Source organism: Zingiber officinale, chromosome 2B, assembly GCF_018446385.1.
Source record: "Zingiber officinale cultivar Zhangliang chromosome 2B, Zo_v1.1, whole genome shotgun sequence".
Classification (NCBI taxonomy): domain Eukaryota; kingdom Viridiplantae; phylum Streptophyta; class Magnoliopsida; order Zingiberales; family Zingiberaceae; genus Zingiber; species Zingiber officinale.
The window spans coordinates 106,734,315-106,806,403 of NC_055989.1; the positions used below are offsets into that span (position 1 = coordinate 106,734,315).

Genomic DNA, 72,089 nt, shown 5'->3' on the forward strand with positions numbered 1-72,089 from the left:
AAATTTTTTTTCGTGTTGAAATTTTTTTTATACTTAATAACTCAACTCTTAAACCCCAAAGGCAAACCTCTAAATGACATATTCGTAAACTAAAAAAAATAATAATGAGTGAGTTGGAGCACCCGAAAGTGAGTCGGGGTGCTCGAAATTGATCCAAGCAGCCTGATTTCTCAATGAGTCGCGGATGTTGTCGCGCACAGGAAGTCTGGAAAAATACAATGTATATATATACGCACAGGCTTTTTAGCCCGCACCCCGGTGATAGGCACCCATCGTGGGTGCCCCTTCCATCACGGGTGTGTAGGTTAAAAAGCTTTTGTGTGTGTGTGTGTATATATGAAAAAAAAATTAGAGAAGCTGGAAATAAATATCGATAAATTATCCTAAAATCTCTAATAGCAAACTCAACTTCAAAAAAAAATTAGAGAAGCTAGAAATAAATATCAGTAAATTATCCTAAAATCTCTAATAGCAAACTCAACTTCCTCTTCAATCCTTACATTAGACAAACTTTATTCCACTCCCTACATGCAAACTTTTCTTTGCTTCAACTCCCTAATACACATCGATTTACCTAATTGTTCTTATTTTTTTGGTATATAAAGTCCAAAATAAAGTATAATTTCTCCAAAGTGTAACATATTTAAATTAAAATATAGTATATTTTTTTTTATCAAATTGAGCATCTTTTTTTTGCCTGACCAATTGATTGATATACTCAATTCTAATTAAATGATACTGAATTTAGGAGAAATTATATTTTATTTTAGATTTTTTTTACTTGTAAAAAATAACAAAGGATTCTAATCTAAAAATAATGGTATAATTTCTCTTAAATTTAACACTATTTAATTAGAATTAAGTATATCAATTGATTGATTGTGTTCAATTTGATAGAAAATATATTAGATTTTAATTTAAATGTATCAAATTTAGGAAGCTTTTTATTTCATTTTAAACTTTTTTACGTAAAAAATAAAGATAAATAGGTAAAGTAGTGTATATTAAGAAGTCGAAAGAAAAATTTACAATAATGGGTGAGAATAGATTTTGTCTACACATAAATTGAGAATAAATTTTGTCTACACATAAATTGAGAATGAAAGTTAGATTTGCATGCTGAGACTTGAGAGTTTAGGAGCATTCACCCAATAAATATAATTGTGATTGCAATAAAATTCACCATATTTAAATCCTTCTCCAGCAGAGAAGCTCCCTCAAACGATCGGACGGTTACAATTGAAGGATCACGAACCCGTGGGGGCCAGGCTCAGGCATAGGTTCAGCCCGTAGGCTTCCTCGGCCGCCGCATCTTGCTCCGGCGACGGTCCAGCGAAGGTGGCGGCGGAGCCACCGACCGCTCCTCCGCCTCCATAGAACCTTCTGCCACCGCCACCGCTGTCTCCGACGCACGCGTACTCCGCCGGCGAAAAGTACTGCGGCAGGCGGACCACCGGCGAGGCCCTCGCGTAGACCCAGTTTCCGGCCGTCTGCGGCGGCGACAGGAGGTGCGGCGCGAAGGCCGCGGCGACAGGCCGGCGGTGCCCGGGATGGCCGTAGAACCTCCCTGCCTCCGCCGCCTCCCGGAGCTGCGCGCGCCTCAGTCGCTGGCGCTCCTTCTTGTGCGCGTTCTGGTGGCCGCCGAGCGCCTGCGAGTTGGCGAATTCGCGGAAGCAGTACTGGCACTCGTACCTCCTGCTCCCGCCGTCGGCCGCCGCCGACGTAGGGCTACCACTGCTCTCCGCCGGCGTCTCCTCTCCGTTGCCCTCCACGGCGCAGCTCTCCTTATCCGACACGTCGATCCCGAACAGCATAATCCTTGCGCTCGCCTTGATCTCCTCCATAAATCAAACCTCAATTCTTCTTCCGCCGACGACTGCAAAGGGAATTAAAAAAAAAAAACAGAGGAAGAACTGGATTCGAGGCTGCACGAGAGGAGTCGCTGCAGGGGATTTTATAAGAGGATCGAAGCTAATTCCTCTCATGAACAGAGCTTCGAATCGACTGTTAATCAGCAGCACAGCACAGCACACAGCGCAGCATGAGGCAGGGACATGGACGTGCCGATGAAAGGGCACAGGTGGTAGTGGAATTGGGAACACGTGTAATGCAAGAAAACATCGGAGGCGGCTTAGATTGCGTTTGTCGTGTCTGACTTTTGTGTAGATTCTTTGCTGATCTTTCGATTGGAGTTGAATGAAGATCACATAATGCACAGCTGCGTGGAACTAACTCCCTTTCCCTCACGGCCAGCTTGTCTTGTTTAGGGTTCCAATTCATACGACAAGTCTTGGTTATCTGATTTATTATTATTATTTTTTGTTAATTTATGGGTATAGATTTTGCTCAACTAATCTCAGAGATAGAGGGGCTTAATTTCAGAAGTAACTCAACCGCGATTTCATAGTTTCCTATCATGATTTTGCGGTTGGGTGGCTACGAAGAGCTAGTTGTGAAATCACGGTCAAGCATAGCTCGACCAAACAATTGTGATTTCACGGCTAGCTCAACTGTAATTTTGTAATTGCATGGCTTTCATGGCTAGGCGACCAGTTGACCGTTGGACGTTGCATTAGTTGTAAATGTTGGATGTTGCATTAGTTGTAACATTAGGAAGATGAAGGGGTGCCAATCATCTTCATCTTCCTCCATTATATGTCATTAAAGCATCGGTTACAAATCAATACGTTCTTCTTATATATTGAAACATCCAAGAGCAATCGAAAATGAGGGAGAGAGTGATCAGTGTGCGCACAGTAGAGACGACGGTGGACAAAGGAGAACATCCGGATGAAAGGGATTTGGCTCATGAAACTCGAAGGATTTTCTGATTTCATTCGTGATCGCTCTTCCGACATCAAACGGTGACTAAGTTCGTCTTGGAAGATTACTGTGAGTTATTACATGTTTTAATCTTGTGATTCATGCATATTAGAGGCAACACTGGACATGAAGAACAAGTTGTGAATTCACGTGGCAAAAGATGAATACGTTCGCCCCCAACGTCCCCACCAATTCGCCTGAAGACCAGTACGGAAGAGATAAATCATGATAACTGAAAAGACAAGTGGCAGGCGTGATGAGGTTTATACGAATTGTAAAGATTTACACTTCGTCAATCCCGAGAATCGATTCCTAAACTTTATATGATATCAATCCTATCATTTACCATCTTAGCTAACCCTTGGGGGCTCAAGCTGTGAATTCACGCTGGACAACCAAGTTGGTGGTGAAATTGCAGTCAAGTTGGACGTGATATCTATTGGACTTGAACTCTGATTTTTTTTTTTTTTATTTGTTCTCCTAAACATTTTGGGACTACAACCACCTCGTGAGACGGTGAAGGGCTTATCGGGGAGAGATTCCACTCGACATATATTTGCTAATGATTGAAGTGCAAAAAGGCATATGGGTAAATCTTTTCGTATCTTATTGCCTGTTATAAAGTACTTTAGACTTCTATTACAAACTAGCTAGCTTGGCCACAATAATTTCGTACGCAGATAGATTTATTTTTTAAAAAAACATTAGTCCATCTCACAACACAGTGAGGAATTAATCCCATAAACTGAAAGGTAGCTAATAGCTAAATATACTATTACTCATGATTAACGATTCCAACTTAATCAACAAGTTTTCTAAATTTTATATTTAAAGGCTATCCTAGCTATATAGCTACTTTGATTCCTAAGTTATATGTTCAAAAGTCTTTTAAATATTCATCTCTAAGATTTGACCTATGATTCTCTTAATCAATTATTCTTTGAGTGTTTTACTAATTCACCACACCTTTTGGAGTAAAAACAAAAAAAACTCGATTTATGTGTGTCATTCATGCCAAGGGGAAATGTTTATTCTCTGTGTCGTTTCAGTTTCAATTTTATTAGATATCTCAGCCGTGATAACTATCTTAAGAGAAAGTACATCAAGTTTTCTAAGTTACTCCCATAATTTGTACAAAATTTTGATAATACATAATCATCTAGGCGATGTTGTTCCGTCTACTCACTCATCTCTTGGTCATTGGTTAGGTGATACAAATAAGAGTAACCATCCATGTCAATGTTTATTTTTGCCTAACTCAACATCATAATTTTAAATCAATTATTCTAATACGATCATGTGAGAGGGAACAAAAGTATATTTTGTTCACACGAAGGCCTTCTCTGAATGTATTCACCGTTGCTTCATAGTTGGCATCGACAATGAGTTTCGACTATTTCTACCTAATTGTGTGTGTGTGTGTGTTTTATTTCAAAACAAGTGGATCATCTATCTATTTTGTCCTTGGTCCTACATCTTGAAGAATATAAACTGCCTTGGATCACAATATATATTATGGCTTTTCTTGTTGATCGAAGTGGCTTCCACCGACCGGTATGAACATGTCGTAAAGACTTTACGTGTTCTTAATCATGTCTTTTTTCTCGGTGTAGATTGAATGAGATTTAAGATGACAACATTCAAGATTGCTAGAATCTTGAGAAGGCCCACACTAAGTTGTATTAACTCAAAGATGATATCATCCAACTACAGTTAACAAATATTTAGCACATGGTTTTGGGTTAACGATCGAAATTCAAGGGGAGAAAAAAAGTAAAGAGGGAATTCTTTAATATCAAAAGAACATCACCAACTAGTCACTTGAAATATAAATTAATTTATAGTTCTAATTTTTTCTAAACTATTCGAAATCCTGAAGATCTCGCTTTCTTTGAATTGAAGAACTTTCTTTTGCTTTCCTCATTTGCTCTCCTTGTTTCTCGATAAAATATTGTTTGTCCACTTCTCTTCAAGCCACATTGTTGCTCTACTTAATTTTGATTCTCATCTAGGGTTATTGCTTAGAGGGAAAACTTGAAAAATAGAAGCAACTATGAAGCCTATCCATTAGGATTCCAAAATTCAGAATAGAGGAACACACAAAACATAAAATTATATTAGGGTTAACATAAGCAATTTGATAAACAAAAAAAACTCTCTCCATTAGCCAAAGTCAATACTTTCTCCTGACAATAATTCTTAGATCCCTCCCCTCTAATTTCTCAAAAGCTTATAACCATACATACTCTAAACATATTAACATAAGTACCATAAAGATATAATTGATTCTAAAACATAAAGTATCACGATATATATTAATTTTGTTCAAATCCCTTTTTGTTTTATCCCTCCTGGAATATATAGGCCATGTTTTGGGCTTGTTTCTCTTATGATTCAACATATTTTACCCATAATCCAACACTTGATTGGTTGGTCCACATCTAGAACTTGGTTCATGTCATTACCATATACTGTAGCTCTAGCCTTGTCCTCAAGGTTAAAATAAGGAAATTGAGTTCTAAGAGTGAAATCATCCTCCCACGTTGTGTCAATCATGCTCTTACCCTCCATTTGACTAGCCATTGACAAATCACTTCGCCATTATGAATAATGTCTCTACTAGCAATCACATATTTTAGTTCCACATCATCTTCTACCGCTACCTCCAATCCACTGGGTAGATATGCTTGCACATTGTACTCTCCAATAACTATCTTACAGTCATGAATTTTATTAGAACCTCATCTTGTTATTATACTGGGTTTTCCCATTTGAAAAGACTGACCCAATTTCTTTTGAATTGAATTAGGTCTTGTATGTTGGAGAAATCGGTGTGACCCTATGTTTTCCTGTTTGGGCAAAAATTTAAATTAAGTTATTTGTTGTATTTGACATGTGTTGTAAGTATGCAGGATGCAGGATGCAGGATGCAGGTGTAACAAGGAAAGTCCAAGTGAGATATTGGCAAAGGCAAAGACAAAGTCCAAGAGTGAGTTTTGGCGGTTTAAATCCAAGTATGTAGTCTTGACAATATAAGTCAAAGTGTGACTTGACGAGGTTGAACTCCCGAAGATTAGGAGTCTCTTGGCAATGGAAGATCCAACAATAAGGACAAGGGCGAAGAAAGCTCTTGAAGGCAAAGCGTGAAGGATGGGGAAGCATATGAGGGACACAAGACTGATGGAGAAGGTTAGAAGTGTTGGAATGTATACTAAAAGTCTAGCTTTTTGTATAAACATTTAAGAATCACATTGATCAATATATACATTTACATGTTAAGTGTAGTTGTTCAATTAATTTATATTGTAGATAACATAGTGTATGGTGTCACACATAGAAGATCATGTTATCAATTCCTTATAAATTATAAACAGTAGTTCACGACTGAGATGGAAAGGAACAAACCATTGAAATAGTCTTAGTGTAATTAAGTATTAGTTTATCTTGACTGATAAACTACACTAGTATACTATGAGTGTATTGAGCAGGACCATTTGAGGTAGTTTCTTTTTATACTGACTAAATAAAAGAACAATACCTCTGTTATTATGGAAGTGTGTGATCTTAATCTTAATATAATAACAAGCACATATACTTAATATTTATTTCTTTGATTTATCAAAGGTGCGATTTAGTTCGATAAATCAAAAGGCCCGATAAGTTGGGAAATGATATTATTTATAGTGTGTGTTGTTGATTATAGAAGGAAATTGTATCCTAGTAATCTAGGTTGATAATGTCCCCAAGAAGAGCTCATAAGGATTGTCATGTAAACCCTGCAGGTGGACTTAGTCCGACATGACAATAAGGTTGAGTGATACTACTCTTGGACTAAAATATTAATTAAAGTGAGTTGTCAGTAACTCATTTAATTAGTGGGCATTCGACATCTTAAACACAGGGAGATTAACACACTCATGATAAAAAGAAGCCCATATAGTAATATGGGATTGGTGCGGTAGTTCAATAATAACTGTTTAGTGGAATGAGTTATTATTGATGAACTCGAGTTGTGTGTTCGGGATAAACACGGGAAGTTCAAGTTCATCGGGAGACCAAAACCAATTCCTCCTCTCGGTCCTTGTCGTAGTCTTTTAATTATAAAGTGTTATACCCATCTATACCCACCTTCTTACCCATCCTAGGTGGTCGGCCAAGCCAAGCTTGGAGCCCAAGCAAGGGCCGACCACATAAAGGCTTGGATGGATCAAGTGGTGGCCGGCCCTAGCTTGGAGCCTAAGCTTAGGTGGCCGGCCATAATAAATTAAAAGGATTTTATTTTTAAAATCTTTCCTTATGTGGAAGTCATGGTTTTAAAAGAGAGTTTAAAATTTAAATATTTTCTTTTATAGCTTTCTACAAAAGATTAAGAGAAAGGTTTGATATATTAAAGGTTTGATATATTTCCTTACTTGTAGTTAAAAGGAAGATTTTAATTTTTGACAAAACTTTCCTTTTATGAAACCATCCTTATGATTTTAAAAGTGAGTTTTAAAATTAAATCTTTCTTTTTATAGTTGTTGGTGCAATATTCCCTAGGTCAACCTGGTTGACTGAGCTTGAATTGAGTCAAGATCGAGTCTTGATGTTTGGATTTCGATGTTTGACAATACATATAGACAACACATGAAGATTGCAGGTGCAATTGTTCATGTGGGAAGATTGTGCAGGAAAGTCAAGTAGGTCAAGGTTGACTGGATACTTGACTGGAAAATCTTGGTGAGTGAAGTCAGGTGAAAGACCTAGTGAGTGAAGCTAGGCAGAAAGAAATCCTGGTGAGTGAAGCCAGGTGAAAGTCCTAGTGAGTGAAGCTAGGCAGATGAAAATCCTGGTGAGTGAAGCTAGGAGAAAGTCCTAGTGAGTGAAACTAGGCAGAAGAAAATCCTGGTGAGTGAAGCCAGGTGAAAGACCTAGTGAGTGAAGCTAGGCAGAAGGAAATCCTGGTGAGTGAAGCCAGGTAAAAGACCTAGTGAGTGAAGCTAGGCAGTTGGAAGTCCTTGTGAGTGAAGCCAGACAATTGGAAAAGTCCTGGTGAGTGAAGCCAGGCACGAGGAAATCCAGATGGATCAAGGCTGATCGGACATCTGGTGTTGGAAAGTCCAAGTAGGTCAAAGGGATTGACCGGATACTTGGCACGAGTTGGAAAGACCAAGAAGGTCAAAGGGATTGACTGGATACTTGGCATGAGGAGGAAAAGTTCAAGTGGGTCAAAGGGATTGACCAGACACTTGGTGAGCGAGTCCTAACAGGTCAAGGGTGACCGGATACTAGGCATGATGGACCAACATGTCATGGTTGACCGGATGTTGGTTTAGGGGACTTTGGACTTGTTTTTGGGCAAAAACAAGGAGCTGGATCGATCAGTCGATCGATTGGCACATGCCCAATCGATCGACCGATCAATTGGGTGAGTCCTCGCGACAAGCCTTCTCCCAATCGATCAGTGGATCGATTGGGGAGAAGCATCGCGCGAACAGAACAGCTCTGGATCGATCAACCGATCGATCCAGAGCCCCCCAATCGATCGGGCGATCGATTGGGAGCTGCGACTTCGCGCGATAAGCCCTGGATCGATTGGCCAATCGATCCAGGCAATTCCTGAGAGCACAGAGGCGCTCTGGATTGATCGGTGGATCGATCGGTGGATCGATCCAAAGCCTCCCCAATCGATTGGGAGCAATCCAATCGATTGGGAGCGATCCGACCGTTGGCGTCGTATTTAGCCGTTGGCGTGCGCAGAACTCATCAGAGTTTTCTCGGCCTTCTTCTCCACGAGCACAACGATCTTCTAGGTTTTTTTCTCTGGAGCTCACCGCCAGTTCTTGAAGCTTCTCAAAGCAGCGTTTCCAAGGTCAAGAGGCATCCCAAGCAAGAGGAAGAAGCTAGCTAGGGCTTATTGTACACAATCTTGTAAGATTTATTTGTAGTTGCTTCTTCTTCTCTTCTTGTTTGTTGTGTGAGTTTGTAAAGGCTTCTCCGCCTTCGGTAGTTACCGTAAAGGAGTGTTTTCCATAGTGGAGAGTGCTCGTGTGTGTGGATCCTTGGATTAGTCACCTCATCTTGAGGTGGATACCAAGTAAATTCTTTTGTTAACGTTGTATGTATTGTTTCTTGTATTTTCGCTGTATATCTTTGAAGAAACAAGCAACAACAAGCACGAGGAGCGCGCCGAGCTATTCACCCCGCTCTAGCTACACATTCAGTCCCAACAAGTGGTATCAGAGCGAGGTTGCTCTTCACCGGAATCATCACCGGAAAGGGAAAAGAGCTAGAGGGTGAAGAAGTTGGAGCAAAATTCTTCAAGTCAAAGATTTTGTCTAGCTCAACTTAAATGGAATTCCAAGACGGACTTGGATTCGATACAAGGGTGTCTCCATCATTTATTTCAACAAGCTTCGATCTTTGAAAATCAAGGATTGAGAATTTCTTGATGATGGAGATAGAGCAATAATTTGCTCTAATGGAAGGATTTGAAGCTCCAACAAATTCCAAGGGCAAAGTTCTCAAGAGGAGCAAGTGGAGCCAAGAACAAATCCAAAGATGTGAGGCCAATGACAAAGTGACCAAGCTTTTGGTCAATTTATTGCCAAGCAACATCTTGGAGCAAATTGGAGATTTTGAAGATGCCCAAGAGCTATGGAGCAAATTGACAAAGATTCATGAAATTCCCTCCACTGTACCAAACCAAGAAGAATTCAAAGAGGGTGACTCATTGGATCAAGATAAAGGGGAAGAGGACTTCGAGGTTGAGAGATGCTCAACTTCCGAAGAAGAAGTCCAAGAAGCTTCATCTTCAAAGGAATTCAATGAAAAGGGCAAAGAGGGAGCATACTCTTTGTTTCACATACAAGATGCAGATGAAGAAGCCTTCACCTCTAGGATTGAGGTGAAGGGGGAGCAACCTTTGGTGACGCTGGGTCAAGAAGAAGGAGAAGCTTCTACATCTGGGTCAAATGGAGAAGAAGACGATGTATCCTCCAAAAATCAAGAAACATCAAATGGAGGATCATGTGTCATCCCTACACATGAAGGTATAACTAATTCAATTAAAAATAAAAATCACATTGTATGTTTTGAGTGTAGGGAACATGAGCATTACAAGAGCAAGTGCTCCAAGTTGGCTAAGAAGAAGAGCCAAGTTGTACTAAAGGGCAAGGAGAAGCCCAAGGAGATCGTCCCCACAACAAAGAAGAGCAAGGAGCACATTGTGTGCTTCTCTTGCAATCAAAAGGGACATTATAAGAGGCAATGTCCCAAGGGGAAGAAAGTGGTCAAGGCTCATGGAGGAAGCACAACTCAAGGGGGAGCTTCCAAGGTAAAAAGACAAGTATCGTTTCTTGAGCCTACTCCCTTGAATAACGGTAAAAAGCATGCTAGTTCAAATTTTTATCATTTAAATGCTATTTACCATAAGAATAGAAAACACGAGAGCTTTAAAGAAAAGCATGTGGCTCTACATGCTAAAACTACCACACCTAGGTTTAGAAAGGTAGATAAAAATATAGACAAGGAAACTAAGAATTTTAGTTATAGGTCTAGAAATAAAAATGCTCATGAATTCATTGAAAAACCTAAAGCTAAGAACTTAAGGATGGAAAATCAAGTCTTGAGGTCAAGACTTGATAAGTTAGAAAAGACCCTAAAAAGGATGGAAAATATCCTAAAAGAGCAAAATGAGCAAAACCTAGGTTTAGGAGCACAAAAGTCATCCAATGGCCATAGAGGTTTGGGATACAAACCCAAGGCTAAGAAGGATGTAATTTCTTACCATAGGGTTCCATATAGCTATGGAACCGAGTCTAGGTCTAAGAGTCAAGTCAAAAATACTAGGGAGGTTATCCCTAAGAGTATTTTTGCAACAAATGTGACTAAGACTTCTAAGAAGTCTAAGAAAGTCACAAAGAAGGTCACAAGGGAGGTTATTCCTAGGGTTGACCTAGAAAAGGTGATCAAGGCTTTTAAGAAGCCTAACAAGGTCACTAGGAAGGTATCTAGGGAAGTTATCCCTAGTGAATACTGTTGGATAGTGAGAATTCGATAGAGGGGGGGGGGGTAAATATCGATTCGAAAAATAACGAGTGTAAGCACGGCGGAATTAAAAACAATAGATAAATGAACACGGTATTTTTACTTCGTTCGGAGCCTGTGACGACTCCTACTCGAAGGCCCGTACTTCGTGAGTACTTTTGTTGGGCAATTTACTAGCAATTCGAAATAATAATTACAAAGACAGTAAAAGAGATGCTAATAAAAAGTAAAACAAAGCTATACCGACAGAAGGAAAACTACAAGGACAAGAGCGCGTTGTCGGAGCTTCGTTGGAGCGCAGAGCAAGCAATCTAAGAGTTCTGAATTGATGTTGAAGCTCCACCCCTGGGGCTTCTTTTATATGCTGCTCCGGGCGCCCTGGTGCGACGTGGCAAGTCTAATCAGCAAACTCCACGTGGCGACGACTCGACATGGATAATATTTGCTTCTGGGCTCCCGGATCCCTTCCGAGCGCCTGGACCTCCGGGCGCCCGGATCCCTTCCGGGCGCCCGGACCTCCTATTTCCAGAAACTCCTTCTCCTGCAAAATAGAGTTAGTTCGAGGTAAATATATATATCCTGTAAAACAGATTGTTAGCACAATTAAAGTTCAACAAAGTAATATGATTTAATAGAGAAGAGTATGACTTAGATTCCGTCTTTCCGAGACCAGAATCTAGTCACGATCTCGACTTAGATATCCGAAATGGATCTAAACCGGATCGACGCCTAATGTTCCATTCCCGGGAACGCGTCCTCGCAGTCACTCCCCTCCAGTGACTTACCTTACTTACCTGCCAGACGTCCGGTCAGCCCGTCGACCCGTCTGGACTTCGTGCTAGCTATCCGGTCAGCCCGTTGACCTAGCTGGACTTCGTGCCTAAGCGTCCGGTCATCCCGTCGACCAGCTTGGACTTCGTGCCAGCTATCTGGTCAGCCCGTCGACCTAGCTGGGCTTCGTGCCAGACATACGGTCAGCCCGTCGACCTGTCTGGACTTCTCCTGCACACTCGATCAAAGTGTTAGACAACAACAAACTAACTTAACCTGATTTATCATTCATCAAAACCTGAGTTAGACCATTAGTGCTACCCGCACCAACAAATACCTAGAGCATCTAAGGAGCACCAATAAGTTTTGGGTTCATAGGAGCATTTTCTCTACTCCATAAATGAGTTAGAGAGTGTCAACTCCGATTAGAAGGGTACTTAACCCAACATTGATAAAGTTGACACTCGGAGAGCATTTTCAAGGTTATTATTAACCTTTGAAAATGATAAGGAGTATATGTTTACTCTTGGGAAGAGTAAAATGTGTCACATTTTTGAGAAATTGAATGATATTCTAAGTGACACAAATAGGGAAAATTAAGAAAACTACCAAGTTAGGATTTTGGTATGTTCTTAGGAAATTAAAGACAATTTATGCCTTAACTTAAAGTGGTTACTCTTTGAGAGAGTAATTTGTGCCAAATTTTGAGGAATATGCTTAATTTAAATTGGCACAATGTAGGAAAAGGCAAAGAAAATGTCAAAATTGGGTTTTGACGTTTTCTTGATGAAATTGGGCAATCTAGGATTTAGCTAAGGTTTTAGAATACTTAGATAGTTATTCTAGATATTTTACTTATGCTAATTTGTCATGCTTTGTTTGCCCATCATAAGTCATGACATCATGTTTATTTTTGCATTCATGCCTTGTTATGAAAAATACAAAAAATACCATGTCATGTTATACATGCATCATATAATTATAGGAAATTTTCTTTTGAAAATTATTTATCTTTGATGTATGCCATAACACATCATGCATTATTTTAATTCCTTACAAATCTAAGGACAAATGACATTCATTAACAAGTAACATCCTTAGTGGACGTTCATAACCTCAAAATGTCTAGATAAATATGCATGATCCCTAGAATAGGGCAAAACCAAAGTTTACATCTCACTAAGAACTATAAGGTGACTTGTATGTGGTTTCGTACACATTAAATATAAGTGAGATGTTAGGATGATGAACAAAACTCAAGATGTTGATTTAGTGCATTATTTTGAGTTTTAGGTTCATCAAAACACATAGTTATGTGTTTTCCAATCATTGGAAAAGCTAATGTACAAGTCATGTGCATTGAGCCCAAAGAACATGGTTGGATATTGGTTTTGAAAATCATTTTAAAATGCTTTTAGAAAACCTTGATGAAGACTATCTTTTGATAGTAATTATCATTGAAAAGTTAGACACAAACTAGAAGAAAACACTAAAGTTTTTACAAGTTTGTGTCAATCTTGAAAAAATAGAAAGTATTTTCAGAGAAAATTATTTTTCTCGGATAGTATATCCCCTAAGTAGTGTCTACATGAATTTTCACGATTTTTAGAATTTTGTAGAATTTTTGGAGAGTTTCTGAAATTCACTGAAATGAACTTTCAGTTTTTCAGAGCTCCAATCGATCACCCGATCGATTGGAGTGCCTCAATCGATCGGGCGATCGATTGAGAGGAACTTTCCTGTGAGCAGAGGCTCACTGGATCGATCAGCCGATCGATCCAAGCAGTCTGAATCGATCAGTGGATCGATTCAGCAGGGTTCAATTGATTGAAACCCAACTCCAATCGATTGGGAATGCTGATTTTGACTGAGAAAGTTGATTTCAGCATTTTGACCATGTTTTAGTCTATGTAACCATTTCTTACCCCTCAAAACATATTTTTATACATCTAGGGGGAGTTTTCATGATGAAAACTAGGATGGATTGGTTAAGGAAGACTAAGTAGAGGTTTAGGTTGAGGTTTGGTTTCATTATTGAATTTATGAATCTCAAAACTTCGAAATTTGGGTTTCCTAAAGGTTTAGGAATTTCAAGTCATTGTTGGTGCAATGACAGAAGTCACGACCATGCCTTTAGGAGGAGTTACTCTTTAAGGACATGAAAATTATTTTTCATACACCTTGGAAGGTGGTTAACCTTCTTTCGTGAGAATGCTCAAGGTTGGGCATTTGACTACAATGGAGAGTGAATATCTTTATTGTTTCAGTGGTATATGCTCAAGGATGAGCGTTCAGAATAATGAAGGGTATGAGACCTTTATTATTGTGTTGTGAGCAACGAGTGAAGTTGTAAACAACGAAGGGTAACTCTTCAGGAGGAGAGTTTGTTTTTGATGTGTGCCCAAAGATAGGGAATGTTTGTGATGTGTGCCAATAGGGGGAGAATGTAGGGTTTAAGTTAGATCTTCATTCCCTAAATAGGGGGAGAATGTGCATCGACCTATGGGAAAAGGGAAGGATGAAGGGAATCCTCATTCATATATTGGCATGAAGGAAGTTTAGGCTATGGGATTAGCCTAACTTAAATAAGGTATTGTTAAACATCAAAAAGAGGGAGATTGTTGGTGCAATATTCCCTATGTCAACCTGGTTGACTGAGCTTGAATTGAGTCGAGCTTGAATTGAGTCAAGCTCGAGTCTTGATGTTTGGATTTCGATGTTTGACAATACATATAGACAACACATGAAGATTGCAGGTGCAATTGTTCATGTGGGAAGATTGTGCAGGAAAGTCAAGTAGGTCAAGGTTGACTGGATACTTGACTGGAAAATCCTGGTGAGTGAAGCCAGGTGAAAGTCCTAGTGAGTGAAGCTAGGCAGATGAAAATCCTGGTGAGTGAAGCCAGGAGAAAGTCCTAGTGAGTGAAGCTAGGCAGAAGAAAATCCTGGTGAGTGAAGCCAGGTGAAAGACCTAGTGAGTGAAGCTAGGCAGAAGGAAATCCTAGTGAGTGAAGCCAGGTAAAAGACCTAGTGAGTGAAGCTAGGCAGTTGGAAGTCCTGGTGAGTGAAGCCAGGCAATTGGAAAAAGTCCTGGTGAGTGAAGCCAGGCACGAGGAAATCTAGATGGATCAAGGCTGATCGGACATCTGGTGTTGGAAAGTCCAAGTAGGTCAAAGGGATTGACCGGATACTTGGCACGAGTTGGAAAGATCAGGAAGGTCAAAGGGATTGACTGGATACTTGGCATGAGGAGGAAAAGTTCAAGTGGGTCAAAGGGATTGACTGGACACTTGGTGAGCGAGTCCTAGCAGGTCAAGGGTGACCGGATGCTAGGCATGATGGACCAACAGGTCATGGTTGACCAGATGTTGGTTTAGGGGACTTTGGACTTATTTTTGGGCAAAAACAAGGAGCCGGATCGATCAGTTGATCGATTGGCACATGCCCAATCGATCGATTGGGTGAGTCCTCGTGACAAGCCTTCTCCCAATCGATCAGTGGATCGATTGGGGAGAAACATCGAGCGAACAGAACAGCTCTGGATCGATCAATCGATCGATCAGAGCCCCCAATCGATCGGGCGCTCGATTGGAAGCTACGACTTCGTGCGATAAGCCCTGGATCGATCGGCCGATCGATCCAGGCAATTCCCGAGAGCACAGAGGCGCTCTGGATCGATCGGTGGATCGATCCAAATCCTCCTCAATCGATTAGGAGCGATCCGACCATTGGCGTCGTATTTAGCCGTTGGCGTGCGCAGAACTCATCAGAGTTTTCTCGGCCTTCTTCTCCACGAGCACAACGATCTTCTAGGTTTTTTTCTCCGGAGCTCACCACCAGTTCTTGAAGCTTCTTGGAGCAGCGTTTCCAAGGTCAAGAGGCATCCCAAGCAAGAGGAAGAAGCTAGCTAGGGCTTATTGTATACAATCTTGTAAGATTTATTTGTAGTTGCTTCTTCTTCTCTTCTTGTTTGTTGTGTGAGTTTGTAAAGACTTCTCCGTCTTCGGTAGTTACCGTAAAGGAGTATTTTCTGTTGGTGCAACCTTAGGTCAAGGTTGACCTGGTTGACCTGACTCGAGTTGACCTGACTTGAGTTGTATTTTGATGTTTGACTTAGGAAGATTGTCGGTGCAACCTTAGGTCAAGGTTGACCTAGTTGAGTTGCATGTTGATGTTTGACACTCGTGGAAGAGTTGTATTCTTGATATGGGATAAGAATAGATGTTTGGGAGATTATTGGGGCAACCGTAAGTCAAGGTTGACCTGGTTGACCTAATTCAGGAAAAAGTCCAAGTACGGAGACTTGGCACGGGGAAAAGTCCAAGCAGGAGCTTGGCACGCGGAAAGTCCAAGTATGGAGGCTTGGCACGGGGAAAGTCCAAACAGGGAGTTTGGCACGGGGAAAAGTCCTGGTGAGTGAAGCCAGGCAGTCGGGAAATCCTGGTGAGTGAATCCAGGTGAAAATCCTAGTGAGTGAAGCTAGGTGAAGGTGAAAGTCCTGGTGAGTGAAGCCAGGCATTCGGGAAAATCCTGGTGAGTGAAGCCAGGTGAAAATCCTAGTGAGTGAAGCTAGGTGAATGAGAAAGTCCTAACTGGGATGTTAGGCAGTGTGAAATCCTGGTGAGTGAAGCCAGGTGGAAAGTCCTGGTGAGTGAAGCCGGGCAAGTGAAAACCCAGATGGAGCAGGGTGAAAGTCCTGGTGAGTGAAGCCGGGCAAGGGAAAATCCAGATGGATCAAGGGTGATCGGACATCTGGTGATGGGAAGTCCAAGTAGGTCATAGGAGTGACCGGATACTTGGTACGGAGAGAAAAGTCTAAGTGGGTCAAAGGGATTGACCGGACACTTAGCGGGGAGTCCTAGCAGGTCAAGGGAGTGACCGGATGCTAGGCGCAATGTACCAACAGGTCAAGATTGACCGGATGTTGGTTTGGACTTGGTTTGGGCGAAAACCATGAGCTGGATCGATCTGGTGATCGATCCAGTGATACCGAGAATATTCTCGATCGGCCGGTGATCGATCGTAACACATCGCTGGCATATCAGTGTTAACCGATCGGTCCGTGACCGATCGTGAGTCGATCGTGGAACAGAGCGAGGCGCAGAGGGGCTGATCGGTCCGGGACCGATCAGGACAGCCTGATCGGTCCCGGACCGATCAGAGGTTCTGATCGGTCCATGGACCGATCAGGGACGGAACAGAAGCAAAGGAGGAGGGAATGGATCGGTCTGTGGACCGATCCACATGGAGCCTGATCGGTCCACAGACCGATCCAGGCACTAGCCGTTGCGACGCAACGGCTAGATTTCTTCTGTGTTTCTTCGTTTTCTTCGCAGGTTATAAAAGGAGGGCTGCTGCTGCGAGCCTCCTTCTTCTTCTTCTACTTCTTCCTCTTCTCTTCTGCTACAGAGCTGCTGTTATGCTCTTGAGCTTTGCTGAGCTCTCATCGCTGCTGAAGCTCTGCGTGAGTTTCCTGCTGGTGTTCTAGCTGCTGGATCTGAGAAGCTGCTGCTTCATCAAGGTTCCAGTCGACAACAAGAGGCAAGCAAGTGTTTTACAATTTCTGTTGTTCTTGTTTGTTGTCTCTATTGTTATACTCCTTTGTTTGCTGTTGCAAAAGACTGTGGCGAGGTTTCTCCACCCATAAGGAGTATTTATTAGCCGGGTTTCCGGGGATTCATCCACCGACGGATTGACAGGGCTCGTCCACCTTACGGACACGCCGAGGAGTAGGAGCCCTAATCTCCGAACCTCGTTACATCCTTGTGTTAAGGTTTGGTTTTCTTCTCTTTCGTTTCTTTGTTGTATTTTCCGCTGCGCTAACCCTAGTTTGTAGAAAGAAACGTGAGCGATTTGGGGCGGCTATTCACACCCCCCTCTCTAGCCGAGTACGAAGGATCCTAACAAGTGGTATCAGAGTGAGGTCGCTCTTCATCGGATCAACACCCGTGGGAGCAAAGCTAGAGAATGGATCTCTATGGAGAAGACATCACCATTCCACCCTTCTACGAATGCGGTGACTTCGCGTATTGGAAGGTAAGGATGAAGTACTTTCTTATGACTAACATAATGAATTGGTTTTGTGTACAAGAAGGTTTTATTCCTCCGGTGGATAAGGAAGGAAAACCACTTGAGAAGAAGGAGTGGACAAGAGAACAAATTCACAAATCCGAAATCAATGAAGAGGTAACGAGAATAATTGAATTTTCATTGCCTTCTAACATCTTGTGTAAGATAGGTTACAACAATGCCAAGGAATTATGGGATAACTTGGCCAAGTTCCATGAGGGAAGCTCAAATTCAAGCCATGAAGAGGAGCTAAGTGAGCCAAGTAGCTCACATCATGGAGGAGAGGAATTATAAGTTGAGGGTAACTCAACATCTAAGGACGAAGAGGAGGAGAGTTCTTCTTCAAGTTCGGAGCAAGAAGAAGAAGCTTCTACCTCCGAAAGGGATGAAGAAGAGAGCTCGCATCCACCCTCAACCCTAGGTAACTCAAGCAATTTAAGTTCAATTAAATTACACATTATGTGCTTTGAGTGTAGGGAACATGGACATTACAAGAGTAAGTGTCCAAAGAGGGTAAGAAAGACTCCACCGGCGCCAAAGGTCAAGGAAGCCGGAGTCCCGAAACGCAAGGGCAAGGAGCACATCGTGTGCTTCCAATGCAAGCAAAGGGGACACTATAGGAGCCATTGTCCGAGGGGGAGGCAACCTCACAAGGGCAAGAGACCGGGCACATCGATAGGGGGAGCTAAGGCAAACCCTAAGGTAACCTCTAAGGTTCATTATTGCAATTCTAATAAAACTCATGCTAGTAGTTTTGTTGCAATTGTTAATAATGATAAGCATGTTAACTTTAGGAACCAATACATGTGCTTAGGAGCTAAACATGTTAGCCTAGGTAAGGATAACACTAGAAATACCAACCCTAGGATTAACGCTTCTAAAGTTAAGGAAAACCTAGGTAGAAATCCCAAGAAGACTAGACACATGCCTAGGAATATCTCAAGAGAAAATGACAAATTAAAACTTGAGGTATTAGAGAGGGAAAATCAAGTCTTGAGGTCAAGACTTGATAATTTAGAAAAGGCTCTTAAAAACATGGAGAAGTCATCTCTAGGGTTTAAGAGTCAAAAACCCAAGTCCAAGGACAAGAAAGGTTTGGGTCACAAACCTAAGTCCCAAATGGTCAAGCCCACTTACCACAATGTTCCATTCGATTATGGAACAAAACCTAGGGCTAGGAAGACCATTACCAAGGTTACAAGGGGAGTCACCCCTATAGTTGACTTTGACGAGACCCAAATGACCAAGGCTTCAAAGCCTAAGAGGGTCATTAGGAGGGTTGCTAGGGAAGTTATCCCTAGTGAATATTTAGTGAACCCAATGAGCTCAAATAGGTATTGGGTTCCTAGGAGCATCTTCTCTACCCCATAAATGGGTTAGAGAGTGTCAACTCCAATAAGAAGGGTAGTTAACCCAACTTTGAGGAAATTGACACTCAAGGAGCATTTTCAAGGTTTTGAGAACTTTTGAAAATGAAATGGAATTATCATTTACTCCTTTGAAGAGTTAAATGTCCCTAAAGATTGGAAATTTCATTTTTAATCTTATTTGGCACAATTTAAGAAAACCTAGAGAAATACCATAATTGGGATTTTGGTTTTCTCTTAGGGATATATGGGCAATCTAGGGTTAGATTTTAAGTTAGCAAAGGCTAAGGATACTTAGATAGGGAATTTAGGTATTTTATTTGTGCTAACTTGCCATGATTGGTTGCCATATGCCATGCCATGACATCATATTTATTGTATTATCATTTGAAATGTCATGATAATGCTTAGGTTATCTATATGTCATGTTTATTTAAGTTTTCAAACTTTATGCCATGACATCATGACATTGGCACATGTTTTTACTTAGGATATCATTTTATGCCATGTCATCATCTCTTGCATTATAATCAATGAAATTGATTTAAGGACAAACATATAATTTGATATTGAGATCAAATTGGTGTTTAGAAAATGCATGAGAACTTAGCCTAAGTTGACCTTAACCCATATCTCACATCAAATTGACTTGAATGTGGTTTAATACACCTTAGATGTGTGTGAGATATTAGGATCATGAGTTAGGATCAAGGTGCATTGTCCTTGTACCTAGATGACCCTAATTCAAGAAATTAAGGATCATAGGGAAAGCTTGTGTACAAGTCATGTACATCTAGCCCTAAGATTATGGTCCCAAATTCAAATGGTTTTAAAAGCATTTTAAAATTGATTTGAAAAACCTTGATGAAGCTTTCCTAGTGATAGCATTCATCATTGAACATTGTGATACAAAGTTGAGTTAAACTTGAACTATTTCAAAGTTTTTGAACTTTGTATCAAGATTGAAAAATGGAAGTTATTTTCATAGAAAACTATTTTTCCATGATAGTATATGTTATGAGGAATGTATCCTCAAAATTTCACAATTTTTCGAATTTTCTGGAATTTTCTAGGAGTTTCTGAATTTCTGGAAGGAAATTTAGAAATCAGAATCAGGTTGGGGACCGATCAGGAGGTTCCCTGATCGGTCCAGGTCCGTGTGGAAGCATGGATCGGTCTGCAGACCGATCCAGTGAGTTCCAGTAGCACGAGTGCGATCTGGTGAAGGGCTGATCGGTCTGGGGACCGATCAGGGCGTGCCGAATTTCTGATTCTTCAGCTGTTGTCTGAAATTTCAGTTATGGAAATGGTGTTTTTGGATTTCTAAAGGTTTGGAACTCACAAAGACATTGTTGGTGCAATGGTCAAGGGGGAGTTGACCTTTAGGGGGAGTTTTACCTAATTGTCAAGGGGAGTTGACTTTTAGGGGGAGTTTTTACTCCTTAAGACTTTTGAGGATTAGTGATATGGGATTATCACTAAGTTGATTGTTGAGTTTAGTATCAAGGGGGAAATTAAGAGTTTCAATGAAAGGTATGGGACTTTCATTAGGAAGAAACTCTTGACCTTGATACCATCTTTTTTTCTTTTTGATGTGTGTCAAAAAGGGGAGAGTGTTCATTGGAGAATTATTGGAGAACCCAAGTTAGGTTATCGGGTTAACCTAAGCTAGGGGAAGAATGTCAAGGAATGTTCAAGGAAGAACATTGGAATTCTTTTTGATGTGTGTCAAAAAGGGGGAGAATTATTGGAGAACCCAAGTTAGGTTATCGGGTTAACCTAAGGGGAGAATGTCCAGAGAATGTTCAAGGAAAGAACATTGGACATTGGAAGACGATTGGAAAACCTAAGTTAGGTTATCGGGTTAACCTAACTTGATTATGGGTTTTGTCAAACATCAAAAAGGGGGAGATTGTTGGTGCAACCTTAGGTCAAGGTTGACCTGGTTGACCTGACTCGAGTTGACCTGACTCGAGTTGTATTTTGATGTTTGACTTAGGAAGATTGTCGGTGCAACCTTAGGTCAAGGTTGACCTAGTTGAGTTGCATGTTGATGTTTGACACTCGTGGAAGAGTTGTATTCTTGATATGGGACAAGAATAGATGTTTGGGAGATTATTGGGGCAACCGTAGGTCAAGGTTGACCTGGTTGACCTAATTCAGGAAAAAGTCCAAGTACGGAGACTTGGCACGGGGAAAAGTCCAAGCAGGAGCTTGGCGCGCGGAAAGTCCAAGTATGGAGGCTTGGCACGGGGAAAAGTCCTGGTGAGTGAAGCCAGGCAGTCGGGAAATCCTGGTGAGTGAATCCAGGTGAAAATCCTAGTGAGTGAAACTAGGTGAAGGTGAAAGTCCTGGTGAGTGAAGCCAGGCATTCGGGAAAATCCTGGTGAGTGAAGCCAGGTGAAAATCCTAGTGAGTGAAGCTAGGTGAATGAGAAAGTCCTAACTGGGATGTTAGGCAGTTGGAAAGTCCTGGTGAGTGAAGTCAGGTGGAAATCCTGGTGAGTGAAGCCGGTGAAAACCCAGTGGATGAAGCTGGTGAAAGTCCCAGTGAGTGAAGCCGGGCAAGGGAAAATCCAGATGGATCAAGGGTGATCGGACATCCGGTGATGGGAAGTCCAAGTAGGTCATAGGAGTGACCGGATACTTGGCACGGAGAGAAAAGTCTAAGTGGGTCAAAGGGATTGACCGGACACTTAGCGGGGAGTCCTAGCAGTCAAGGGAGTGACCGGATGCTAGGCGCAATGTACCAACAGTCAAGATTGACCGGATGTTGGTTTGGACTTGGTTTGGGCGAAACCATGAGTCGGATCGATCCGTGATCGATCCAAAGATCGAGAATATTCTGATCGGTCTGGTGACCGATCGAGTAACAGTGATATCATGTGTTAACTGATCGGTCCGGTGACCGATCGGGCGATCGAGCCGAACAGAGCGAGGCGCGAGAGGGGCTGATCGGCAGGGAACCTCCCGATCGGTCCCCGGACCGATCAGAGGTTGATCGGTCCATGGACGGAACAGAAGCAAAGGAGGAGGGAATGGATCGGTCTGTGGACCGATCCACATGGAGCCTGATCGGTCCACAGACCGATCCAGGCACTAGCCGTTGCGACGCAACGGCTAGATTTCTTCTGTGTTTCTTCGTTTTCTTCGCAGGTTATAAAAGGAGGGCTGCTGCTGCGAGCCTCCTTCTTCTTCTTCTACTTCTTCCTCTTCTCTTCTGCTACAGAGCTGCTGTTGTGCTCTTGAGCTTTGCTGAGCTCTCATCGCTGCTGAAGCTCTGCGTGAGTTTCCTGCTGGTGTTCTAGCTGCTGGATCTGAGAAGCTGCTGCTTCATCAAGGTTCCAGTCGACAACAAGAGGCAAGCAAGTGTTTTACAATTTCTGTTGTTCTTGTTTGTTGTCTCTATTGTTGTACTCCTTTGTTTGCTGTTGCAAAAGACTGTGGCGAGGTTTCTCCACCCATAAGGAGTATTTATTAGCCGAGTTTCCGGGGATTCATCCACCGACGGATTGACAGGGCTCGTCCACCTTACGGACACGCCGAGGAGTAGGAGCCCTAATCTCCGAACCTCGTTACATCCTTGTGTTAAGGTTTGGTTTTCTTCTCTTTCGTTTCTTTGTTGTATTTTCCGCTGCGCTAACCCTAGTTTGTAGAAAGAAACGTGAGCGATTTGGGGTCGGCTATTCACACCCCCCTCTCTAGCCGTACGAAGGATCCTAACATTTTCCATAGTGGAGAGTGCTCGTGTGTGTGGATCCTTGGATTAGTCACCTCATCTTGAGATGGATACCAAGTAAATTCTTTTGTTAGCGTTGTATGTATTGTTTCTTGTATTTCCGCTGCATATCTTTGAAGAAACAAGCAACGACAATCACGAGGAGCGCGCCGAGCTATTCACCCCTTCCTCTAGCTACACATTCGGTCCCAACAATAGTTTCTACAAAAGATTAAGAAAAGATTTGATATCTTTCCTTATTTGTAGATTGAAAGGAAGATTTTAATTTTAGAAAAAAATTTACTTTTTGTAAATCATCCACATGTTTTAATAGAGAGATTTTAATTTATAAAAGTTTCCTTTTATGACCAACCATGAAGGGAATTTTTAAAAGAGAAATTTTTATTTAAAAATTTTCGAAAACAAATTAGGAAGTTTTAATTTTGTGTTTAAAACTTTCCTTCCTTGGAGGATTAGATATGGCCGACCACATTGATAGAGAAAAGGAAATTGTTTTAATCAATTAAAATTTTCTTTCTTTGGCAAAGAGAATAAGGAAGTTTTTATTAAAACTTTCCTTATTTGCCAAGACTAAGGAATATAAAAGAGAGGGTAGAGGTATCTCACCTCACAACCTATCATCTATTATTCCTCTCTTCCTTGTGGTGGCTGGTGTCGGTCATTTTGCATGTCACAAGGCACCCCAAATTGATAAAGATAGGAACTCAATTAACCTAAGAAAACTCGTGTAGTAAGGAGTCTCAAGCCGTATTTTTCCAAGGTTAACTAGTGAGTGTGTCATTGCTATAGAATTGATTTAAATTGAATTCCTACATCGACAAGTTCCGTATGACATTTCCACTTGATTCACATAATAAATTGGCTTCATCTAATAAAATCACTGATAGAATCAGAGAAGGATTATTTTCTTCTAAATAGGATCCAATTCTTCTCATCAGATTAGTTTCTATTAAATTCGGATTCTAACATTCACAATTCAGCAACAATAGATCTAATCACCAATAAAACTTGTAGAAGCCAAAATAACATTCCATTCACATTTATAATCAACAACAATAGTTAAACTCAAATGCTTAAACCAAAGAATGTTGAATAGGAGTAACCATCAAAACTTAAGTCAAGCATTAAAAACCTTAAACAACATATTCCAGTGATAACAGATCCAGTGCAGACATCAAAGCCAAACTAACTAAATACTCTCAACTTAACTAACTAATGCTAATCAGAATTTCTACATTAAATCATAAACGAATTTGCATATGAATTAAGAAGTTTAACAAAATACAGATTGCAAATACTGTACAATATCATAATTATAAGTTAGAAATCAGAACCGGGGATTGCAAAAGAAAATTCAATCAAAAACTGAAATAGGAAATGGAAAATGCAATATACTCTATTAGATCTTAAGCTCTGAGCAAGGTAATGAACAATTCTAAGACAAGAATTAAGAAATCAAAACCCTAAACATTCCTCAAACAAATCCTGAACTCAACTTCCTCTCAACCTGCTGTGAAACAGTGATGCCATCGAAAACCTCCCCTCAAGCATCAAACTACAATTGACCAAGCTTCCAACTATCACCAGAGGATGCTCATAGCCCTTGGAAACCTCCCCTCAAACTCACAACCATCTGGTAATCCCAATAGCCGAAGAACAGAGCATGGATTTCGAAATTACCCAAACTAATGTGATTGATCATATCTCACCAATTTAGCTGCGGAATGAGAGTCGGAAGAAGATCAGAGACTCAAAGAAACCTCCCTCTAAGCTCTGTTGGATGCGAAGATCGCTGTCCAAGAAACCTCCCTCAAACAGGATCGCGACAGTGATTAAAACCCAAGTCGCAGCTGAGAAACCTCCCTCTGTCGCTCTCTGATCACCGGAAGATAGACACCAGCAGCTGGAGATCGTCGTCGTTGAAGAAGAAGAAGAAGCCGGATCTGGAAATCGGAATGGGAACTCGGCCGACGTTGTGAAGAAGACGAAGACACTGTAGCGAAAATCGCAAAGCCGAGCCCGAGCACTGTAACTTCTCACGCTGGTTTTAAATCTCCTCAGATTTGATCCAACGGCTGAGATGCTTCGGAGCTTGATCAACGGTGGAAAATAGCCTAAAATCCGATCCAACAGTTCTGATCTTCATCTATGGTCCAGATGTACTCCTCATTAGGTCGGATGAACCAGATGCTTGACAGATGGCTCAGATCTACTTAATCTTCAATGGACGGTCCAAAACACTCCAAGGCTTGATCACTTCGTTTAATCCTAGATTTGAGCCCAAATGTGGCCTGATCTGATCGGGTCCATGACTCTTTTGATGCCTACAAAATCATAATCAAATATTAGCATCAAATACCATGAAAATAAGCTAATTTACAATTAAGTCCAAAATCAAATGCAATTACAAAATGTAATGTAAATGTGAATTTAAGTTATGAATAGACCAATAAAAATATGCATTATGATTCAAAATAATATAGTAAAATCATGGTTATCAGTGGCCGACCCTCATCTTCTTCCTCTCCTCCTTTTCTTCGTCATTGGTGGTCGGCGACATCAACCCTCAAGGAGCTTGTTGGTTGTCGGATTTTGCTTGGAGAAGAAGTAGAGAAAGGAGGTTTTGTTTCTAGCATCCCTTGGAGCTTGGTGGTGGTGGCCGAACCTTATCCTCTCTTGGAGTTCTTGTGGTGGCCGAAACTTGCTTGGAGAAGAAGGAAGCTTGGGTGGATTCTCGTCTCGATAGATCATCACCCACATGACGTCTGAGATAAGAAGAGGAATACGACAAAAGATCATGAGGTCTATAAGCTATAAAATGTATAACTAGTTATTAGTTTTCACATCATAACTAATACATCCTTTTATTTAGATCTTGAAATACCAAACACAAGAGGCTAATGAATCTAGGTAATCGAATTTATGTTTTCGATTTTGTGTTTCTTTTGTTTTTCGAACTTGTGATTCGATAGTTCTTTTTGGTTAAACCTAGGGTTACTATAAGGAAATTAAATGTTGAATTTTGTTAAGAGGCTTTATCGAGGCAGTGGTGGATGTTCTCATACCCAAGAAGGCCAAGTACCTCGCCATGTTTGACTTGGGAGCCGATTTTTGAAATAAATATTTAATTGAATTTGTAACATAGGTGGATTTGGATCTATAATGTTAAGTATCATTTGCGATCTAAGTCTAAACCTCTAAGAACATATAAGTTAAATTTGGAATCAATAATGTTAAGTTCCGTTTGTAATTCCGAATTTAATTTCTAAATAACACAATAGGTTGTTAGGAAAGGTTTAGGACTTATACAAAATTTTTGTACAAGGGAACCAGTACCATATTCCGTATAGCAACCAACAAGAAGCAAGGTCAAGGTTGTGCGGGCGAGGACGAGTGCATGAGTGATTGTACTAGGGGTTAAAACCCTAACATTAGGATTTACCATTCGATTGGTGTATGTCCCAGTCAATTGGGGTATGCCGCAATCGATTGGTGGTTGAGAAACAGAAAGTTCAGTAGTCGCCAGTCAACTAGTGACTTTACTAGTCGACTGGTAGCGGGAAAATAGCTTGGATGTTTTCTTCCAAGTTCTATATAATGAAACGTGGGATGGCTGGCTTGGGTGACAAAATTAGAAGTAGTTAACCCTTAATTAGAATCTCCAAGATCTCATGATCCAAGTCCACGTAATCGAGTTTGTGACAAGGTTTCTCCATCAAGGAGTCATTCACTAGTCGGATTTTGCCGGGGATTGATCCACCGAAGGATCGTTGGGGTCATCCACCTTACAGACAAGCCTTGAAGTAGGAGTCCTAATCTCCAAACCACGCTAAATCAACATGTTAGAGGTTTGATTGTTTTGTTTATAACCTCTAGGTTTTAGTTTTCCTTTATTTATTTTGGTATTCTACTGCGCTAACAAATGTAGAAAGCGATCAAAGTGGGTGATCGACTATTCAACCCCTCTAGCCGAGCATCAAGGTCCCAATAATTGGTATTAGTGCGGGGTTGCTCTTCATTGGACTAATCACCGAGAGGAGTAAGTGCTAGAGGAAAAACATGGAGTCGGCAGAAGGACCATTAGGATGAGATATCTGAATCCCACCTCCATTCGATCGAGAAGACTTCTAGTATTGGAGGAAGCATTTAGAGACCTGGTTCCAAATAGATTAGGACCATTGGACCGCATTGGAAGTTCCTTTCGAATCTCCAACAGACAAGAAGGGGAAGCGCCTCCAGCTATGGTATTGGACACAGGAACAAAGGCTACAATCAGAGGCAGATAAGAAGGTAATTAGAATTGTATTGAATTTATTACCTTCTCATATTGTGTCACATGTAGGTGAGTACAAATGTGCTCATGAGTTATGGAGCAAAGTGATTGCTCTTCATGAAGATCCTGTTAGGATCGTTCGTACTCGGCTAGAGAGGGGGGTGTGAATAGCCGCCCCAAATTCTCGCGTTCTTCCTACAGTTAGGGTTAGTCGCAGCGGAAATACAAGGAAGAAACTAAGGAGAAGAAAAACAAACTGATGTAACGAGGTTCGGAGATGAACTCCTACTCCTCGGCGTGTCCGTAAGGTGGACGAAGCTTACCAATCCGTCGGTGGATGAGTCCCCGGAGAACCGGCTAAATATGAGCTCCTTATGGGTGGAGAAACCTCGCCACAACTACTTCTTGCAACAGCAAGATAAGGAGTACAAATACAAGAGAAGCAAGAAGTAAATACACAGCAAATGTAAACAACCCTTGCCTTCTCGTCGACTGTTGAAGAAGCAACAGCTTCTCAGACGCCAACCACAGCAGCAGCTCAGTCGGAGTCCCGGCCGAAGGAAGAAGCTCACGCGAAGCTTGCGAAGAAGAGCTCAACAAAGCTCAAGCACTAGAACAGCAGCTCTGTAGCAGAAGAGAAGAGGAAGAAGCTATAGCACAGAAGATGCCCTCGTCTCCTTTATACCTGCGAAGAAGAAACAGCGAAGAAACTAGCCTGTTGGGTCTCGCTAGAGTTCGATCGGTCGTGGACCGATCGGGAGGATGCCTGATCGGTCTCATGGGGTACAACACCTAATTCGGTGCTCACTCGACACATTCCTAGAACAGAGTGGAGGAAAATTGAGCTCGATCGGCCATGAACCAATTCGGTTTCACTCGAACTGAGCTCTATTTTGACTTATCGATAGCACACCGATCGGTCACCGCATCGATCAGATAACTAGTGACTTGGTTTTGCCCAAACCAAGTCCCAAGCCTTCCAAACCAACATTCGGTCAACCTCGACTGTTGGTACTTCATTCCTAGCATCCGTCACCCTTGACCTGCTAGAAATTGCATGTCCGGTCAATCCTTTGACCTACTTGGACTTTCCTCAACACCGGATGTCCGATCATCCCCGATCCATCTGGATTTTCCCTTGCTCGGCTTCACTCACCCGGACTTTCACCGGCTTTACTCACCAGATTTCCACACCGCCTAACATCCCAGTTAGGACTTTCTCACCGCCTGGCTCACCAGGACTTTCCAACCGCCTAACATCCAGTTAGGACTTTCCCACCGCCTCGCTTCACTCACCGGACTTTCCACACCGCCTAACATCCCAGTTAGAACTTTCCCACCGCTGGCTTCACTCACCAGACTTTCCACACCGCCTAACATCCCAGTTAGGACTTTCCTCGTGCCAAGTTCCTGCTTGGACTTCTCCGTGCCAAGTCTCCATACTTGGACTTTTCCGCCAAGTCTCCATACTTGGACTTTTCCGTGCCAAGTCTCCACACTTGGACTCTTCGCGTGCCAAGCTCCCTGCTTGGACTTTTCCGTGCCAAGTCTCCTTGGACTTTTCCCTGCCAAGTCTCCATACTTGGACTCTTTCCCGAATCAGGTCAACCAGGTCAACCTTGACCTACGGTTGCACCAATAATCTCCCAAACATCTATTCTTGTCCCATATCAAGAATACAACTCTTCCACGAGTGTCAAACATCAAAATACAACTCAACTAGGTCAACCTTGACCTAAGGTTGCACCAACAATCTTCCTAAGTCAAACATCAAAATACAACTCGAGTCAGGTCAACTCGAGTTAGGTCAACCAGGTCAACCTTGACCTAAGGTTGCACCAACAATCTCCCCCTTTTTGATGTTTGACAGAATCCAAAATCAAATTAGGTTAACCCGATAACCTAACTTAGGTTTTCCAAAGTTATTCCTTGAACATTCTTCCAAAACCTACACTCTCTCCCCTGAGACATCTCTCCCCCTTTTTGACACACATCAAAAAGAGGGAATCAAGGTCAAGAGTTTCTTCCTAATGAAAGTCTCATACCTTTCATTGAAACCCTTAATTTCCCCCTTGATACTAAACCCAACAATCAACTTAGTGGCAATCTCATATCACTAATCCTCAAAAAGTATTAAGGAGTAAAAACTCCCCCTAAAAGTCAATTCTCCCTAAAAGTCAATTCCCCCTTGACAATTAGTTAAGACTCCCCCTAAAGGTCAACTCCCCCTTGACCATTGCACCAACAATGTCTTGGAGAGTTTCAAACCTTTAGAAAACCCGAAACTCAACTCCCACAGCTGAAATTTCAGACCACAGTCGAAATTCAGCAAATTCAGCACGCCTGATCGGTCACCGGACCGATTAGGACCCCTCTGGATCGGTCCAGTGACCGATCCAGCCTTGGACAGACTCGAGTTCTGATTTCCTTCTCCCGAAATTCAGAAACTCACAACAAATTTCAGAAAATTCCAAAAATTGTGAAATTTTGATGATACATCCCTCATAACATATACTATCATGGAAAAATAGTTTTCTATGAAAATAACTTCCATTTTTCAATCTTGATACAAAGTTCAAAAACTTTGAAATAGTTCAAGTTTAACTCAACTTTGTATCACAATGTTCAATGATGAATGCAATCACTAAGATGGCTTCATCAAGGTTTTTCAAATCAATTTCAAAATGATTTTAAACCTTTTAATTTAGGACCATAATCTTAGGGCTAAATGTACATGACTTGTACACAATCTTTCCCTATGATCCTCCATTTCTTGAATTAGGCTCATCTAGGTACAAGAACTATGCACCTTGATCCTAATTCATGATCCTAATATCTCACACACATCTAAAGTGTATCAAACACATCCATGGCAATTTTGATGTGAGATATGGGTTTAGGTATCTTAGACTAAGGTTTCATGCATTTTCTAAACACAAATTTGATCTCAATATCAAAATGTGTTTTTCATCCTTAAATCAATTCAATTGATTATTAATGCAAGAGATGATGACATGATATAAAATGGTATCATAAATGAAAACATGTGCCAATGTCATGATGTCATGGCATAAAGTTTGAAACTTAAATAAACATGACATAAAAACTAGCCTGAGCATTATCATGACATTTCAAATGATAATAAAACTAAACATGATGTCATGACATGTGAGGACAAACAATCATGGCAAGATTTAGCATAAATAAATATACCTAGATTACCTATCTAAGTATCCTTAACCACTTGGCTAACTTCAAATTTAATCCTAGATTGCCCCAAAATGCCAAAATCTTAATTTTGACACTTCTTGAACTCTAGATTAATTCATGCCACTTAAAGATCAAATTTATCCTCAAAACTTGGCATGTTTCATTTTTTTTTCTTCGAGAGTTCTCTAGATTTTCCCAAATTGTGCCAATTGAGATTAAAAATGAAATTTCCAATCTTTAGGCACATTTAACTCTTCAAAGGAGTAAATGATAATTCCATTTCATTTTCAAAAGTTCTCAAAACCTTGAAAATGCTCCTTGAGTGTCAATTTCCTCAAAGTTGGGTTAACTACCCTTCTAATCGGAGTTGACACTCTCTAACCCATCTATGGGGTAGAGAAGATGCTCCTAGGAACCCAATACCTATTAGAGCTCATTGGGTTCACTAAATATTCACTAGGGATAACTTCCCTAGCAACCCTCCTAATGACCCTCTTAGGCTTTAAAGCCTTGGTCATTTGGGTCTCATCAAGGTCAACTATAGGGGTGACTCCCCTTGTGACCTTGGTAATGGTCTTCCTAGCCCTAGGTTTTGTTCCATAATCGAATGAAACATTATGATAAGTGGGCTTGACCAATTGGGACTTAGGTTTGTGACCCAAACCTTTCTTGTCCTTGGACTTGGGTTTTTGCCCCCTAGACCCTAGAGTCAAATCCTTAAGAGTCTTTTCTAGAGAGTCAAGTCTTGACCTCAAGACTTGATTTTCTTTCTCTAATACCTCAAGTTTTGATTTATCATTTTTCTTTGAGGTATTCCTAGGCATGTGTCTAGATGATTTGGGATTTCTATCTAGATTTTCCTTAGCCTTAGATGAGTTAATTCTAGGGTTAACATTTCTAGAATTGTTCTTATCTAGGCTAACATGCTTGGCTCCTAAGCACATGTATCGATTTCTAGTGTTAACATGCTTATCATTATTGACAATGGCAATAAGACTACTAGCATGCATCCTACTAGAATTGCAAGAATGAGCTTTAAATGTTACCTTAGGGTTTGCCTTAGCTCCCCCTTTACACGTGTTTGGCCTCTTGTCCTTGTGAGGTTGCCTCCCCCTTGGACATTGACTCCTATAGTGTCCCCGTTGCTTGCATTGGAAGCACACCACGTGCTTCTTTCTCTTGCATGTCGGGACTCCGGCTTCCTTGACCTTTGGTGCCGGTGGAGTCTTTCTAACCCTCTTTGGACACTTACTCTTGTAGTGCCCAAACTTCCTACACTCAAAACACATTATGTGTAATTTGCTTGAAATCACAGTGTTTGAGTTACCTAGGGTTGTGGATGTAGATGAGCTTTCTTCTTCATCCCTTCCGGAGGTAGATGCCTCTTCTTGCTCCGATCTTGAACAAGAGCTCTCCTCCTCTTTTTCCTTGGATGTTGAGTAACCCTCAACTCCCAATTCGCTTCCTCCATGATGTGAGCTACTTGGTTCACTAGGCTCCTCTTCATGGAATTTTGCCAAATTGTTCCACAATTCCTTGGCGTTGTTGTACCTATCTATCTTGCACAAAACATTATTAGGTAAATCAAATTCAATAATTTTTGTTACCTCGTCATTGATTTCGGATTGTCGGATTTGCTCTTTCGTCCACTCCTTCTTCTTGATAGGTTTTCCTTCCTCATCCATCGGAGGGGAAAACCCTTCTTGTACACAAAACCAATTTAACATATTAGTCCTAAGAAAATACATCATCCTTACCTTCCAATATGTGAAGTTGTCGTGAGACTCGTAGAAGGGTTGAATCGTGACATCTTCTCCATAGAGATCCATCTCTAGCCCGTGCTCCCCCGGGTGTTGATCCGTCGAAGAGCGGTCTTGCTCGATATCGTTCGTACTCGGCTAGAGAGGGGGGGTGTGAATAGCCGCCCTAAATTCTCGCGTTCTTCCTACAGTTAGGGTTAGTCGCAGCGGAAATATAAGGAAGAAACTAAGGAGAAGAAAAACAAACCGATGTAACGAGGTTCGGAGATGAACTCCTACTCCTCGGCGTGTCCGTAAGGTGGACGAAGCCTACCAATCCGTCGGTGGATGAGTCCCCGGAGAACCGGCTAAATATGAGCTCCTTATGGGTGGAGAAACCTCGCCACAACTACTTCTTGCAACAGCAAGATAAGGAGTACAAATACAAGAGAAGCAAGAAGTAAATACACAACAAATGTAAACAACCCTTGCCTTCTTGTCGACTGTTGAAGAAGCAACAGCTTCTCAGACGCCAACCACAGCAGCAGCTCAGTCGGAGTCCCAGCCGAAGGAAGAAGCTCACGCGAAGCTTGCGAAGAAGAGCTCAACAAAGCTCAAGCACCAGAACAGCAGCTCTGTAGCAGAAGAGAAGAGGAAGAAGCTATAGCACAGAAGATGCCCTCGTCTCCTTTATACCTGCGAAGAAGAAACAGCGAAGAAACTAGCCGTTGCGTTGCAACGGCTAGAACCCTGATCGGTCTGTGGACCGATCAGGCCCTGCGCTGATCGGTACGTACTCTGATCGGTCTGTGGACCGATCAGGCTACAGCTGGATCGGTCGCCACGACCGATCAGGGAAGCTCCTGATCGGTCCACAGACCGATCAGGCGTCTTTCTCGCGGCTACTGATCACCTTATGATCGGTCTGCAGACCGATCAGATACCGATCAGTAGCACACTGATCGGTCACCAGACCGATCAGATAACTAGTGACTTGATTTTTGCCCAAACCAAGTCCCAAGCCTTCCAAACCAACATTCGGTCAACCTCGACCTGTTGGTACTTCATTCCTAGCATCTGGTCACTCCCTTGACCTGCTAGAATTCCCCGCCAAGTGTCCGGTCAATCCCTTTGACCTACTTGGACTTTCCTCAACACCAGATGTCCGATCATCCCTGATCCATCTGGATTTTCCCTTGCCTGGCTTCACTCACCCGGACTTTCACCTGGCTTTACTCACCAGGATTTCCACACTGCCTAACATCCCAGTTAGGACTTTCTCACTGCCTGGCTTCACTCACTAGGACTTTCCAACTGCCTAACATCCCAGTTAGGACTTTCCCACTGCCTGGCTTCACTCACCAGGACTTTCCACACTGCCTAACATCCCAGTTAGGACTTTCCCACTGCTTGGCTTCACTCACCAGGACTTTCCACACTGCCTAACATCCCAGTTAGGACTTTCCCTCGTGCCAAGCTCCCTGCTTGGACTTCTCCGTGCCAAGTCTCCATACTTGGACTTTTCCAGTGCCAAGTCTCCATACTTGGACTTTTCCCGTGCCAAGTCTCCACACTTGGACTCTTCGCGTGCCAAGCTCCCTGCTTGGACTTTTCCAGTGCCAAGTTCCCTGCTTGGACTTTTCCGTTGCCAAGTCTCCATACTTGGACTCTTTCCCGAATCAGGTCAACCAGGTCAACCTTGACCTACGGTTGCACCAATAATCTCCCAAACATCTATTCTTGTCCCATATCAAGAATACAACTCTTCCACGAGTGTCAAATATCAAAATACAACTCAACTAGGTCAACCTTGACCTAAGGTTGCACCAACAATCTTCCTAGTCAAACATCAAAATACAACTCGAGTCAGGTCAACTCGAGTTAGGTCAACCAGGTCAACCTTGACTAAGGTTGCACCAACAGATCCTACACAAGCACACGAAGTGAACGAGCCCAAGGACCTCGTTGGAAGTTTCTTTCAAAGCTCTAACAGACAAGAAGGGAAAGTGTCTCTGGCTATGGTATTGGATTGAGGAGCAAAGGTTACGATCGGAGGTGGACAAGAAGGTAATTAGAATTCTATTGAATGTATTATATTCTAATATTACGTCATGTGTAGGTGAGTACAAGTGTGCTCATGAGTTATGGAGCAAAGTGATTTCTCTTCATGAAGATCCTGCACAAGCACAAGAACTGAAGAAGCCCAAGGAGAGGGGCTCATTGGCCCAAGAGAAGGAGAAGGATCAATCAAATGTTGATATGTGCTCAACATCCAATGAGGAGGAAGAAATGGAATCAGCCACATCTTCGGAGGAGGAAAAAGTGGAATCATCCATGTCTTCGAAGGAGAAAGAAGAATCCAAGATGGTGAAGAAGAAGTATTGGAAGTTCAACCCTCAACCTTATCTATCGGGAAGAGCAGGAAGGACCACATCAAATGCTTTGAGTGTGGGAAAATGGGACACTACAAGAATAGATGTCCTTCGCTCAAGAAAGTAAAGGAGGTAAACCCTAAATCTACTAAAGTTCATTTAGAATCTAATGTGGATTCTAGGAAAGATGATGCCAAGAAGAAGAAGTGACACATCATTTGCTTCACGTGTGGTGAAAGGGGACATTACCACTCTAAATACCCAAGGAAGGGAGCGCTCATGAAGATTGAGCAATTGAAGCAATGGAAGAGAATGAAACCATATGGATGCTCCTGTCAAGGGGGAGCTCCAATGGTAGGTAGGAAGGTAATCCATAACTTGATCTTTAATTCTAATGTTAATTCAAATTTTAACAACATACATGCTAGAGATAACAATGTGGATTATTTATCCATGCATAATTATGAATTTAGATATAATAATAGTAATAAGGTTAACATGGTTGATAACCTAAGACATCGAAGTTAAATATTAGACCTAAAAATAGAAACTCATAATAATAGGAATAGGGTTAACATAATACCTCTCATTTCTTCCATATTTCCTTCTTACATTGTCCTTCTCTCTACCAAAACATTAACCTTATCTGATATCTTTGGTATTCCTTCTAAGCATACAACTCTTCTTAGGTTTGACAGGTCAGACCAATGTTGGCATCCCAAAATTCAGAATAGAGAAACACAAACCACAGAATTGCATTAGGATTAACACAAACAATCTGGTAAAGAAACTCAATCCATAAGCCAAAGACAATGCTTTTGTCAAAGCTAATGCTTTATTCTAACAATAATTCTTAAATCTCTCTCCTCTAACTTCCCTTAAACTTATAATAACATATATTCTAAAAAATGCTAACACAACTACTATAAAGATACAACTGACTATAAAACATAAATGACCATTATATATTAAGTCTGTTCAAGTCCTTTTTTATTTTATCCCTTCTAGAATATATAAATCATATTTTAGGCCTGTTTCCCTCCTGAGTCAACATGTTTCACTCCTAATCCAGTACATAGTTCACATATGGAACTTGGTTCCCATCACTATGAAATTCTACATCACTATGTGATCCTAAAAAGTTTGCTATGTACACTTCCGCCAATCCAACTCATTTATCGAAAGCTTAGCAAACAAAACAACATTAGGCCGATCAATGCCTCTAAAAAACACTTAGCTTTGGCAAAATTGGTTAATAAAAAGTTCGATGGGTCACTCGCTTGTGTTTGTGTTTGATGTTGTAGACCTACTGATCCACTTGTTCATGATCGAGTCAGGTGACATGGGTGCTGGATCGTTCGATGACTACTTAGCTTGTTCATGACCGTGCCGAGTGACATTAGTGCCCCATCGTTCGATGATTGTGTTAGGTGCTCACTCGTGTAACCTACTTAGCTTGTTCATGACCGTGCCGAGTGACATTGGTGCTTCATCGTGCTGACTTGTGTTCGTTCATGACCGTGTTAGATGACATTGGTGCTCGACTGTGTGCGGTGCTCACTTGCGTTCGATATTGTAGTCCCGCTGATCCACTTGTTCATGACCGTGTCCGGCGATGTCGGTGCTCCTTTATTCGACGAAACATCATCATCATCTCCACTCTTGGCAACTTTGCGCCGCCCCTCAATCTCTATGGCTCTCAGCTCGTCGAGCACCTCCTTTATGGACGGCCTCATGTTTCCATCGGCTTGCAAACACCTGAACGCCACCTCGGCCACCATGGCGATCATCTTCCTCGTCGCCTGATCGGATCGGTACCCCAAGCCGGCGTCCACCAGCTGCTCGAGGTCACCGTTCTGGATTCTGGCCACCGCCATGCTCGACAAGTTGATCTCGCTCCGGTCCCTCGCCATGTCGACGGCGGGCTTCGACGATATGAGCTCGACCAGCATGACGCCGAAGCTGTAGACGTCGCTCTTGCTGGTGAGCTGGTAGCACCGGTGGTACTCGGGGTCCAAGTACCCCGGCGTTCCCTGCGGAGCCGTCGAGACGTGCGTCGCGTCCTCGGGGAAGAGCCTCGACAGCCCGAAATCGGCGACCTTGACGCGGAAGCTGCCGTCGAGCAGGACGTTGCAGGTCTTGACGTCGCGGTGGATGATCGGAGGGTTGACGGCGTGGAGGTACGCGAGGGCGTCCGCCGTCTCGATCGCGATGCCCAGGCGCACAGGCCACGTGAGGACTCCCTCGCCGGCGCGGCGGCCGTGCAGGTGATCCGCCACCGTCCCGTTCGGCACGAACTCGTACGCCAGCAGGAGCCCCCGGCTGCGGGGCGACGTGCAGCCGTAAAGGCTGACGAGGTTCTGGTGCCGGAGCCGCGACAGGATCTCGATCTCGTTCACGAACTGCTCCAGCCGCCGGCAGTTGTTCTCGTAGAGCCGCTTGACGGCGATGGTGCGTCCATCTCGAAGCTTCCCTGCAGACACCAAGCCATTTGAGCGAGCGAGCGTGCGTGCGACCAGTCAAATCGTTCGTTCTCAAACTTCACTACCTTTGTAGACAGTGCCGAAGCCTCCATCGCCGAGCTCATTCGAGGGATCGAATCGGTTCGTCGCCTGCAGCAGCTCGTCGTAGGAGAAGAGATGGGTCTGTAGACGAGCAGCGTTGAGCTCAGAATCCTTCAGATTCGGCTTAAAAGAGGCATTTCGATCGAGAAATTTGGAGGATGGGGAATGCATTCTGTTCCTCTTCCGCTTCAAGCACAGAAAACAAGCGCAGAGTAGCACCAAAACGCCGGCTGCCGCCACAGAACCTGCTCGCCGTGGAGATGTAAGAATACACAGAATTGCAGAAATTCTGTTCCAGCATCACTGGAAGAGATCTTACCGATTACAATCTTCACCCTCCTGTGACCAGATCTTCCTGCAGTAGCAATTAGGAATTTTCTGAGAAAGCTATTCGTAAATAGTGTCGACGAAAGTCAGAATTATCCCCTGAAGAAGATCGCGTTGACTTTTCTGATTTGTGGTATTCCGGTGAATCTAAAGAAGATCGTACCTTTAGAGCACCTCGGAAATCCTGATCCATAGGAGCAGAAACAGGTGTTGTTGTTGGTCGGAGAGCTGCCGTCGAACCCGCACAGGCCGCCTGAGTTAATGCAATCGCTGCACCACCCCCTCCCCGCCGTCCAACTCACCGAGAACCCATCGGCCACCGCGTTACTGAAGTTCAGCTCCCCCATCGCCAGCCTGTCCGCCGCCCCCTGGTGCATCGGCACCACCACGGTCGAGTTGCACGGGATCCCCGCCGACACGCCCTCTCTGAGCGTGTAGTATCCCCGGCGTCCGGCGGCGGCGCCACTCGAGCAATTGATCGGATCGAGCCCCGCCGGGACGGCATCGCAGTCGGAGAACACCGTGGCGTTACGATCGCGATCGCTGCAGCCGTACAGGTGCGAGGCGATGCTGGCGTTCTCGGTCGGCACAGGGCAGTCCATCGACAAGAGATCTCGGTCAACCACGTCGATCAGGTGGTTCACATAGTCCACGTTCTTCACCTGGTAGCTCTTGCCGTTGATGTTGATCATGATGCAAGACTTCTCCTTGTCGCACCAGAGGAAGTACCCCGGGTAGCCGCAGTAGTTGGGATGCCCATCGACGTGAAACGGATAGCTGACGTTGAACTTCTTATGGCCGCAGGGATACAAGAAAGGAGCACAATCCGCATACCTGTAGTAGGAAGAAGACGCCATGGACGACAACAGACTGAAGATCAATACAAGGATCACTGCAGCAGGAGACTCCATCGACTTCAATTTTTCCGGCGAAACACAAAGCTGCAAAAGCAGACGAGACGAGACGAGACGAGACGAGACGAGACGAGCTTCCCCTGTTTAGACTGGGATTTTATTGCAGCAAGCACTTTGGGGGTCCTTTTCCTCCCAACTTTGACCATTCAGCGACAATGGCGATCGGTTCAGAAATTCAAAAGAAGAAGAAGAAGTGGTTGGCGATCTCTAGAAAGATCAAAGTAGATCGGCACCATTGTTTCAATTGCAGGACGCGTAGATCGGCAAAAGGGAGGATTTTGGAGTGCAAAGTGCCCACGCGTACAACACATGGTAAAGCTCTCCAATATCCTAAAGTATGGAAGTAAAGAAAATAATGAAGAAGAAGATGAAGTTTTACCTAAACTTTAAGCGCGATAAAGATAAAGTTTCTCTTAAGCTTTTCGCAGACTTGATAAGGACTTCTTGACATTGCTAATTAAAGCAACTTCAGGCTTAAATTTGAGGCATCCCTTGCTTTGTCTTTGCAATTTAACTATCTCTTAGACTTGAAAGTCATTAGATTCCATCTTCTTCGATAGGCAATCAATCCTCTAGGAAACCTAAAGGAACTTTGTCTAGCTTTTGTTGGATTTATTTGTGGGAGATAATAAAAATTACATAATTTAAAATTATTAAATGCAAAAGATTGAATTGGATCCGTCGAGTTGCTAGTTGCTGCCTTGGAAAGGCTAGGCTGAGCTGAGCCGAGCTGTTGAGTGTCCAAGTCGGCCGAGTGCCCAAGCTGGTCTAGTGTGCCGAATTATTGAGTGTTCAAGTTGGCCGAGTGGCGAGCAGTTGAGTGCCTAGTAGCCGAGTGGACTGAGTAAGTCAAGTGCCAAGTAGGCCGAGTGCCGAGTTGCTCGAGTAGGCCGAGTGACTGCGCTCCCGATTGGTTTGATTGCCGAGTGGGTTGACTACAAAGCTACTCAAGTGTCGAGCAGCCCGAGTAGATTGAGTATCCGACTAAGCTGCTAACCCAAATGTCGAGTTGGAGTGGGAATCTAGGCTTAATTAGTTCTATCAAGGCATGTGTTAAATACAATATTCTTGAAATAGATCCGTCCTCTCCGATGGTAATTTGAGGCTAGGTTAAACGATTATTTTCCAAAATATAATAGAACAATCATATTACAACCAAGTACTAGTTGTTAGTGGTAAACTAGCATGTATTTGAATTCTATAACAAGGAAGTGGATGTGAGTCGTCGAGCGAATTTCTCGGCAAAGAGGGGAGACGGTGGGAGATGAAGTTGGAGGGAATTTATGCATATTTGTGAGTTCTATCCAAGGTAAGAACTCATTAATGGCCGAATAAATGTCATTAACTATCTTCGCCCAGTTGTAGCTAGCATCGCTATCACTCGGGCCGTTACAAATAAGCTATTAATACCCGACCATTTCAGGTTATTTATTAATGCATCGATTACACATTTTGAGTCGTAGGAAAAATGGGGGCGGATCTTCTGGTCCGCAAAGACAGGACCATTCACTGGTCCGATCTTTACATTGATGGGGGATAATGACCCCCCACTTGCTAACAGGTGGGGTCATTATCTCCCACCAATCCCCTTGTCTCAGTCCAGGAGCGGACCAGGACAAGGGGACCATAGGATCCCATCCCAGGAAAAATATGATCTAATGGCAACACATTTGATTCATTCACTTGAGTAATTTTTAGCCCGACCATTTAATTTCAAAGCGCACAAGGCTAGCACACGAGTCATCGGAATTAAGTGTCCTAATTTGCACTTCCGTGTACGAGTCACCTGAATTAAATGTAATTCAGATCCTGATATACACTTTTACAGCACACATCCCGTTCTTGTTCATAATACTATACAATTGTGATTCTATTTCATATTCATACTATTATACAATCATTGAAGCGGTCACCTGAATTAAATGTAATTCAGATCCTGATATACATTTTTACAGCACACGTCCCGTTAATATTCATAATACTACACAATTGTGATTCTATTTCATATTCATAATATTATACAATCATTGAAGCGAAAAAGATAAAATCATCATCTTAATAATCCTTTTAGGACGGTCCCATATTCTATGTAAGGGGGTAAATCACAAGGGACATTTACTTTAACATAACAACCCATTTTACAATCATATAGAATTGACCCCAAATTTATTAGAGCAATCATCCATATAGATACCAACTGTGTCAATCGGTGAGGATAATATTACACAATTATGATTCTATGTAGATCAATTTTCTTCGTGCCACAGAATTTTTAATGTGGAAATAAGCTCCCACACGCATTTCAAGTCCACTTTCTCATTCAATTTTCATTCACATTTCCAAGGGTTTTTAACAAAATGAGAGATGAAAGCTTCCGGAGTATTTATTGCTACACGAAACAATCATTTTCAGAAAGAGACTTTGCAACAAGAAAATTGTTCGACAGTGATGCTTATATTGAAATTTGTGGAGATTGAGATCCATTATTTCAAAATCTCCAACTCAAGCTTGTTACTTTTGGTTTGGCCCAAAAATCTTCTCCTGTATGTATCAGACAATTCCAAAGAATTGGCATCCGGAATTTTCAAACTAGTAGAATAAATGAACTGTTCTATTCAAACAAAACTCTCTGCATCTGTCTTCAGTGAATAGATAACAAAATTTGACTCAAGGCTAAGTCCCGTGAGAGATGTGAAACATGAAAAGAGAGAAAATGCTGGAAATATTATACAGATAATTTTTTTTTTTTTTCTTATGCTGAATCTGGAGGTGGCTTTCTGATTTTTGGATTTGGTTGCTGAAACTGTTGTTGTTCATTTGCAATCTTTGTATCTAGATCTTGCAGACTATTTGAAGCATTCAAGGATCATCACTGTCTGAATTTGGATGCATGTGGTTGAGTGCTCCTTGGACGCCTGTGGCCTCATAGCCTCTGTATCTTAATAAAATAATGGTCTTGCCCAAAGTTAACACAAGAGTGCCGATCTAATCCCGGCGCAGCTCCTCCGATGTTTAAACGGGACCAGTGGAATAGAAAAAAATGATCTTGTGGAATTAGCATACTTTGTCTATGAATTATCGTCTTTCTTTTATAGTTTCTAGAGGTGTCTGAGACAGAATATAACGGACAGATTTGGAGATAACGTGGTGGTTAAAATTAAGATGATATGATAGTTAAAGTTAAGATGATATGACGTTCCTCACCCGATTTTATTATTTGTTCAACGCGAAGTCTCTCAGTGCCAACGACCGGATTACAAGTCATTCAAAAGAGGGTCGATTGGCCTTTAAGCCGGTAGAACATATGAAGTTTAGTATTGCACTCTTGAACTGAGAAGCTAGCATATCCGGTCATTTAATAACTGATGCAGTTTAAGGGATGTTTGACCCACCTCATAATCGACCGACTATAGGTCTGGTCAGCATAAGAGCCGATCTCCCTAATTCTTACAAATCCCTCTATACACACCCGACCGACCCTATTACTGGCCAAGTCTACGGGTTTCCACGAGACCATACGCTTGTGTATCCATTCGATAATAGGGTTGGACGAGTTCACATGGCTCCATACCATTTCCTATATGCACAAGTGTACGATAACTCTCTTTATAAACCCGGTGAGAATTCCAAATCTTAGATTCACTTTACCTATAAATTATTATATGTACGATCGACTTAAAGTATCGATCGAATCTCTCAGAACATAGTTCCATTTCTCTGGGCAGTCCATTACACGCCCAATCAGATTCAAGACCGATCGAGTCTAAGGCACTTAGCTTCATATTACTTTCCGAATGAATTTCCAGTACGCTCAATGTATTATATTACTTTCCAAATGAATTACTAACACCATGCAGTACATAACCAAGCAGCTTAATGTGAGGACAAGCATAAAGATGGTTGGCCTTATAGTACGGCCGAGATATATTCAACAGACAACATGAGCAGAGAATCCTAACATTCTGTCAGAATAACAACCATATGTCAGAGAATATTTTTCTGAAACTTTCTCTGAAGATTATTATGTCTCTCATCAGTCGACCGCTTATGATAGAATATTCCTATAACTGTCTCAACAATGGCATAAGCTATAAACGATAAAAAAGGTACACATATAGGTAATTTTTGACCAAATTCGTGGGCGTCGAGATAATCCCTCTGTTTAACCTCAAAGCGCTCGTCCTCCTAGACCTTGTAAGCTGCCAGTTCAGCTTTTACAGAGTCTAACTCAGCCTGTATCGATTCTAGTCAGGTTTCTTGTGTGTCCAATTCCCTCTGTTGTTCTAATATCAATAAGCCCTTGGTTTCTCATTCAAATGATTCAGAAGCATGAGAAAGTCTCAGCTCCTCTAATAAAGCAATTTTTTGAGCCAGGTCGGAAATGACCTTGGCCTTCATAGCGCTTTCTGCTCGGAACTTATTTCACTAGTCAACAACAAGATTTCTATTTTTTTTCCTATCCATTTATTGAGAATCCACTAGTTGTTGATATTCCTTCAAATCTTCTCCATATTCAAGAGAGAAGCCCGACTTGATCCTTGACCTCTTTTTGTAAGTTAGTCGTCTCAATGTTCGGAGTGAACACAGAAGCTTCTAACTCCTTCACCTATTCTCTTAGGATTTTGTTATCCCGCTCCAAGTCCACAATTAATTGGCTTAAGTTCAACCTAGAAACGTAAAGCTGGAGAGAACAATAATGAGGTCTTAATTCATAAGGTAGGCCAAGTTAGGAGCTTACCGCGTAGCATTCTGAGTGTGTTCATTTGTGCGCGCCAACGTCAAGGACCATTTCAACTGTCTTTGTACTTTTACCCAGGATTCGACTAATGGGCCTCCTATCTTTAATACCCCATAAGAGGATGGGGCAGTGCTCCCAGCCCTTATTGAGATGGTAATACACATGATTATTTGAAATAACAATGGGGCCAGTAGGAGAGCTAGGCGCTGAAGGAGGAGCGCCAGAAACCCTTGGTGACACCGAACAAATGGAGGGAGAAGATTATGGTATTATCTCGATCAACTCAAGATCTCGTGTGACTCTAGAAGGCGCAGGTGTAGGACCGATTGGCCTCATAACAGGCTTTCTCCTAGGACTCCCCAATGTGATAGAAGAGACGCTTAAAACTTGTGGCGACACCGAATGAGTGGATAAAGGATCTTATATTGTCTCGATCGGCTTAGAAGCCTGCGCGCCCATGGAAGGCATGGGTGTAGTGTTAGAATTTGAGGGATGTCATAAGGCAAGCGTCTTACGATTTTTTCTATTTATTTGATAATTATAAATTCACTATTTGAGTGCATATTATATGTTTGATTGTCTTAAACTTATTTATTGAATGCCCATAATATAATTCATACCATGAGAGAATTTTTGATTGGATCGCAACTAGTGATTATCTCTACATGTGTAATTATGAATATATTGAAATTTTCCTAGTCGTCGAATTGATACATTCGGACATCATCAATTCTATAAGATTAGCATGGGTTATACTCCTTGGTTCGGTCAAGCAGTTATTTTCTCACTGGCTAAAGACATTATGATCTTGAGAGTTAAACGTGTATGCAAGTTATAGTAATTAGTTCATTAGAGTGACTCGTTGTAAGATTTTATATGGTTGTCTACACATATATAGATATGTCTGTGAAGTTTTTACTATGGCATGAGTACAAGTTTCCTTCGACTTGGTCATGGAGACTTATACTTTGATATCTTAAGCAAGCATCTCATTGAGGTGTGGACCTAGGATGATTGGGTATAAGTTGAAGTGCCCGAAGGTGTTTAGATAGCCCACAGAGGATTCACCGCTCCTTACAAGGAGACGTACATCCTATGACCACTCATTAGGATTATTACTCAAAGTCTTTGGTCAATGCATCATATGTTAAGAGTGCGAGACTCTTGTACACATGTATGAGTAATTTGAATCCGTAGAATGAAGAAGTATTACTTGGGCTAGGTGTGACATAGTCAGTCTAGTGGGGACAAGACACATAGACCATGCCCTGAATCAAATAGGTATAAGACGAGTGAAAGGAATGAGGCATGACTCACTATAGCTGCTGAACGGTTTATAATTAATTCTAAGATTAACTATAATTTTCCGACTAATTGGGGATCATGATGTACTACTAGGTGTCACTCATGATCGTTCTATAATTAAGTAGTTAATTATAGATGCCCAAGATAAACTGGGAGGCTATTGGGTCACACACACTAACGAGTCTCTAAAAGACGTAAAATAAGTTAAAGAATAGGATTTTTAGATCAAGAGATAAATGTTTGGTTGGACCATATATAAGATAAATATGAAAATATTTGTCGCAATAGAAGCGCAGATGAGACATATCTCTTATGAAAGAGTTTGACCACATTTGGTTTAATCATGAATTAATCATGAACCAACTTGGTTTAGTTGTGAATCAAACCAAGGGGTTAATGGACTAATTTTTGGTTAAGGGATAATGGGTTGGATTTGAGTTTTCTAATCCAACTCATTAAGAAAGATTATATATAGATATAATTGGGAGAGAATTAGATATAATTTTCATTAGTTGGCTTGATAGGGTTTTGGAAACCTTAACCCAACTTTTCTCTCCTCTCTCTTCTCTCTTCCCGCCGCCAACAACAAGAAGAACCCCCTCTTGTTGTCGTGACTACCACAAGGGAGAAAACTCTCCCTTGTGTGCTTCTCTTCCTCTTCCTCTTCCTCTTGATCCTTCTTCTTCTCTCGTGGCTAGTAACTCCGAAGGAGAGGCTTGTACTCAAGGAGTTGTCTTGAGGAGCTCGGCGTAGATACGAATAGAGGCGAGGTTTAACAACGTCGCTACGATTGATGCCCTTCTCGTTACAAGTCATCAGTAAAGTACACCTAGCATAAATTTACTTTCCGTAAAAAATTTAATTATGCGATCATGTTTGACATGTTGTATCTTTATATGCGTGTGGTGTAATAATTTAGGGATTATTATTGTTTTATTTTCCGCTGTTCATATTTACGAAATGTGTTTTAGCACACACCGCATTGGGCATATCCTAACAATGGTATCAGAGCCTGATCATGCTTTGACATGATCGTAAAATTATTTTACGGTTCATAATTTGTGTTGTAATTAATTTTGTAATTTTTCTAGAATTATTAAGATTTTTTCTATTTTTGGAAAGTTTCCTAAATTGTTAGAAATTCCATTTTTGGAAAGTTTCTGATATAATTTCAGAAAATTAAATTTAGAAATATTCTGTTAATTTAGAAATTATCATTTCTGGAATTTTCTAAAATTTTAATAAATATTATATTTTTTAAAAATTTACTAATTTGTTAGGTAATATTGGAAAGATTATGAAATTTCTTTAAAAAAATCCAGATTTGACATATTCTAAATTAAATTATAGAATTAATCTTTTCTATAATTTTCAGATTTATTAAAATATTTTATTTTTAAAAGTTTCCTAAATTATTAGGAAATAAAAAATTTAAAAAGATTTTAAAAATCATAAAAAATCTAGATTTGAGATATTCTAAATTAAATTATAGATTAATATTTTATGAAAATTTTAGATTTATTAAAATATTGTATTTTTAGAAAGTTTTCTAAATTGTTAAGAGATTTGAAAAATCACAAAAATCCAAATTTGAATTATTCTATAATAAATTTAAAAATATTAATTATTTATTTTCTAAATGGTTAGAAAATTAATTTAAAAATTTATTTTTAAAATAATTAAATATTCTTGATTAATTGAAATATTCTAAATAAGATATGTTAATTAAATTTAGAAATTGACTTCCTAATTTGATTAGATAAATCTTGATTTATTAAAATTAGATTTATAACATATTTTTATTTCTAAAATAGAATTATAACATATATAAATTTATGCCATGAGCGTACCATATTGTATGCCATGTAGATGCATTAATTATGATATAATTAAATTTTATCATGCGTATAATGTGATTAGATCTTACCATATGTATGATGTATCATGCTATGTCATGCGTGTGATGTATCATGTCATCATTTATGCCATGAGTGTAATGTCATGTAGATAGAATTTTATATGATGTAGATGAGACCTAAATCCCTTACTCAATATTAAAACCTACACCTTCCGTTAATATGGTAAGAACCAGAGTTTAATTTTTTTTTTGAGTTGTTGGTCAAAGTTAAGCTCAACTTGAAATTAAACATGTTCAAACCATAGAGATGCAATCTCATGATTAACGGGTTTGTTGTAAACTTGAAGCGTTGATTTATTGTGTTAAAGCCATGATCAATGTGGATAGAGGTGAAGTTGGGTGATGTGCATTTGATGTATACTTGTTAATGTGTTAACAATCCGATATTTATGTGAAGATCAATTAGTTACTAGCATAATGTGATAATTTCATATAAGTGATATGCAATCGGTAAATATGTTATCTACCGCTATAGCTAAGAATAGCTTGTTGGCCAAAGTCAAGGTTATTCTTATCTATGGTGGATATCAACCCACTTAGAGAAAACCTACCATCTCTCGAATTCAAAATAAGGGTATTTGAATTTGATAAATAAGCGGGCTTTTATGTAAATTATTTACATAAATAAAATCATGTCTTTTATACATTCTAATTTTTGTATTTCTAGGTTAATCATTTAATTATGACTTCTGTTAATCTGCGTTCGATTTTGGACTCAAACAAACTGACTGGGCCGAACTTCTTGAACTGGTTTCAAAATTTGAGAATTATTCTCAAAGCTGAGAAGCTAGCTTATGCCCTTGATCAACCTCTTCCCACCAGTCTTGATGCCGATACAACTACGGACTAATTGTTGGCCCTTCAGAAACATAAGGATGATTCTATACTTGTTAGTTACATTATGCTAGCCGTTATGATTCCTGAATTATAGAAACAATATGAGCATTTGGATGCTTATGATATTGTCTATCATCTTTATGAGTTATTTGATGAGCAAGCTAGATCCGAAAGGTTCGAGTGTTAGAGTGTATACTGAAAGCCTAAGCTTTTGTAAACATTTATTCTGAATAAAGAATCACATTTGGTCAAATCATCTATATTTGTTGTAGTTGTTCAATTAATTTATATTGTAGATAACATAGTATGCGGTGTCACATACAGAAGATGATGTTATCAATACCTTATAAATTATAAACAGTAGCTCATGACTAAAATGGAAAGGAACAAACCATTGAAAGGTCATAGTGTAATTAGGAATTAGTTTATCTTGACTATATAATTACACTAGTACACTTAGAGTGTATTGAGTAGGACCATTTGAGGTCGTTTCTTTTATACTGACTTTATAAAGGAACAAATACCTCAGTTATTATGGAAGTGTGTGCTCTTAATCCTAATATAATAACAAGCACATATATTTGATATTTATTTCTTTAATTTATCAATGGGTGAGATTTAGTTCGATGAATCAATAAGCTCGATAAGTTGGGAAATGATATCACTTATAGTGTGTGTTGTTGATTATAGAAGGAAACTGTGTCTTAGTAATCTAGGTTGATAATGTCCCCAAGATGAGCTCATAAAGATTGGCATGTTAAACCCTGCAGGTGGACTTAGTCCGACATGACGATAAGGTTGAGTGGTACTATTCTTGGATTAAGATATTAATTAAATGAGTTGTCAGTAACTCACTTAATTAGTGGGCATTCGACATCTTAAACACAGGGAGACTAACACACTCATAATAAGAAGGAGCCCAAAAATATAATTTGGGATTGGTGCGGTAGTTCAATAATAGTTCTCTAGTGGAATGAATTATTATTGATAAAATTAAGTTGTGTGTTCGGGGTGAACACGGGATGCTTAATTTTATCGGGAGACCAAAACCAATTCCTCCTCTCGGTCCCTATCGTAGCCTCTTATTTATAGAGTATTATACCCACCTATACCCACCTTTTATACCCACCTAAAGGGGGCCGGCCAAGCTAGCTTGGGAACCAAGCTAGGGCCGGCCAAGCCTTGGTTCATGGGTGGCCGGCCCTAGCTTGAACCCAAACTTAGATTGCCGGCCCCCATTAAATTAAAAAGAATTTTAATTTTAATTTTTTATTATGTGGAAGATATAATTTATTACAGAGAATTAAAATTAAAATATCTCTCTTTAAAAGATCTACAAAAGATTAAAAGAAAGAGATTAGATCTCTTTCCTTATTTGTAGATTGGAAAGATATTTTATTTTTTCTCTTTGAAAAATTATTCACATGTTGAAAATTAAAATTATAGAAAATTCTTTTTATCAACCATGAAGGGATTTTAAAAGGAAATTTTATGTTTTAAAATTTCCAAAGACAAATAAGGAAGTTTTAATTGTTGATTGAAACTTGTCTAATTTGCTTCTCTTTGATGTGGTCGTCCAAGACATGTTGTTTTAAGAAATTTTGTTTAATTTTTCTTAATTAATTCATGTCAAGGAAAATTAAGAAAATTTTATTGTAATTAAATTTCCTAAATTACCAAGGCCAAGGAATATAAAAGAAGGGGAGGGGGTGCCTTCATAAGGTACAACTTCTATTATTTCTCTTCCTCTTTTCCTTGGTGTTGTGGCCGGCCAACCTCTTTTCTTCTCTTCCTCTTTGTGGTGGCCGAATCATCCCTATTGCTTGGAGATCTTGTGGAGGTTGGATACTACTTGGAGAAGAAGAAGAAGAAGGAGAGAAAGCTTGCATCCCTTGGAGCTTGGTTGGTGATTTGTTCTTCATCCTTGGTAAAGCTTCCTTGTTGTGGCCGAACCTAGCTAGGAGGAGAATAAGGTGGTTGGTGGTTTCTCATCTCGGAAGATCGTTGCCCACACAACGTCCGAGGTTAGAAGAGGAATACGGTAGAAGATCAAGGGGTCTTTCTAGAAGGTATAACTAGTAATTTTTTCTTTCCGCATCATACTAGTTATTTATGGAAATAATACCAAATACAAGAGGCTTACGATTCTAGAATTTCGAATATGTTTTCCGATGTTGTGTTCTTTTGTTTTTCTTTTTCCTTGTGATTTGATTGTTCCTTTCGGTTAACCTAAAGTTATTTTAGGAAATTAAATATTAGCTTTCCATAAAAGGTTTTGTCTAGTCGGTGGTGGCTGCTCCCATATCCAAGAAGGCCATGTGTCTCGCCATGTCAGTACTGGGAACCAATTATGGAAATTAATATTTAATGAAATTAATATTTAATGAAATTAATAACTTAAGGTGACTTGGGTCGAACGTGTTAAGTTCCGCAGGAGATCCAAGTCAAAACCTAAAAGAACAAATAAATTAAGTTTTGGATCAAACGTGTTAAGTTCCGCAGGCGATCCAAAATTTAATTTAAAAGAACACATGGTAGCTAGGAAAAGGTTCAGACCTTTGTACAAAATTTTTGTACAGTGGAACCTCTAGGTTTTTCGAGTAGCAACCAACATCGAGGTCTCCAAGCTTCTCTTTTGCTCAAAGATGCAGGAGGATTCATCTGCAGTACAATATGTATTAAAGATGAACGACTACATAGAGCGTTTAGCATCACTCGATTTTACGATGGATCATGAGTTAAGTATTGACTTAATTCTATATAGTTTATCGAAAAGTCATTCACAATTTGTGATGAACTATCGAATGAACAATTTATATTCGACCATCTTCGAGATGATAAATATGCTCAAGACTGTGAGACCTTCTGTTAAGGGTGAACAGAAAATTATGATGTTAGTAGACTCCTCCAAGAAAGGTTCTAATAGGAAGCTAAAACATCAGGCTAAAGGGAAGAGCAAAAAGGACAAGACAGTAGAACCGACACAAAAGAGCCCATGCCATCATTATGGTAAGATGGGACACTAGGGAAGAAACTGCAAGATCTATCTTAAGTCCATGAAGAAGAATAATTAGGCATCCGATGCCCCATCCTCTTCAGGTATTTTTGTTATTGATTGTCAGGTTATTTCCTCAGACACTTAGATATTGGATATTGGGTGTGGCTCACATATATGCAACGACACACAGGGGCTAAGAAATAGCAGAAGACTCCTCAAGGGAGAAACAAGTCTACGAGTTGGGAATGGAGCAAAAGTTGTTGCAGTTGCCATCGGAACATACTTGTTAAAGCTTCCTAGTGGACTTGTCTTAGAACTAGATAATTGTTATTTTGTTCCAGCATTAATAAAGAACATTATTTCTATTTCTTGCTTAAATAGAAAAGGTTTCCATTTAACTTTTAGTAACAATTGTTGTTACATAACCTTAAATGACGTTCTTTATGGCACTAGAACTTTATGCAATGGCATCTACGCGTTAGATATATCTAGTGATGTACTCAATATCGAAAAGAGCAATAAAGGCGCTCGAATAGATAATCAATTAACCTCTTACTTGTGGCATTGTCGCCTTGGCCATATAAGCAAGAAACGCATGTCCGAATTGTAAAAGATTGCAGTTCTCAAATCATTTGAATTAGATACATGTGATTCATGTTTAAAAGGCAAGATGATAAAGTTACCTTTTTCTCGAAAGGGTGAACGAGTTGATGAGTTACTTGGGATCGTACATACCGATGTATGTGGACCAATGACAACTCATGCATTAAGAGGTTACTTTGAAAAGTTTTATTGATGATCACTCTTATTATGGGTATATGCATCTAATAAAACACAAGCCTGAAGCCTTTGAAAAGTTTAGAGAATTCAGAAGTGAAGTAGAGAAACAACTTGGTAAAAATATTAAGATACTTCTAGGGGTGAGCAGTCAACCCGCCAAATCGACTAACCTGCTCATACCGACCCAAATCGAACCGATAAGAAAATTCGTTGGATATAGGGTCGGATGTAAGGTCTTGATATTGTATTATCTGATCTAGTAGGGTCGGATAGTTTTTTATCCCAATAACCAAACCAACCCGATCCGTGATCATCCTTACTTGTAACAACTAATGTCGATAAGCTGCTACACATTGTAGTAGCTACTGCCGATAAGCTGCTACACGTTGTAGCAACTACTGTCGATTAGCTGCTACAACGTGTAATAAGTAATGTCTATTATCATTTTAAAATATTTTATTTTTTTGTTGTATTTATATTTATATTTTATATTTCATTAGATATAGGGTTAGATATCCAAATAACTGACAACCCGTCAGATATTTGATACATAAAAATTGCTGAATATAAAGACGGATGTAGGTCCTGATATTGCATTATTTGATCTAGTAGGGTCGGATAGTTTTTTATCCCAATAACCGAACCAACTCGATCCGTGATCACTCGTAGATACTTCGATCCGATCGAGGTGGTGAATATTTAAGCCAAGAGTTTCTAGATTATCTAAGGGATAATGATATATTGTCTCAATGGACTCCGCCTTATATGTTACAACATAATGGTGTATCAAAAAGATGTAATCGAATCTTGTTAGACATGGTTAGATCAATGATGGATCATGCATATCTTCCTAAGACCTTTTGGGGTTATGCACTCATGACAGTTGTTTACTTGTTAAACAGAGTCCTGACGAAGGCAATCTTAACTACTCCATATGAGGTATGGATTAGTAAGAAACCCCTAATATCTTATTTGAAAATATGAGAATGTCCTACTTATATGAAGAGGACTATATCAGACATATTGGGCATTAAGTCTGATAAGTGTTTATTTATTGGATACCCTAACGAAACTAAGGGTTACCAATTCTATCATCCCTTGGAATAAAAAGTGTTTGTTTCAAGGCATGCTACCTTCCTAAAAAAAGAATTTCTCTTACAGGAAACAAGTGGGAGTATGGTTGAACTTGATGAAGTTCAAGAGACTCTAATAAACACTAATAAGATGCCTAGTCAAGAACCACAACCGATTATAACATAAGTTCCTCATAGATCAAGTAGGACACGCAATATTCCTGAGAGATATGGATCTCTTGTAAGAGAATCGAATGATGTGCTACTCATTGAAGATGAGGAACCTACTGATTATGAAGATACTCTGAATAGTTTAGAAAAGGACAAGTGACTTACAGCCATGAAGTCGGAAATATATTCCATGTATGAAAACCGAGTTTGGAACTTGGTGGATCCACCTGAAGGCATTACGTCTACAGGGTGCAAATGGGTTTTCAAGAATAAAGTCGACATGGATGGTAATATTATTACCTATAAGGCAAGGCTGGCGGCGAAAGTCTATCGTCAAAAGGCAAGGCATTGACTATGATGAAACTTTTTCACTTGTGGTCATGCTTAAATCAATTTGGATACTCCTAACCTTATCAGTTCATCATGATTATGATATATGACAGATGGATGTGAAAACATCTTTTCTTAATGAAAATCTGCTCGATGATGTGTCTATATGACACAATATGAAGGTTTCACATCTGTCAACAAGAATAAAGTATGCAAACTTCAACGATCCATTTATGGACTAAAGCAAGCATCAAGGAGTTGGAATATCCGTTTTGATGAGGTGATCAAAGAGTGTGATTTCTCACAAAATCCAGATGAACCTTGTATGTATCAAAAGGTTAGTGGGAGTGTAGTCATATTCCTAATATTATATGTTAATGACATATTACTTATAGGAAACGATGTGTCAGTTCTACAGTCAGTTAAAGTTTGGTTGTCTAATACGTTCTCCATGAAAGACATGGGAGAAGCAACTTACATCCTCGGGATAAAAATCTATAGAGATAGATCGAAAATGTTGCTTAGTCTTTCACAATCAACATATATAGATAGAGTGCTAAAACAGTTTAGTCTTTCCAAGAAAGGTTTCATATCTATGAGGCATGGAATTCAATGTTTAAAGTCTATGTGTCCACGCACAGAAGTCGAGAGGATTTACATAGATAAGATACCTTATGCATCTGCAATAGAATCTATTATGTATGCTATGTTATGTACAAGACCCGATGTATCATATGCTCTGAGTGTTATGAGCAGATACAAGTCTAATCCAGGAATGGATCATTGGGTGGCTGTCAAGATGATCCTTAAGTACTTAAGAAGAACTAAAGATATGTTCTTAGTTTATGGAGATGGTGATATGACCATACGCGGATATACAAATGCTAGTTTCCAGACGAACAAAGATGACTACAAGTCCTAATCTAGATTTATATTTATATTAAATGGAGGCGCAGGTAGTTGGAAAAGTTCCAAGCAAGACACTGTTGTAGATTCCACCTGTGAGGCGGAATACATTGCAGCTTCGGAAGCAGTAAAGGAAGCGGTTTGGATCAAGAAGTTCGTTATTGAACTTGGAGTGGTTCTATCCATTGTTGAAGCATTACCCGTTTACTGCGACAACACTGGAGCCATTGCGTAAGCAAAGGAACCGAGGTCTCAGCAGCGATCAAAACATGTGCTTCACCGTTATCATCTGATCAGGGAGATCGTTAGTAGAAAAGAAATACAACTCGAGAAAATTCCCACTGAAAGGAATTTAGCGGATCCTTTGACAAAGGCTCTACCATAAAGCAAGTTTGATAGTAACATCTGTGCCTATGGTTTAGAACATTGTGGCGATTGGCTTTAGGTCAAGTGGGAGTGTTAGAATTTGAGGGATGTCATAAGACAATCGTCTTATGATTTTTTTTCTATTTATTTGATAAGTACAAATTCACTATTTGAGTGCATATTATATGTTTGATTGTCTTAAACTCATTTACTGAATGTTCGTAATATAATTCATAGAATGAGAGAATTTGTAATTGGATCGCAACTAGTGATTATCTCTACATGTGTAATTATGAATATATTAAAATTTTCCTAGTCGTCAAATTGATACATTCGGACATCATCAATTCTATAAGACTAGCACGAGTTATACTCCTTGGTTCGGTTAAGTAGTTGTTTTCTCATTGGCTGGAGACATTATGATCTCGAGAGTTAAACGTGGATGCAAGTTATAGTAATTAGTTCATTAGAGTGACTCGTTGTAAGATTTCATATGGTTCTCTATATATATAGATATGTCTATGAAGTTCTTATTGTAGCACGAGTACAAGTTTCCTTCGACTTGAGGCAAACAAGTCATCTTGGTCATGAAGACTTATATTTTGACATCTTAAACAAGTATCTCATTGAGGTGTGGACCCAGGATGATTGGGTATAAGTTGAAGTGCCCGAAAGTGTTTGGATAGCGCGCAGAGGATTCACCGCTCCTTGCGAGGAGACGTATACCCTATGGCTACTCGTTAGGATTATTACTCAAAGTCTTAAACCAAAACATCATATGTTAAGAGTGCAAGACTCTTGTATACATGTATGAGTAATTTGAATCCGTAGAACGAAGAAGTATTACTTGGGCTAGGTGTGACATAGTCAGCCTAGTGGGGACAAGACACATAGACCATGTCCTGAATCAAATGGGTATAAGACGAGTAAAAGGAATGAGGCATGACTCACTATAGATGCTGAACGGTTTTTAATTAATTCTAAGATCAACTATGATTTTCCGACTAATTGGGGATTATGATGTACTACTATGTGTCACTCATGATCGTTCTATAATTAAGTAGTTAATTATGGATGACCAAGATAAACTAGGAGCTTATTGGGTCACACGTACTAACGAGTCTCTAAAAGACGTAAAATAAGTTAAAGAATAGGATTTTTAGATCAAGAAATAAATGTTTGGTTGGACCATTTATAAGACAAATATGAAAATATTTGTCGTAATGGAAGCGCGGATATGTCATATCTCTTATAGAAGAATTTAACCATATTTGATTTAATCATGAATTAATCATGAACCAACTTGGTTTAGTTGTGAACCAAATTAAGAGGTTAATGGACTAATTTTTAGTTAAGGGATAATGGGTTGGATTTGAGCTTTCTAATCCAACTTATTAATGAGGGATATATATGTTGGTGCAATTGACCTCTAGAGTTTCGATGTTTGACAATACACCTAAGTCTGGTCAATTTGACCACGGGTTAATCCAAACAGGACTTGATGTTTGGAAGCGAGTAATGTAGTCAGGACTAGATGACTAGCAAGGAGAAGTCCTAACTGGAGGTTAGGCAAAGTGGAAGTCCTGGTGAATGAAGCTAGACCCTAGTCAGTGAAGCTAGGTAATGGATGGAAGTCCTGGTGAGTGAAGTCAGACCCTAGTGAGTGAAGCTATGTAGTAGAAGTCCTGGTGAGTGAAGTCGGGCCCTAGTGAGTGAAGCTAAGTGGTGGAAGTCCTAGTGAGTGAAGCTTGGCCATAGTGAGTGAAGTTAGGTGGAGGAAGTCCTGGTGAGTGAAGCCAGACCCAAGTGAGTGAAGCTAGGTGGTGGAAGTCCTGGTGAGTGAAGCTGGGCCATAGTGAGTGAAGCTAGGTGGAGAAAGTCCTGGTTAGTGAAGCCAGGCAATGGAAGTCCTAGTGCGCGGTTGATCGGACCAGCGAATCTTGAATTTTGTTAACACTGTTTTACCTTACCATTTTATCTATTTTGCTAACTTAGTGTTGCAGGGAAGTTCAGCTAGGTCGACAAGCCGACCTGATAGCTAGCACGAAGTCCAGACTGGTCAACGGGCTGACTGGATGTCTGGAAAAAGATAAGTAAAGGTAAGTCACTGGAGGAAAGTGATTGTGAGGACATGAACTAATTACACCTTTTATTATTTGTCTATATTTGTGCTAACACTTGTCTTGCAGGGTATTTAGACTAACACATGTTTGCAGGGCAAGAAAGCAAGAAAGAAAGCAAATCTACCTTCGGGTGAACAGTACCTGAAGGCGCCTTCCATGGCTTTGGAAGGCGTCTTCCACGGATAAAATTTGACCGGTTCACAGATAAGGCACAGCGAAGTTGGGATAGATTTTATCCCATTGGAGGTGCCTTCAAGGCCTTTGGAAGACGCCCTCCAAGCCCTTTATAAGGTAGTTTCGAGGAGGCTTTGCAGCAACAACTAGATACGAGCTATTGCGTGATCATTCAAGCTTCTGACTGCTCCCGATTGCTGCTACGATTCTACTACGAAGCTGCTGAGCACGGCAACTGATCCAAGGAGTTCCGGTTGCGCCCCACAAATAAACATCAACACAAGAAGAGCTCTCATTTCGATCTACAAGAGTGTTGGTAACTTTTTGTCCTTAATTACTATAAAAGGGCAAGTGCAGTGTGTTACACTTGACCTAATCTTTTGTACTCGATTATCTCTTCCGGGGGTACCGGAAGAGGTTTTTAGTGGATTGTCCATCGATAAGTCCGCGGGACCTGGGCCTTGGAGTAGGAGTCGTCGAAGCCTCCGAACCAAGTAAAAATCGCTTGTGTTTTCTTGTGTTTTAAATAAGTTTTTAAAAACCACGTGATTCACCCTCCTCTCACGTGCGTCACGATCCAACAAAATATTGATATGGTTGAGAGAAAATTATACACATAAGATCATTAATTGACTTGTAAGATTTTTGAAAAACCTTAATCCAATTTCTCTTCTCCTCTCCCTCTCCCCAATCTCATTGCCGTCGCCAACAAGGGGAAGCCCTTCCCCTTGTTGTCATTACCACCACAAGGAAGAATTCTCTTCCTTGTGTACTTCTCTTCCTCTTCCTCTTGATCTCTCTTCTTCGTTCGTGACTAGTAACTTCCGAAGGAGAGGTTTGTACTCAAGGAGTTGTCTTAAGGAGCTCGACATGAATATGAATAGAGGCGAGATTCGACAATGTCACTACGGTTGATGAATAAAATCTCGATCGTATTAATTGAAGTCCGCTAATCTAGGGATTGCTTAGGTAAACCCAGAGATTCCGATTGGGGCCTTTTGCGTTTAAATGTGAGGGGAGTTTCTGAGTCGGAGGTCTCAAAGGAGGAGGTTTCTAGTGGAGGAAGGCAACCGGCAGAAGACAAGGTTTTCTCAGCCTTGCGCTCCTTTAGTAGGGCTTTACCCAGTTGGTTCAGAATATCCTCCCTTATCCGAGTATTCTTGAAAAGGAATACTGGGATAATAGCCTCCGCTGCAAAAATGAGTAAATATTATAAGAAAGGTCTTCATAAATAGCCAAGGAAGAGAGAAAAATTCCTTACCAAAAGTGGAGCTTAGCCCAAGGTCAATAGAACTTAGCCCAAAGATGTATAACAATCCCTCTAGAAACAGTCCGCTTAGATTAAACTTCAGACCTTTCAACTTCTTTGAGGCATTGTGTAAGGCCAAATCGTGCTAATATTGCTCGAAGCCGGAATAGGAAGGAGATGTTGTTACCACGTCATTGGCCAAGATGAAGTAAGCGAAAGTCGAATGAAGAAGTACTTATTTCTCCACTCATTGAAGAAGTACTTATTTCTCCACTCGCCCTGAGGGGGAATCTTATCAAATAAGGTTATCTTAGAATGAGTGCGAAAATGAAATATATCATCTGTCACTAGTTGAGGGTAAAAATAGTGATAGAATATACAAGGAGATAGAGATACGCCAAACGGATAGAAATTAACAATGGTACTGTTTAGAATACTAATGGAGTTTGAAATAAGTTAATGAAGAAGAACACAAAAATATTGACTGGCATCCTGTTGCTCGTTCTAATATGCGCAAAGTCGAAGGGAAACTTCTCCTAGGGATAAAAGGTCTCCTCACCGTCTCTTCAGTGTCCATTGTGACGTTAATATTCTCCTTATGCAACGGTCCTAGTCTTACTTTTTCATTTAGCAACGGCCCCTCCTCCAAAAGATCTCCTTCATCCGTAATGGTTCACGTTCACCAGTGATTGTATTTATTGTCCATTGCTTCTTTCGCCCTTCTGTCCTGAGCACTAATCTCCACCGTCGATCATATTAGGCTTGAGTCCAATTCCCAAGTACTAACTTTAACTTTGAAGCCGAGCACCTATTTGATTCCGGATCTGTTTCCCAAGTGCTACTAGATTCTAGGGTCGAGCACTACACAACTCCAAACCTCAAAACTGCTTCTCGAGCACTAGATTCCAAGGCCGGGCATTATACAACTCTGAATTCCCAAGCATCTCCTATTCCCGAACCTGTTTACCAGACATGTTTTTCCTAAACTCAATTTATCTTGAGGCCCATGTACTGAGCCTGATTTCCTTCCTTTTGGCTCCGACCCAGCCAACTCACCTCTTGTAATAAATGATTGAAGTTGTTGATTCTTTGACGATCTGTTCTTGGATTCATAACGACACCCCAATTATTATTATCTTCTTTTATGGATACTTGTAAGCGGAGAGCTAGATCATCATTCAGTATAGATAATAATATAATATAACTAATAAATTAAAAATATATAAAATTTAATAATTATAAAGCACCGTAAAATAATTATTTTATAATTATTCTTTTTGAGTTTGAAATCTTTGTATAATAATTTTATTATTGACTATTAGAAGAATATCTATTTCTAGATAGACAATAAAATTATCATTCATTTAATCATCTCTCATCCGATTGTGCAACCTATCTTTTATAATTCTTAGGATAAAAAATACTCTCATTGTTAGAGTGTATACTAAAAGCCTAGCTTTTGTAAACATTTATTTTGAAATAAAAGAATCACATTGGTCAAATGTCTACATTTATTTGTTAAGTGTAGTTATTCGATTAATTTATATTGTAGATAACATGGTGTGTGGTGTCACACACAGAAGATCATGTTATCGGTTCTTTATAAATTATAAACAGATGCTCACGACTAAGATGGAAAGGAACAAACCATTGGAATAGTCATAGTGTAATTAGATATTAGTTTATCTTGACTAATAAATTACACTAGTACACTCTAAGTGTATTGAGCTGGACCATTTTAGATAAGTTCTTTTTATACTGACTTAATAAAAGAACTAGACCTTAGTTATTATGGAAGTGTGTGCTCTTAATCCTAATATAATAACAAGCATATATATTTAGTATTTATTTCTTTAACTTATCAAAGGGTGAGATTTAGCTCGATAAATCAAAAGGCCCAATAAGTTGGGAAATAATATTACTAATAGTGTGTGTTGTTGATTATAGAAGGAATTTATGTCCTAGTTTTCTAGGTTGAGAATGTCCCCAAGAGGAGCTCATAAGGATTGTCATGTTAAATCCTGCAGGTGGACTTAGTCCGACATGACAATGAAGTTGAGTGGTACTACTCTTGGAACTAGATATTAATTAAGTGAGTTGTTAGTAACTTACTTAATTAGTGGACATTCGTTATCTTAAACACAAGGAGACTAACACACTCATGATAAGAAGGAGCCCATAATGTAATTTGGGATTGGTGTGGTAGTGCAATAATAACTCTCTAGTGGAATGAGTTATTATTGATGAACTTGAGTTATGTGTTCGGGGCGAACACGGGATACTCAAGCTCGTCGGAAGGCCAAAACCAATTTCTTCTCTAGGTCCTTGTCGTAGCCTCATTAATGTCTCTAATCCACTCATGGAAAGCACATCTTGGTGTTCAAGAAGGGGCCGACCCATGGCTTGGTGACCAAGCCAAAGGGGTCGGCCATAATCTCTTTAAGGTGGCTGGCCACAAGAAGTTTGAAGGGTGCCGGCCACATATTTCAAATAAGGAGGGGTGTTTTGAATTTTTAAAAATCTTCTCTTTGTAGATATCTACAAGTTTTAAAAGAGAGATTTTAAAATATAAATTTTTTCTTATTTAAATTAGGTCACATGGTTTAAAAGAAAATTTAAAAGTTTTAAAACTTTTCTTTTTTAACCATCCTCATGGTTTTAAGGAAAAAGGAAGAGAAGTTTTTAAAATTGTAAATTTTCTATTTTTGTAACCATGTTAAAAAAAAGAAAATTTAAGAAGAGAAGTTTTAAATTTTAAAACTTGGTTTTAATTTTTATAACTTTCCTTTTTTTAACATCCACATTGGAAATTAAAAAGAGAGCTTATAAAATTTTATAAGAGCTTTCCTTCTTTGCTTATAAAATTTTTACAAAGTAATTTCTTTCTTTTTAAAGGGGTCGACCACCCTTGCTTGGTGCCCAAACAAGGGGCCGGACAATCAAATCAAATTATCCAATCAATGATTTGGTGATTGATTCAATCAAGAGGAAAGAAAATGAAATATAATAGGGGAAAAGGAAAAATAAGAGGAATATTTTAATTTTTGTAAAAAGTCTTTCCTTATTTGCCTTGGGCAAGTATTATAAAAGAAAGGGAAGAGAGGCCTCAAAACTAATTCTATTCTTTTCTCTCTTCTCTTCAAGTCTTCTCCTAAGGGCCAACCCTTGCTTCTCTTCATGCTAGGGCCGACCACCACTTGTGGTTGCTTGGTGTGGCCAGATACAAAGAGAAGGAGAAGAAGAGGAGAAGTAGGGTATGCATCTATTCTTATTCTATTGCTTGTGCTCTCTATTGTGGTCGGCTCTCTCTCCCTTCCCTTTCCCCTTGCTCTCTTTGGTTCCTTGGTGGTGGTGGTGGCCGGATTTTAGAGGAGGAAGAAGGTTTTGGGTGGTGTTCATCTTGGAGGATCCTCGCCCACACGATGTCCAAGGCGAGGCGAGGAATACGGCAGAAGATCTCGAGGTTATTAGCATACAAAGAAAAAATATAATTAGTAATTATTTTCCGCATCATGCTAGTTATTTGCCTTTGTATGAATTCCAAACACAAGAGGCATTAGATTCTAGTTTTTCAAATTTGTTATTCGAGTTTGTGTTTTTTTTTATTTTTCGAATTTGTGATTCGATTGTTTCTTTTGGTTAAATCTAGAGTTATATAAGGAAATTAAATATTGGCTTTCCTTAAAAGGCTTTGTCTAGGCGGTGGTGGATGATCTCATACCCAGGAAGGACTAGTGCCTCGCCATGCAGTCCTCGAAGCCAATTTTAGAAATTAATATTTAATTAAATTTATAACATAGGTAGATTTAGATCAATAGTGTTAAGTTCTGCTTGCAATCCAAATCTAAGCCATTAAGAACAAATAAGTTAAATTTGGAATCAATAATGTTAAGTTTCATTTGCGATTCCTAATTTAATTTCTAAAGAACACAATAGGTTGTTTAAGAATGGTTCGACACTTGTACAAAACTTTTGTACAGTGAAACCGGTACGATCTTCCTAGGACCAACCAACAATTGGTATTAGAGCTGGGGTTTGCCTCTGTGTGTTTTGGTTTTCAAATAGATTATGCACATGTCATACATAATTTAGGCAGGATAATAGTAGTATGTGCTAACTTTGTGGTTGCAGGCTCCAACTATTAAGCCATATAGATATTGTGTGTGATTGGACCCTTGGACATGTCAAGAGCATTATTTTGTGTGTGCATGATTGTCTGTATCAAATACAGCAGGAGCTGTATTAGTTTTAGAATTTTACTTTTTTGTTCGATCTAGAATACATGTACATTCCTTTGTGGAATATAGGATCGATATATGTAAAATTCTATATTTATCGCAGATCGTATCCTTGCGAGGCGTGGTGCTATTGGAGGACCAGGGCGCAGCGGAATAAGAAACAAGATAAATGCGACGACTGGACCCGATGACAGTGGCTAAAGATGGCAGTAGCTAGAGTTGGAACACACGGAGGACAGTGATGGAAAATGTCATAATAGTTGAAAAAGTAATTTCCATATTTATTGCTTTTATTTACTGTAATGTGTGTGTGTGCATGTGATGTATGCTAGCATAGGTTAAAATTCCTCACCTTAAATAACTAAGTGAGAGAGGGATTTTTAAATAAATTCCACGGTCTCCATTACTAGTTTGTAAGTGATGCAAACAAACTTGCGCGTTGGCTCTGAGTGCCTTCCTCCATATTGGATGAGTTTGTTTGTGGATCACTAGATCAAACTTCCATTTTGGATAACTATAGGAAATTAATCAAGAGCGTGTGATCTTCCCCATCGGAAGGGGCACAATCTTATTAATGAACTAAGTGTCAAGTAATGGTAAACACTTAGGCACGTCTAATAGTATCCTCCCCATCGGAGTCACTGCTATTATTTGTGTGACCAAAGAAAACCATCTATTAATTTGTCATAAAGATAAGTTGACAAGATAATAAAATTAAAACCCCCTCTTACAAATGTTGAGATTTTGTATACGTCCACACTATCGTGGCATACAAAATTCACGGTATATGAGGTAATTTTATTTGTCAGGTTGACAAGAAAATAAAATTAATGGGAAAAACCCCTCTTACAAATGTTTGATTTTGTATACGTCCACACTATCGTGGCATACAAAATTCACGGTATTTGAGGTAATATTATTTGTCATAAAGATTTATTGACAAGATAATTAATGGGTAAAACCCTCCTCTTACAAATGAATGAATTTGTATACGTCCACACTATCGTGGCATGGATAATTCCCAGTGTTTGATGCGTTGGTGAATTTAAATAATATTGTTTGAGGAATCAATTTTATTTTAAATTCAAAATTTTGACCAAATATTTGACCAAAGACAGATCAACTATTAATTTTATTTGTCATAAAGTAAGGTTGACGAGATAATAAAATTAATGGATAAAATTTCCTCTTTGATTTTGTATACGTCCACACTATCGTGGCATACAAAATTCACGGAGATTTTAAGGAGTTGGTCTTGACCAAATATTTTGTGATTCTTAGGATTTAAAATGTTTGACAATTCCCTAGTTGTTATACTATAGAATAGACTTAGTAGTCCCAATTATGATTGGAAACAAAACTTGGACTCTAAGGTGGACCGTCCTCTCAGAAATGAGAACAATAAAAGTGTATTTTATTCATTAGTTGTTGAAACATGTTTAGTGGCGTTATCTACCAGTACCTGGTGTGTAGATACGGGAGCTACTAATCATGTCTGCAATTCATTGCAGGGGTTCCAGGAAATCCGATAACTAAATGAAGAGAAAATCACCATGGGCACTGCTGCGAAAGTAGCAGCTATTGCAGTGGGAGATGTTTATCCTTCGATAGGAATAAAACATAGATTTTTGAGAAATTATCTTTACGTACCAAGTTTTGAAAGAATTAGTTTTCAGTTTCTAAACTATTGAAAGAACTTGCTATTCTGCCTCTTTTAATAACAAAGTTGTTATCAAGCTAAAGAGGGAAGTTATCTGTTCTGGTACGTTGGTTGGCAAGTTAAAAATCCAATAACTCCCACGATGCAACAAATGAAAATTCATAACATATCTTCTAACTCTAATAAGAGAAAGCAACCTTCGAAAATGAACCAATCATATCTTTGACATCTAAGGCTAGGTTATATTAAATTGAGTAGGATTCAAAGGATAATAGCCGATGAACTTTTGGGTTCATTGGTAGTAGAAATCTTTCCAACCTGCGAGTCTTACTTTGAAGGGAAAATAACCAAGAAGCTTTTTAAGTCTAAGGGGTATAGAGTCAAAGATGTGTTGGAATTGGTTCATTCTGATTTGTGTGGTGCTATGTCTATTCAAGCAAGAGGTGGTTTTGAATATTTCGTCTATTTTATAGACAACTATTCAAGATACGGGTACATTTACTTGAAGCGCCGCAAGTCTAAGTGCTTTGATGAGTTCCAAGAGTACTAGGCTGATGTGGAGTAACATCAAGGTAAAAGTATCAAGCCACTACGGTTAGATCGTAGTGGCGAGCACCTTTTAGGAGAGTTTAGGAGTCACTTATCAGAAGTCGGGACTCAATCCCAACTAACTACACCTGGTACACCCCAACAAAATGGTGTAGAAGAAAGAAGGTATATGATTCTTATAGAAACAATTAGATCGATGATGAGTTATTCAGAAAATTACCAAATTCGTTTTAAGGATATACTCTGGAAACGGAAGTGAACATAGTACCTTCCAAGTCAGAACTCTCTACTCCCATAGAATTGCAGAATAGGCGTAAGCCTAATCTGAATCATATTCAGATTTGGGGCAGTCCAGCACATGTGTTGAAGGGAGATATTGAGAAGTTAGACGGGAGTTCACTTGTTTGTGGGCTATCCTAAAGGAACGAAAGGAGGTTTACAGTCCTAAAAATCATAAGGTCATTGTTAGCACCAATGCCAGATTTTTAGAACAGGACTATGTAATAAACCACAAGTCCATAAGTAAATTTGTTCTTAAGGAAATAATAAAGGACACGTCTAATCTAGTACCAATTGTACAAGATGAAATATCGCAAGAAACTGCAACACATATCACAAATGATACACAATTACAGACAATGCCTCGTCGTAGTGGGAGGGTTGTTAGGCAACCTACAAGATTCATGTTTTGGGAGAGTTTTTTTGACTTGATCCCAAGTGAACATGAATCTGATCCCCGGACATATGACAAAGTGCTCCAAGATAAAGATGCAGCATCTTGGCAAAAAACAATGAATACAGAATTAGAATATAAGTATTCTAATAAAGTCTGGGAGCTTGTAGAATCACCAAATGATATAAAAGTCATTGGGTGAAAATAGGTCTACAATAGGAAAAGAGAGATAGATGGGAAGGTGGAAACTTTCAAAGCAAGGCTTGTTGAAAAAGGAAACTTTTTCATCGGTAGTCATGCTTAAGTTTATCCGGATTCTTTTATCTATTGTTGCTCATATGGACTATGAGATTTGGCAAGTGGATGTCAAGACAGCTTTCCTTAATGGAAGTCTTGAAGAAAACATCCATATAAAGTAACCAGAAAGGTTAATTGCAAAGAGCATCTTGTATGCAAGCTCAATCAGTCTATGAACTGAAGCAAAGCTTCAAGGTCTTGGTTCATCCGATTTAATGAAGTAATCCAGACCTATGGATTTATTCAGTGTCCGAATGAGGCTTGTGTATACAAGAAGTGTGATGGAAGCGTGGTGATATTTCTTGTACTATACGTAGTGACATTTTTGGTAGTTGGAAACAATATCAAAGTGTTATCGGAAGTAAGGGTATGATTGTCCAAGCAATATGATATGAAAGACTTGGGAAAATGCGCACGTATTCTCGGGATCAAAGTGATCACCAGAAAAGAATGTTGTGCTTATCCCGAGCTTCATACTATTCTAGCTCATTTTAGCATGCAAAACTCCAAGAAAGGTTTCTTACCTTTTAGGCATGGAGTAGCTTTATCTAAAGAGATGTCTCCGAAGACATCAAAGGAGATAGAGGACATGAAGGCAGTTCCTTATGCTTCGACTATCGGAAGCCTAATGTATGTTGTGCTATGTATGAGACCGGATATCTGTTTTGTCGAGGGCATGGTTAGCAGATAGCAAAGTAACCCTGGACAGGGACATTGGATTGCCGTAAAGCATATATTAAAGTACCTTAGAAGCACTAGAGATTATATGCTAGTTCACTAGGCAGATGATTTGATCTCTGTGGGTTACACAGATTTTTAACTTCCAATCAGATAGGGACAATAGTAAGACGACCTCGGGGTTTTGTGTTTACTTTAGGAGGTGAAGTCATAACTATGAAGGAGTGTTAAGCATAGGTGCTTTTCTGGACTCCACCATAGAAGCTGAGTATGTGGCAGCCTCTGAGGTAGCCATAGAAGTTATATGACTCAGAGACTTCATGATGGACTTAGACATGATTTATGGTTTGTCCGAAATTATTACAATTTTTGTAATAATAGTGGTGCAGTAGCAAACTCGAAGAAACCATAAGACCATAAGGCAAGTAAACACAATAGAGCAAGTACCACCCAATATGAGACATCGTATAACGAGGAAAAGTTGTCGTCGCCAAGATTGCATCAGCAGATAACATGGCAGATCCTTTCACTAAGGCTCTTCCGGCGAAAGCTTTTGATCGACATGTGGAGTGGATGAGAATCAGATGTATGGCAACAGATATGGCAGCTTAATCTTTTAGTATAAGTGGAAGATTGTTAGAATGTATACTAAAAACCTAGCTTTTGTAAACATTTATTTTGAAATAAAAGAATCACATTAGTCAAATGTCCATATTTATTTGTTAAATGTAGTTGTTCAATTAATTTATATTGTAGATAACATGGTGTGTGGTGTCACACACAGAAGATTATGTTATCGGTTCTTTATAAATTATAAACAAATGCTCACGACTAAGATGGAAAGGAACAAACTATTGGAATAGTCATAGTGTAATTAGATATTAGTTTATCTTGACTAATAAATTACACTAGTACACTCTAAGTGTATTGAGCAGGACCATTTTACGTAAGTTCTTTTTATACTGACTTAATAAAAAAACTAGACCTTAGTTATTATGGAAGTGTGTGCTCTTAATCCTAATATAATAACAAGCATATATATTTAGTATTTATTTCTTTAACTTATCAAAGGATGAAATTTAGCTCGATAAATCAATAGGCCAAATAAGTTGGGAAATGATATTACTTATAGTGTGTGTTGTTGATTATAGAAGGAATCTGTGTCCTAGTTATTTAGGTTGAGAATGTCCCCAAGAGGAGCTCATAAGGATTGTCATGTTAAACCCTGCAGGTGGACTTAGTCCGACATGACAATGAAATTGAGTGGTACTACTCTTGAAGCTAGATATTAATTAAGTGAGTTGTCAGTAACATACTTAATTAGTGGATATTCGTTATCTTAAACACAGGGAGACTAACACACTCATGATAAGAAGGAGCCCATAATGTAATTTGGGATTGGTGCGGTAGTGCAATAATAACTCTCTAGTGGAATGAGTTATTATTGATGAACTTGAGTTATGTGTTCGGGGCGAACACGGGATACTCAAGCTCGTCGGAAGGCCAAAACTAATTTCTTCTCTAGGTCCCTGTCATAGCCTCATTAATGCCTCTAATACACTCATGGAAAGCCTATCTTGGTGTCCAAGAAGGGGTCGGCCCATGGCTTGGTGACCAAGCCAAAGGGGCGGCCATAATCTCCTTAAGGTGGTCGGCCACATGGAGTTTGAAGGGTGCCGACCACATATTTCAAATAAGGAGGGGTGTTTTGAATTTTTAAAAATCTTCTCTTTGTAGATATCTACAAGTTTTAAAAGAGATATTTTAAAATATAAAATTTTCCTTATTTGAATTAGGCCACATGGTTTAAAAGAAAATTTAAAAGTTTTAAAACTTTCCTTTTTTAACCATCATCATGGTTTTAAGGAAAAAAGAAGAGAAGTTTTTTAAATTATAAATTTTTTTATTTTTGTAACCATGTTAAAAAAAGAAAATTTTAGAAGAGAAGTTTTAAATTTTAAAACTTGGTTTTAATTTTTATAACTTTCCTTTTTTTAACATCCACATTGGAAATTAAAAAGAGAGCTTGTAAAATTTTATAAGAGCTTTCCTTCTTTGCTTAGAAAATTTTTACAAAGTAATTTCTTTCTTTTTAAAGGGGTCAGCCACCCTTGCTTGGTGCCCAAGCAAGGGGTCGGCCAATCAAATCAAATTATCCAATCAATGATTTAGTGATTGATTCAATCAAGAGGAAAGAAAAGGAAATATAAAAGGGGAAAAGGAAAAACAAGAGGAATATTTTAATTTTTGTAAAAAGTCTTTCCTTATTTGCCTTGGGCAAGTATTATAAAAGAAAGAGAAGAGAGACCTCAAAACTAATTCTATTCTTTTCTCTCTTCTCTTCAAGTCTTCTCCTAAGGGCCGACCCTTGCTTCTCTTCATGCTAGGGCCGGCCACCACTTGTGGTTGCTTGGTTTGGCCGGATACAAAGAGAAGGAGAAGAAGAGGAGAAGTAGGGTATGTAGGTCCCTTTGGAGGCCGGCAAGAGGGGAGGGGTGAATTGCCCTACAAAAATTAAACCAAAAACCCTTCTCGGATATTCAACTAATTTAAAAGACACTTGTAATAATAAAACTAAGAGACTAAAAGAAAAGAGCAGACACAAGAGATTTACTTGGTTTACAATCAGGGGATTACTAATCCAAGGAAAGTAAGCGCACTATCTGTTTATCTCCTTCGGACGGAGTAGCCTCTTTACAGCGTTGACAGTACAAATAAAAGAAACAGAATTGAAAGCACAGAGAAAACTGATTACAAGTGAGTTGTACTGACTATGCAGATCAGTGCTATATTTATAGCACTGGTCGAGGCGCCCCGATTGGGTTCCGGGCGCCCTGGGGGATAAAATTTTATCCCCCAACGATCAGATCGCGTTTGACGCGATCCTGGTCAAAATCCAGGTCCGGGCGCCCCGGAGGGCTCCGGACGCCCCCGAGGGCTCCGGACGCCCCGGACTGCTCCGAGCGCCCCGGATCCCAAAGTCAACAGTGTTGACTTTTTCGTCTCCGGTTCAGCTCGTCTTGGTCCGGGTCTTGTTCGCTCCGGCTCCGCTAGCTTGGGTGATCTCGGCCATCCGGAATAGGGCTCACTCGAACCCAAGTTCCGGCCATCTCCTCGAGCAGCCTTCCTCCCCGGTTTCTCGTCCCTCGAACGCCACGCACGTTCTTCTCGTCCACCGGTGTACTCTTCCGCGGTCACCTCGTCCCTCGGACGCACCGAGCCCGTCGGCTCTCTCCCGTGCCGTCCTTCTCGCTAGCCGCATCTTCCGCTCGACTTCCTGTGTTCCTAAGCTCCTGCACACTTAGACACAAGGGTTAAACAAACGCAGGACCTAACTTAGCTTGTTTGATCACATCAAAACATCTTGGGGTTCTAACAATCTCCCCCTTTTTGATGTGAGCAACCCAAGTTAAGTTAGGGTAAACATATGCAATAAAAACAATTTATATTCAGATAAGTCCAAATATTTTTCAATTGAAAAATTATATTACCTCCCCCTAGACTTAACATACTTCTCCCCCTTTAATCACATAAAAATTGGGGTTATAAACAAGTCTAAGGTAATAATTTAAAAAAAACTTAAAATGTCTAAGTAAAGACACTCTTTAGAATTTTTCTTTCGAAAATAAATTTAAGTAAAACATTTTTCAGAAAAATTTAAGTAAAATTATTAGTAATTTTTTTTAAAAAAAAATCTTAAGGCAATTTTTATAAAAAAAAATTCTAAGACAACTTTCATAAAAAAAATTTCTAAGGAAATTTTCATAAAAAATTCTAAGGTAATAAAAAAAATTTCTAAGTCTAGTTTAAAATTTTTTTAAATATTTTCTAACACAAATTGAATAACTCTTTTAAAGCATTAAGTAATTTAAATTAATACTTTTTCAGTTAGTCAATTAAACTTTTCATTTCGATACTTGGCTTCCAGGTCGTGGCGAGGCACTAGGCCTTCTTGGTTATTGGAGCAACAACCACTTCCTTAGACAAAGCCTCATAATGAAATTAGTTGTTTAATTTTCTTGCTGAAAATGCTAAGTCTTATTTTAATTTTAAATTAAACAGGTTTTTGGAACCCAGTAGAGGTTCCTACCTACAGGATTAACCAAGTATTTCCTAGGTATATAGATTTTTGATATATTTCTAATTTGACTTTGATGAAATCTATAATACCAATTTAAACCTCTATAATTTCTAAAAGTAGAAATATTTGAGCCATTAGATTTTTTCAATATTTTTATTTCTTCTTTTAATTTTTCATTTTCAATTTTTCAAAATCCTCTATAAGACATGATTTTGTCAAAATTCTTTTTGTTTCTAGAATTTCATTTTCTAATTTGATATTTTTATTTTCTAATTTATACATGGATTTATCCATTGCCTTAATACCAAAGTAAAGTTCATCAGGGGGTAAGAGGCATACCTCACTTACCATATCAGACTTAAAGCCTGAATCTCCCCCTACTTCGCTACTTTCATCTGAGGTCGCTCCCCCTTCATCAATGCTGGGTTCTGATGTACTTTGTCCTTCGTAGCTTGCCATCAGTGCAATCCCCGCATATTCTTGAATCTCGGACTCAGATGAGGAAGTGTCGTCCCAAGTTGCTTTTAGATTCTTATGTTTCTTGGGTGTCTTCATTTTGTCCTTCTTTAGTTCTGGGCAATCCTCTCTTAAGTGTCCTTCCTTTTGACACTGGTAGCAGCGCACTTTTCTTCTATTTCTTGGATTCTTTTTATTCTGCATTTCTTTAAATTTATTAGCTCTAAAAAACTTTTTAAAGTTTCTTACCATGTACGCTTCCTGATCATTCTCTGAGTCTGACTCGGGTTCATCCCTTTTGGTTGCGTTTAGCGCAATCATCTGGCTTGATTCCTTTGTTCCTGCACACCTGGTTTCATGCAATTCAAGAGTGGAGAACAGTTCTTCTAAAGTACTTACCTCCAGGTCTTTCGAAATGTAGTAGGCGTCGACGATTGATGTCCAATCTGATGTTCTGGGAAACGCGTTGAGTGCGTAGCGTATTGTTTCCCGATTTGTTACCGTTTCTCCGAGGTTCTCGAGACCAGTAATCAATTATTTTACCTTTGCGTGTAGACTGGCTACCTTCTCACCTTTCTCCAGTCGGATGTTCATTAGCTTGTTCCGGAGGATGTCTCTTTTAGCGAGCTTCACCTCGGACGTGCCTTCGTGGAGTTCCAGAAACTTCTCCCAGAGTTCTTTGGCAGATGAATAGCTTCCGATGCGGTTGACCTCTTGAGGCGGCAACACGCTCAGCAGGTGATATTCCGCACGGCTGTTTGCTACAGACTCATTCTGCTCCTTCTTTGTCCAGTGGCTCTCTTCTTTTTCTTCTCCATCTTGATTCATCGGAGCTACAAAACCATATTTCATAATAAACCGAATTTCGAAATCAATTCTTAGGAATACCTCCATACGTCGCTTCCAGTCTGCGAAGTCCCCCTCGAATTTTGGTGGAACGATGCTTGGTCCGGCCATCTTGTTGCTTCGATCGGCGATTAGTCCTCCTGAAGCGCCTTGCTCTGATACCACTTGTAGGTCCCTTTGGAGGCCGGCAAGAGGGGAGGGGTAAATTGCCCTACAAAAATTAAACCAAAAACCCTTCTCGGATATTCAACTAATTTAAAAGACACTTGTAATAATAAAACTAAGAGACTAAAAGAAAAGATCAGACACAAGAGATTTACTTGGTTTGCAATCAGGGGATTGCTAATCCAAGGAAAGTAAGCGCGCTATCTGTTTATCTCCTTCGGGCGGAGTAGCCTCTTTACAGCGTTGACAGCACAAATAAAAGAAACAGAATTGAAAGCACAGAGAAAATTGATTACAAGTGAGTTGTACTGACTGTGCAGATCAGTGCTATATTTATAGCACTGGTCGGGGCGCCCCGATTGGGTTCCGGGCGCCCTGGGGGGATAAAATTTTATCCCCCAACGATCAGATCGCGTTTGACGTGATCCTGGTCAAAATCCAGGTCCGGGCGCCCGGAAGGGTTCCGGGCGCCCCGGAGGGCTCCGGGCGCCCTGGAGCCCAAAGTCAACAGCGTTGACTTTTTCGTCTCCGGTTCAGCTTGTCTCAGTCCGGGTCTTGTTCGCTCCGGCTCCGCTAGCTTGGGTGATCTCGGCCATCTGGAATAGGCCTCACCCGAACCCAAGTTCCGGCCTTCTCCTCGAGCAGCCTTCCTCCCCGGTTTCTCGTCCCTCGAACGCCGCACACGTTCTTCTCATCCACCGGTGTACTCTTCCGCGGTCACCTCGTCCCTCGGACGCACCGAGCCCGTCGGCTCTCTCCCGTGCCGTCCTTCTCGCTAGCCGCGTCTTCCGCTCGACTTCCTGTGTTCCTAAACTCCTGCACACTTAGACACAAGGGTTAAACAAACGCAAGACCTAACTTAGCTTGTTTGATCACATCAAAACACGTTGGGGTTCCAACAGGGTATGCATCTATTCTTATTCTATTGCTTGTGCTCTCTATTGTGGCCGGTTCTTTCTCCCTTCCCTTTCCCCTTGCTCTCTTTGATTCCTTGGTGGTGGTGGTGACCGGATTTTAGAGAAGGAGGAAGAAGGCTTTGGGTGGTGTTCATCTTGGAGGATCGTCGCCCACACGACGTCCAAAGCGAGGCGAGGAATACGGCAGAAGATCTCGAGGTTATTAACATACAAAAAAAAGATATAACTAGTAATTGTTTTCCGCATCATGCTAGTTATTTGTCTTTGTATGAATTCCAAACACAAGAGGCATTAGATTCTAGTTTTTCGAATTTGTTATTTGAGTTTGATTTTTTTTTGTTTTTCAAATTTGTGATTCGATTGTTC

The 72,089-nt window shown here is 40.1% G+C and overlaps 2 protein-coding genes across 2 annotated transcripts; both read right to left on the reverse strand.

The window, feature by feature from the left end:
* Positions 1–1,247: 1,247 nt before the first annotated feature.
* Positions 1,248–1,844, reverse strand: LOC122048541 (zinc finger protein GIS3-like). Its single transcript, XM_042610096.1, has one exon. It carries the CDS (start codon positions 1,842–1,844, stop codon positions 1,248–1,250), a length of 597 nt encoding a protein of 198 aa, XP_042466030.1.
* Positions 1,845–35,356: 33,512 nt separating this feature from the next.
* On the reverse strand, positions 35,357–38,762 carry LOC122046687 (LEAF RUST 10 DISEASE-RESISTANCE LOCUS RECEPTOR-LIKE PROTEIN KINASE-like 1.2). The gene is made up of 5 exons (XM_042607495.1): positions 38,575–38,762; positions 37,445–38,402; positions 37,274–37,309; positions 36,939–37,199; positions 35,357–36,863 (listed from the first exon to the last, which is right to left on the reverse strand). Exons 2-5 carry the CDS (start codon positions 38,190–38,192, stop codon positions 35,914–35,916), a joined length of 1,995 nt encoding a protein of 664 aa, XP_042463429.1. The 5' UTR covers positions 38,193–38,402; positions 38,575–38,762; the 3' UTR covers positions 35,357–35,913.
* Between the last annotated feature and the right edge of the window lie 33,327 nt (positions 38,763–72,089).

Coding starts and splice junctions, on each gene's coding strand:
- LOC122046687 (XM_042607495.1), bottom strand. CDS start 38,192: ATGGAGTCTCCTGCTGCAGTGATCCTTGTATTGATCTTCAGTCTGTTG. Junction 37,310..37,444: donor ATTTCCGAGGTGCTCTAAAG/GTACGATCTTCT, acceptor TTGCTACTGCAG/GAAGATCTGGTCACAGGAGG. Junction 36,864..36,938: donor CTTCGGCACTGTCTACAAAG/GTAGTGAAGTTT, acceptor TGGTGTCTGCAG/GGAAGCTTCGAGATGGACGC.
- LOC122048541 (XM_042610096.1), bottom strand. CDS start 1,844: ATGGAGGAGATCAAGGCGAGCGCAAGGATTATGCTGTTCGGGATCGAC.